The 72,089-nt window shown below is 40.1% G+C and overlaps 2 protein-coding genes across 4 annotated transcripts in view; both read right to left on the bottom strand.

The window, feature by feature from the left end:
* Positions 1 to 1,892: 1,892 nt before the first annotated feature.
* Positions 1,893 to 59,913, bottom strand: FHL2 (four and a half LIM domains 2). 3 transcript variants are annotated; one of them, XM_072135896.1, is made up of 6 exons: positions 59,889 to 59,913; positions 22,211 to 22,389; positions 8,599 to 8,773; positions 7,339 to 7,508; positions 5,771 to 5,957; positions 1,893 to 4,052 (listed from the first exon to the last, which is right to left on the bottom strand). In XM_072135896.1, the coding sequence occupies exons 2-6, from the start codon at positions 22,364 to 22,366 to the stop codon at positions 3,901 to 3,903; spliced, it is 840 nt and encodes a 279-aa protein (XP_071991997.1). In that variant the 5' UTR covers positions 22,367 to 22,389; positions 59,889 to 59,913; the 3' UTR covers positions 1,893 to 3,900. The 3 variants fall into 3 exon arrangements, with proteins under 3 accessions (XP_071991997.1, XP_071991995.1, XP_071991996.1); XM_072135894.1 differs by lacking the exon at positions 59,889 to 59,913 and adding an exon at positions 48,539 to 48,693; XM_072135895.1 differs by lacking the exon at positions 59,889 to 59,913 and adding an exon at positions 43,407 to 43,554.
* An 11,606-nt stretch (positions 59,914 to 71,519) lies between these two features.
* The window catches only part of DPH3 (diphthamide biosynthesis 3), a 4,147-nt gene continuing 3,577 nt past the window's right edge, over positions 71,520 to 72,089 (bottom strand). Inside the window, exon 3 of the mRNA XM_072135897.1 lies at positions 71,520 to 71,935. Within this exon, the coding sequence (XP_071991998.1) occupies positions 71,867 to 71,935 (69 nt within the window). The 3' untranslated portion in view covers positions 71,520 to 71,866. The remainder of the gene's footprint in view (positions 71,936 to 72,089) is intronic.

Below are 72,089 nucleotides of genomic sequence, written 5' to 3' on the forward strand. Positions count from 1 at the left end.
TTCATGCCCAGGCTACTGCGCAATTCTACACAGGCCAGACCTGCGCTGCTCTGCCAGAACCTCCTGGTAAATTTACAAAATGTTATCATATGATCATACGCCCCTGTTTTTGCCAAGCCCCTGTGTCATGCAGCACCTCCTTAGGCAGAAATGCTGAAAATAAACATAATGGCAATGTTTTTATTTTTAGTATGTTTTTATTTTTTTACAGAAATATATAGTATAGTGCAATTTTATTCCAACAGATATAATACTGACAGTGTCGTTATTTTTCATTGTTGCAATTCACGCATCTAGCAAAACAAGCAACAAAACATCTTTATTGTGAAATGCAGCACAGCGTATCATCATTCTAGTTTAACCAACTTCTGTTTAAAATATATCTAAATAGACTCTTTCTGCTTCTACTTCATTATTTAGCTTTATCTGAATCTATGTTTCACTAGCACTTTTCCTGTTAAGAAATTTTCCCTTATACGTAGATGGTAAGCATTAAACTATTTTATTTTAATATTGCCTCTTAATTTTAAAATGTCTAAAGCGCTTATACACGTTAGGGGGTTTTGTTTAACAATCCTTTTAAATGAGGACCTGCTGGGTGTGGGAGCTAAACTGATGGCCTAACAGCTTCGGTTACACATTTATTCTGCAAATTGCACTTTGGATTTGCTCACTTTCAGTAAATAATTGATATGGCATGTGTAGTGAAAAGTTATACAATTCTAGAAAATACTTTCTGTATCAATTCCTCATGGTTTTCTAGATCTCTGCTTGCTGTCATTTTATAGGAAGCTTCATTGTTTACTTCCTGGGGATATAAACCTATCCTTGGTGATGTCACACAGGTGCACAGCTCGTTATAACACACAGCTCTTATTTCACTATCTGAATAACAAGTTGTGCACCTATGTGACATCACATGACCAGGGACCAGGGATTGTTTACTTCCTGTGGATATGAACCGGTCCTTGGTGATGTCACACAGGTGCACAGTTCATTATAATATGCAGCTCTGATTACTGGTCCCTTGGGATGTCACACAGGTGCACAGCTCCAATTTCTCTATCTGATATAACGAGTCGTGCACCTATGTAACATCACATGACCAGGGACCGATTTTATCAACATGAAGTAAACAAGGAAACTTCCTATAGAATGACAGCAAGCAGCAACTTAGAAGACCATGAGGAATTGATAGAGAAAGTATTTTGTAAAATTGTATAACTTTTCATTACACAAACAATATCACTTATTTGCTTAAAGCGAGCAACCCCTTTAAATGACACGTAAAATATGACTCTGCTAAGTCCTACAAAAAGAGAATTGCAGTGGCATGGACCAGTGGAACTAACCATATGACATACTAATGCCCTTATAAAATCCAAATTAGAAAACTTATAGAAACATTGATTATACGTTGACTGCAAAAGCAATGGTGGCGCTATTGGGAGATCCTTCTCTACCTTTCTACGTTTACTGCCTTTTGTGATATGCTGCTTATGTTATTGAAACTAAGCTTTTAAACATAACATAATACATACATAACATAAAACATAATACAGGATAGTAGCTGTTTAATTGTATGAAGCCCCTCAATATATTGGGAATGATATCATTGCACCATTAGACAGAGATTTGCTTGGATTTTTTGGATGCACCTTAAAGATGGCCACATCTCTGTTTATTTCCTCTGCTTCACAAGAGCAATGTAGATATCCTGTTTAAAGAAAATTTGTGGTGGGTGGAAAAACAGTGCTATAGGAATGCTGCTTGTGTTGTTGGCACAAGTCAGATACATCTGTGAGGGGAAAGCATCTTTAAAATTAGTACTGGTGTCCATTAGAGGTCATATTATTGTGAGTTCATGTCATTGTGAGCACCAATCGATTCCACTTTCCAGGCAGTTAAATAGTGTAGTTAAATTTTGTTAGGGCTGTCGTTGTGCAATATATTTTACTAATTATGGTATATTATACTTTTTTTTTTTACTCCAAATTTCCTAGAGGTTATTGTTCTTTCTGGATCCGACCTCCTTCACCTGGTTGGGTTGGATGAGAGTTAGGGAGGGGGATGACCGACAGTTACTTGCCTTTTTTGATGCTTCTGATTGTATTATTTAATTTTGACTAAAAACAGCAAGAGCAGAATAAAGGTGCTCAAACACTTTTAGTGTCCTGCTCAATAAATATTGCTCCCTACCTGCCCATACACATGAACATTCAGTTTAGTCAAGCTTTTGTGTGTCATTTCTAACATTTACTGTATTTCATGGCAGATCTGTTTAAAAAAGGATCCTGTAAATGCTGATAGACCCCTTTGCTCTGTTTTTGGGATTTGCATGGTTTTGACAAGTATTTAACAGGTGTCTGCAACTGTCTGTAAATAATTAAGTAATTAGACACTTTATTGGTTCCTTTTATCTATCAGCTGTCCCTGGTGTACTGGGAGAGAACACTGATTTACACAAATTGCTTACATAAAGAAGAAAGGCAGGGGGGAAATTGATTATTATTATTTACGATTATCATCTGTTAAAAGTCTAGTACTGCTTTAATGGGGCTCAGAGTGTGGCCACACATGATAGTTTCTTGCAGTATCTGTATGGAAACTGCAAGCAAGGGTAAATATTTCCAGATCCTGTATGGATATGCGGTTAAAGTCAGTACAGCAGCATGCTGGAAAAATCTAACTACAAGAAAAAGTATACTTCTGTATGTATCTCAAGATTTAGAGGATAGCATTAGAGCTTTCTTATCACATACAATTCACCATTCCAGCTAAGCATTATAAACATAAATGAAATGAAAGATAAATTGTGTATGTGGCTAACTAAAAGTAGCTTGTACATTAGTTTAGTACCATTTGACATAATGTATTAAATACTTATAAAATATAATGCTATGAAACATTCAGTTTATAACGTTTTTAAGTTCTAACATTTGTCTGTAGCATCTGCTATCTACAGATGCTATATAATTAATCTAGTGTATCTTAGACAGTTCAGTCTAAGCTAATACAACCTATTAGACGGCCTAACTGGTGCCAGAATGTTGTGCAAGAATTTTGGTCAAATCTGGGAAATTATTCAAAAGGTAAATTAACTTTATCATATAAAAATTGTAGTGCACAAGGTGTAGGACAGTTTGTTGGTGCACATAAAGTTAGCATTTAACATACTTTGCTTAGTTGAAGAATATTTACCCCCCAAACTAATAATGCCTGCTGGTAAAGGATTACAAGTCCTCCCCATATCATGTAAAATTAGCTGCCCGTGAGACACTGTACCTTAATTACAGCTGTTTTTCTGTTATACAAAGTATTATGCAAAGTAGCATGCTTAGGGACCATCTACCATCCTTTACATTTGCAAAATGTACCCCATGTATGTATCTGATAACATGAAATCACAGCATGCCTCCATTGAGAATAGGGGGGAGTAGAAGTCCATGGAGGCATGCTGTGATTTCATGTGCTAAGATACATACATGGGGTACATTTTGCAAATGTAAAGGGTATACAACGTTATATGACATCACCCTGGTCACATGATATGAAGTGCTGAATAGTAAGGAGGCATAAAGACATGCCCCCTCTGATGCCAGGTAAAATAACATAAATTTGATTTTATGGGGATGTAAGGAAAACAATTTTTAGCAAAAAGAAGGGTGTCAGTCAGTTAATAGGGCTATATGGGAACCTGTCATTTGTCAGCTGTGAATATGTGGTAACAACTTCCCTTTAATCTCAAGCCGGATATTCAAAGATATTAATGAACAGGAGCATTGTATTTGTTTAACAGAGAACTGCTCACAATTTATATATATATATATTCGATTAAACACACATATATTGTTGATTTGTTAGTTTTATTCTTTTGTTCTATAATTTTTTAAATTTTCTTTATATATCTTTTCCACATTCAGGACAGAGGATGTCATCTCTTTCAGTCAGAAAGCCACGACCCACCAAGGATATAGCACATTTCTTACAATTGAAGCAATCGCTGTGCCACTGGCGTTCCTCAAAAGATATGTATTTTGTTCCACCAAGCCCTGGTAAAGTGAAAGAAATAAAAATAATAAAACATTATTACAGAAATGTATACAAAATGGGGCAGATCTGCCAATATGAGATTTATCAATTGGTCGCAACAATCTGCCACTGCTTGTGCTATTGGTTTAATTTTGGAAATGTTACATAAGCCTTTTCCCCAGTTGTAAAAGTGCCTGAGAAATGTGGCCCAAGGTATTGCAGATAACCTTTTGGTGCAGTTTAAAAGATTTATTTCATAAACATATGGATCAATATGCCCAAATATTTGTAACTATAGGAACATATTATAGGTCATACAGTGGACCTGAATAACGCTAAATCAATGACATTTTAAGAACACAAATTCACAAGTGGCAGGTTTTTATGCATTTTGAATATTACATATTACATATAACACTTAATGTTTCCATTTATTATTGCTTTTACTGATGTAGAAGCCATGAAAAAGCCCCCCCTTATCGGTCAGAGCCAGCGCATTATCTATAGGCATTGCCAGATACTTTAAAGTGTAATTCTATGCCTCTTGATGTGCATGATGTGCAGGGAAGGGAGAAGATGAATCATTATGCACTAGCTCTTGATAAATTCCCCCCTATTTGTTTACATCCCCTTCAGTGGCGTAACTAGGAGAGACAGGGCCCCCTAGCAGGCTACAGCATGGGGCTCCTTTTCCCACTTAAAAAATATACATATTAGTATACTCACACATATAAATACACTCATGAGCATATACATATACATATAGTGCCATATGAAACATACTCACATACAGTGTATACAGACACCATATACACATCACAGATACTGCATATATACATCACAGTATATTTGATATACATATTATGCTGGACCATGTGCAGTACAATATAGATATAATGGGGCACATCCTTCATTCTTTATTGTGCCAGGTCAGATGACGGGCCCCCTGACACTGCGGGCCCCATAGCAGCTGCTATGACTGCTACTGCTGTAGTTATGCCCCTGATCCCCTTATATAAAACTCCAGCTTTATCATACAATACACAAACCTCATATGTATTACAACTATGTATAGATTGCCTTCGCCCTGTGGTAGTGCTACATAGTTGCTTTCAACTGCATCCCTAGATTACAATTGGTGATCAGAGTGGCAGACATCCCATAATCATTGTATTGTTAAGTGACATTTCAGCCAAAAAGGAATTTTCCATGGCAGAAAATATTTTTGTCCTAGAAGGATGAAAAAATGTAAATTCCTCAAGTTTGTTGCAATCATGTGAGTAGGGGGTGGGGGAACAAGGAAACATTCTTTAAAATGTTTCATTTGGAAGCACATGTCGAGTACAGCTGTAATAGCACAGAATACCTCTGTAGATCCCATTAGAGGTGCAAGTTTAGATTTCTTCTATAGTGTGTCAGCAATGTAATACATTTCAGCTGCCCAACTACATTGGGTTTTAGAATGCAGACATCTTTTGATATTTTATACAGGTGAAAACAGCTGATCTGGAGGGGGCTGAGTGTTGGGCCATCACCAATCTGATATGAGGCTGGAAAACCTTTAATGGCATATATTTTACAGCAAAGGGCTTTTATCATTTCACTTCCCTTTGACAATATTTCATTCTGAAACTTTAAATTTGTGAATAAATTGACTATATTGCACCTATTTCATTGCTACCATCATATCAAATTTGCATATACTAACAAAAAATTCAAAATCAACGTATATATGTACCACTTATGGGACTTGTGCATCCGGCACATTTCTTGGCATACAAGTTGCAGAAACAGTTCAGGCAGTAGGCAAACTCATCCCGGGATGTAAATCTTTGCCCAGACAAGGGTTTCTTGCAGCCAGTACATATAAAGCACTCCTTATGCCAGGGCTGATCCCGATAGGTGACACCTCCTGTAGTGATGGCCTTGCAAAGAACAAAATACAGTGTTAACTTTGTAATTTCTGCAACTTTTGTAATTCATGATCAAATGTTTCATCTTTCTTGAAGGTATTGTCTACTTTAAGTACCAGAAACAACTATTTTTACGTGTACCTGTCAATTCTCCTTACATAGCTGCTTTGTCATAAAAAACAAAACCCCTGGAGCTACTTTTCTGGCTAAACACAGCTTTTAATTGCAGTTGATAATCCTCTTACAACTATTAGATTTTTATTTTAAAATTCACAAGATGCCTAGTTCTGCGGTCACCTATTCCCTGCTTTGCCCTGCTATGGGAAATATCCCAAGGACACCTCCAATTCAATATTCATAAAAATAATTATAGAGGATAAAGTTCTGCATAGACACATGGTTAACTTTAGAAGGCTGACACATCATGCCCTAGTCTTAATATTTCCCCTTCCGACATATGACACATCAGATATTCTATAAGACTATGGGGGACATGTATCTTTACTTTACTTTTGCCGTTTATGCGACTTTTCACTGCAACTTTTGCAGTCGTAGTGGGCTGCAGGCTGTATACTGGGAGCAGGGGCTGCAGGCTGTATACTGGGAGCAGGAGCTGCAGGCTGTATACTGGGGGGTAGGGCTGTATACTGGGGGGCAGGGGCTGTATACTGGGGGGCAGGGGCTGCAGGCTGTATACTGGAGGTCAGGGGCTGTAGACTGGGGGCAGGGGCTGTATACTGTGGACAGGGGGCTGCAGGCTGTATACTGTGGATAGGGGCTGCAGGCTGTATACTGTGGACAGGGGATTGCGGGCTGTATACTAGGGGCAGGGGCTTCAGGTTATATACTGGGGGGCAGGGGCTGCAGATTATATATTCGGGGGGAAGGGGCTGCAGGCTGTATACCGGGGGGCATGCACTGGCTGGCTGTATACTGGGGGCAGGCTGGGACCAATGCATTTCATACCCTCGACTTATATTGAAGTCAATGTTTTTTTCCAGTTTTTTGTGTAAGGTACCTTGGCTTATACTCAGGTCGGCTTATACTATGGTATATATGGTCTGCTACTGAAAAATGGTAGTTCCTTTAAAACCTTATCATTGCCTACTCTCCCCTAGTTTTGCTTTCCCCTTCCATAAGTGCTTAACCCCTTACCGACATGACAAAAATATATATGTATTTTTATCTAAATCCATGAAAATGTTTCCAAAAGCATTTCAGGAGGTTTATAAAATCAGGATCACATGCGTGAACATGTTAACATTTTCTAACCATAAGAATACCAACACTAAAAGGTCATGAAACTAAATATAAAAATATTTAAATACAATTTACATAACCCCATTTTTACATTAGTGAATAGTCTTATTGTTCTGTTACAATGATCACCTACTTTTTTACACTGGATGCAGTGCATTGCAAACTGCTTTTCGTAGCATGGCACACAAAAGTTCTGGTTCTCTTTGGGGATGAAGCTCTTTGTTCCAATTGGCTGTTGGCAACGGGCACAGATAAAGCAAGTCTCATGCCAGCTATTTCCTTTATATTCCATCTTACGTGTTCCTGCATGGTGACAAAAAAGTTAGATGCTTACTGTAAGTAAAGTTATTGGATGAATATATTAGATAATATTACAGAAAGTGCATGGATTGATTCCTCTAACTGTGATCATGGGGTGGAGGAGAAGTCCATAAAAATAATCAGACATTTTTCATTTCCAAAAATAGTGAAATAGTATATGAACTTATGGTTAAGGGTTGCTCTGCCAAATTTCCAATTACTTTTAAAACTGATATCATTAGTTCTAGTTACTATCACTGTAGCCCTCCACCAGTCAAGGCTTTATGGCAGAGTGTGCTGATGGAAGCTTCTCCTCAGTGCAAGACATATGAAAGCCACATTCAGTGTTCAAAAAAACAGATGAAGGACTCCCAGACTATGAGAAATAAGATTGTCTGAATTGAATTTGAATGAATGAATTGAATTTTTTGGTGTTAATTCTAAGCAGTACTATAAGTGTGGAGAAAATGAAAAATACAATCCCAGCCCTGAAACATGGTGGCAGGAAATATATATGCGGCCAAATACAGAGATATCCTGAAGGGAAACCTCTTCCAGAGTGCTCTGGACCTCAGACTGGGCTGAAGGTTCACCTTCCTACAAGACAATGACTCTAAGAACACAGCTAAAATAACAAAGTAAAGAAGTGGCTCCAGAACAATTATGTGGTCATTGTTGACTGGCCCAGCCAGAGCCCTGACCTAAACCCAATTGAGCATCTCTGAAAAGACTTGAAAATGGATTCCACCAATGTTCACCATCCAACCTGAGGGAACTGGAATCTCCAAATCTGGGTGTGAAATACTCCATCATTCCCAAGAAGACTCATGGCTGTACTAGCCCAAAAGCTGCTTCTACTCAATACTGAGCAAAGGGTCGGAATACTTATGGCCATATGATATTTCAGGTTTTCTGGTTTAATAAATGAGCAAATATATCTACATTTCTGTTCTTTTCTGTCAAGATGGAGTGCAGAGTGTACATTCATGAGCGAAAAAAAATAACTTTTTTAATCTTACAAATTGGCTGCAATGAAACAGTGAGTGAAAAGGGGTCTATATACTTTCTGTACCCACTGTACATATGCACAAACCTGGCATGATTGTTTTCTTGCATTCATGGCACTTAGAAGAATATTCATTAGAGTAGCATTCGGTACAGATAAGATGTTCATCCTTTGCAGCAAATGGCTTGTCCACCAGTGAGCGCTTGCATTGAAAGCAGTGAAAGCAGGCCTCATGCCAGTGGCGATCCTTGTAGGATAGATCCTGAAAGAGCAATAACCACCATTAGCAGGTCCTTAAAATTTACATAAAAAAACAATGGGGCAATTTCTGATGCCAACATTTAGCAATACAGATTGTACAACATTACACTCTTATACCATAAAGCAATCTTACTTTATATTAGTAGAGTATAAATGTTCTTTGGTCTTTGCCACTATATTCTAGGAATATGTTTATTCCTGCAGCCCGGTCAGGAGGGCTATATTCTGGAGGTGTGATGCAGATCTCTTTTATCTTCTTATTCGCCCCTCAGAGCATCATTGATGTGTCTGCTCTTAGTGCATCTCACACCCATTGTATTAAAACAAGAACAATATAACCAACAAACTAGACAGGACTGCTTGATCTATTTTTACATTCTCTTAAATGTTTACTACTATTTTACTGCATCACTAACAACAGATGGAAAACTAAATGTGCACAGGGAAGGGAATGGGGGCCACAAAATCTGCCCCCAGCAGTACATCATCCTCTTCAACAAAGGAGGTATGCTGCTGAGAAATGCAAATTGCCTACAGTAGCCATGATCTACATTTAACTGCAGCACATGAGTAGTCATTACTAAGGAATAACACCCATTGCAGATTACTGCTTGCCACTTCATTCTGTGTAAAAGTACCTTTACTAACTGTAGTCTGTTGCAAAATTATGAAACCATCTATCTGATACCTTAAACAAATCTTTATTGTAAAACGCATTGCCTCTTAATTTCTGAAATGTAGAAGTTTAAGTGAATCTATTGGTTTAATATGCCACCCTGTATAAGATTAGCATATTATAACTAATGCTAGTCGCCAAAACACCACAAAATATGTTGTGCTTCTAGAAGTGTTTAATAAATTCACTGGTCTCATAGATGGAGTCCAGCTATATCAATGAACAGAGTACTAACCAGGGGTATAAAGGTTTAGGTCAATTGTCTCATCTCGGTCTTTTGCACCAAAACACAGTAAATATGGCAGCATTCATTTTTTTGTGTTCAAACTTCCTCTTGTGTTCAAACATTTTCCCTCAAGTAATATAGCTTGAAAACTGATATTTTCACCTGTGTTTACTTGATTCTTTAAAATTTTTATGCAGTTAAAATACTTTATTTTGTATTACATAATTAGATCTTACGTAATCAGGTCCTCAGATGTTTCTGGTTTATATTTTACGAGGAATGACTAGATCACATGATCAAAATAAATCTGTCAAATTACACAGTACAGATTCTGCAGATGACCTGGCAACCCCCTCCATAAATAATTCTGTGATTTAAGGATATTTCTAGTAATCTCTAACAGCCCAGTGAAAATTCCAAAAGACATTTTACATTAATAATATGCAATATGTAAAAACTTACATACCGTATTTAGACACATTAAAACAATAGACAATTTTTTTCTGGAGTTAAAATGATAAAATATACCTGTTCTGACTTACATACAAATTCAACTTAAGAGCAAACCTAAAGAACCTATCTTCTACATAACTATGAGACTGCTTGCATACCAAAGGCCATGAATTATAATATGGGATATTATAATATAGATATGCAATATTGAATTGTTGACCAACTATATGACAACAACTGGATTGGCTAAGGTCAAGGAGAAGGTTTTCTTTCCATAAAACTTGAACTTTGCTGTTAGCTTTAATGTACTCAGATTCTTACATTTAATTCTTATTTAATATATATGAATTTCTTAACGACTGAAAATGAATTAAAAGTTGTGGGGTCTCACAGCTGTGTAATGTAGAAACTTTTTATGTAGCATGGAATAGTTTTTTAGCATGTTTACAATCTGCTTATTCCTTTTAATTCCACACAAAGGAATCATATTTCTGTTGTTTCCATACTGTATTAATGGCTTTTTTGTATCAAATTTGTATGGCATCTATATTGCATAAAAAATCCAAACCACCATTGTAGAAGGCCCCGGTGCCAAACTTCTTCTATAAGAGGCAAACACAAATGCAGTTAAGAATGTTAGTTATAGTTGATTTTACTACTACTTAGCCTGCCTTATTCTGTGCTATCTTGGGCTGCAAACAATGGACCTGTGGTTCATTGTTTGCTCCCTTTTGTCATTTTGTGTGAGGTCTGTTCATGTGCTGATGATGTCAGTAGAAATGATACACAAATCATACTTGGGCCGTAGACACAATGACTGTTAAGGGGCACAATGAAATCCATTTCTCTGTGTGCCATCAGTTAAATTAACGGGTAAAACACAAAAACTAGCTTTGCATGCAGGGGGACATTTTTTTAAAGACATTTTTAAAGAAACAAGCACACATTTAAATGGTACAGGTCATGACACACAATTATTAGAAGATTTTCAAGCTATGATCTCATCTACCATCTACCAAAAATATGTCTGTATGGACTTTGACAACTCCATCTTCCATAACTCCCCGCCTATTTGTTTTGACAATGCTCACAGCATAGGGCCACAAAAAAACTCTACCATGCCTGCAACCCTATTGGGAAGGAAGGTCAATGGAAGAACTTCCATCCATCTTCAGTATTTAATATAGATGTGAACTGGCTCATAGATAACAAGGTAGCTACTTTGGAAGATTGCAAGTGAATGATTGTTTCCAGATGTTATGTATGGTCATGTATACATCACTGTACATACTGTAACATATTCTCCTTTACTAACATGTCTCTAGTATATACTGGCTCTGTACAGTATGACCGGCAGCTTTGCAGTCTTGCTTAAGATATTCATTTATTTAAGCTGAAAAAATATTGTCCTGACTAATCCATTAAATTCTGAGAACAAATATGCCCAGCCAAGAACATTTCAAGTACAATCTGCACATACACATACTATTCAGCTACAGTTTTTATTAAAACCGCTGTCCATAATAATATTTATCCTCCAACTCAAATAAATCAAGTGGAATTTAAGACGACTTGTGCTGAAAGTTGTTTTGTCCTGAACTTTCTACAACTACTTTTACTGCTCCTAATCTAATCCCAGTCATAGTTTATATGGCTACCATCTGCAAATATGAACAAACAACTAATAGGATTAGGCTCATAGTATCCTGCTGCCAAAAAATGTCAAAACAGTAAAAAATATGGTGTTTTTATGAAGTGATCATCCCCACTTGTATGTATACAGCTGTAAAATGTACGGTGGACCTCACACATTACATTCCATAATAACCACTCTGGCTGAGCCATTCATTGTAGGTTTTGTGTTAGTAGCTGAAAAGTCTCAGCAAGGAATGTGTTAAAGATCCTATACAACTGGAACTGACAGTCTCATTTTGGGCTTAGCTGAACCAAACAAGTACAGGATCTCTAATGTAGGAGATAGATGGTAGAAAGCAGTGAGGCACTGGAGAATACCAGTGCCCAACCATTTCCAGCTTAATTCCAACAGTGGTTATGTTGTTGACTATTTTAAAGTGACCATTTCCGATTACAGGATTAGAGAATTCTTCAGGATTAGAGAAGTCTTGAAGAGGTTATATAATGAAAACAAATGTGTTCCCTGAGTCTAATCAGGAAACATGAACATTACAGATTGAAATCTGATGCTACTGTAGGACTCTTTCTTTGAATCTTTTGCTTGTGAGGCGCCCATTATGGTGGACTGGGGTCAGAAGGTAAGAGTTCTCTCTATGGAGAGGCTGCCAATTAAGACCGCCTTATAGGCGTGTGTAGACTTAAAGCTATAGATGCTCCACTAGGGAATTCTGGGAAGGTGTTAGCCTCTCATACAGCCAAACAAGTTCCCTACGCTGTACTTAGGAGACCCAACCAGGTCAAAACAGTACTGTCTATAGTTGGGAGTCTGTTCCTTCTGGAATAGATATAATGGTTTGGCTTAATCCCACATCATGTTTTTGGACATCTTGTAAGTCATACTTGGTGTCAAGGGGGGCTGCGTTTCATGGTAGCAAAAAGAGGCATTGTTTTCCATTTAACACCATGGAAAATATATTTGCATACCTCCCAGAATTCTGGTGGACTTGCACCTCCCATAGTGCGGAATTTCCCTCTGAAAGCTGTGAGTAAAACTGAAGATCCTGGTCTCTAGCAACTCTATGAAAGTACACAATAAACATATTCAGGGGTGTGACTAGGAGATATTGGGCCATATAGTAGCCGCTATGGCTGTTAAGGTGGTAGTTACGCCACTGCACATATTACAATAAAGCTTCATTCATTCAGGAGAACCCTGCCATCCACACGATTGTGGTGGGGCCCAGCAGATGGGCCCACAGTGATGTGACACTTATCCCCTATCCCCATATTGATATGAAGGATCATCAGTGAAACATTTAAGCAATTTTCTATTATGTTATTAGGGCGATTCCATTCTTATTCAACTTAAGAATAAACCTTCAGAACCTATCCTGTATGTATGTACTGTATGTAACTTGGAGACAGCCTATATTTAAATTTTAAACAATTATGATTTGTGCTTTTGAGAATCTCCAGTACATATAATTTGAAATACAGAATAAGTAGGTTTTATAGGCCATAGTTTATAAAAAGGAAATATTCCTTTTGTATTTTCCTTCAGAATGTGCAGCTCTTTGTATAAATCTTTAATTCGTGCATCGTATACACATTCCAAAGCTAACTAAATTTTTCACTAATTTTTGCCAGATCATTTTACCACAAAATATGCAAGAGTTTGTAGTCTACTCACTGGTTTTACAAACAATAACTTGGAATGATTACATGTAATGTGATGGCTCTATTCCAACTATGTTATTAGTACCACATGCAGCTGTTAGTCTCTAGACAGTTAGATAATAGAAATAGCTTGACTAAATGCCATTAGTAAGATAACATATTCAGTTAGTACAATATATCATTTTAAAATTAGGGATTTCTATAGGGGAGCAGAGACAGCAGCCATGCATAAGCACGGGTGCCTTGGAAAAAGTCCATTTAGCACCCCTTAAGAAATAATTAATATAATAGGTATATGGTAATTTGGATGCCCAGAAGCTGCCGAAACCAGTACATTTTTTTTTGTTTTCTTTTTAATATGCTAAAATAAAAAGAAGAATTTTCCAACATCTTGGAGAGTTCTGGATTTATATGTTTTTGTTTGTATCCACGTAAGATTGATGTTGGGACACTGGCGTGAGCAGGCCTACACAAACAGTCTGGATGCTCTAACAACAAGCAAGAAAAAAAGTTTGTTGTCCAGCTTCCAATGAAAGGCACAAGGAATAAAGTTAAAAGTCCACTTTTATTAGTCACACTTTTAAAAACCAGCCCTTTTTTTTACAAAAACATTAGGGCATACCAATGGACCATCAAATAGGTAATAAGTAAAAACAAACAAACAAAAAAAGGCAGATAATTCAAACAGAAATGGTAAAGCATCCATAGCATGGAATACAGCAATAGTAACAGGAAGAGGCGAAGGGAAGAAAGGGGAAAGGAAAAAGAAAAAAATAAACCAAAATTCCATCCCTGACTTCAGAAATTAGATGTAGTCAGATCTTCCATTTTATGGACTTCCCCCTTTCTTTTTTTAAACTGTTTATTGAAAAATATGTACAGCTGTACATATTATTACAATAAGACCAATAGAACATCATCATATTGTGTACATATATGTAGTCAAACATATTATGCAATTTACAGAGAAGTAATATATACAACCACACTCTTGCGCTGGTCTACAGTGTCTAAAAGACATGAAGACATGAAACTGTACAGAGCATTAGTTCTCAATAATCACAGAAAAACATAACCAATAAATTAACCAAATTAACCTAACATGCCTTTGTGATTGTTTTCTTTTGTGTGTATTGGTCTGGTGGGTGCTAGTTTATTTAGCCCAGTTTGCATTTAGTATATCCCTCCAGGTTTCATCAATATTCACACTTGGACCATCCATTCTATCTCAGGTTTTGTCGCATTTCAGATACAGAATAGGCTGTCATAGAGGAGTCACACCAAGCACCCCAAACTTTATTAAATTTCTCCGGGCGTTCCCTGTTTTTGTATACTATTTTATTGTAGGGAATAACTTGATTGACCAGTTTCTTCCATTGTGAGCAAGAGGGAGGTATATCCCCCATCCAGCGTAGCGCAATAGCTTTTCTAGCCATGAAACAGGTTTCCCTGATTACAATTTGCTCGTAGTGAGTCCATATTTCCTCATCCAGAATGCCGAATAGGCATATTAATGGGGTGACAGACAGCGGTTTACATAGCACTTTGGAAAGAGTTTCGACAACATCTGTCCAAAATGAGGAAATATAACTACATGTCCAGATCATATGCCAAAAATTTGCTGGAGAAGTAGAGCATGGACTTCCCCCTTTCTGACCCAGTGGACCAAGAAGGGATGGTGATGGGGCCTCCAGAGAGCTGGAGTATCCAGGATCGTGCAGCATTAACCAAATGCCTCACCTCCCCCTTCTCCCTCAGCACTTCCCCCCTTCTTATGCCTGCTGTAATTTCTAGGCAGCAGAGGAAGTTTCAGGACACAGTGGGAGGGTGGAAATGTTCCTGCACAGTTCCTCAAGCATGGAGAGGCTGTGTAACTTCTTTATATCACTTCTGTCTCAAAGCATAATTTTAAACATTGATTTTTGAAGGAAGGAACCCATGGATAACAATATAAGAAGATTACTATAGTCACGATACCTGGCTCAATGAGTAAGTGCCACTGGCTTATCATGTTTGGTTTTAATGGTAGATTTCCTTTACATAGAAGAAACTGTTGGTTTCACAAAACCTTTGTGAAAATTGCTTGGAAAATATGCCTATAATAGAATCAATTATACAATACATAAATAAAGCATGTCACTACTAGGAGGACCCGAAAGCACATCTGTGAACAAATCAAGAAAAAAGACTTTAATACTTTACAATTGATAAATGGTATATAAACCATTTGGATCAACAAGATAAAAAAGGAATTCACAGATTGCTTTCCAGCAGGAATTTTCTTTTTTTGTACAGCTAGATCATCATGAAGACTCATTAGACTTTTTGTCTGCCAACAATAATTGTTTATTTCCCCTTAAACAGTTTTTATAAAGATATATTTTAATATTTTAAACAACAATTCATAAAAATAAGTTTAAAAGTTCAGGCTGATGAATTCCTAAATATTTTCTGACAAATGTTCTTTCATCCAACTTTAGAATTTCCTAATGTCCCGTAACCCATCACCGTAACCATGAGAAACAGAAAATAGAAATAGAAAATAGTGTTGAATATTCTTGAAGATAGGTTTTCACTTAGAATGAGTTAAAGTAAATTAAGTTATAAGTAAAGGATGAAATATTATTCTAACTGTATCAGTGAATCTGGGGAAGAAAATCAGATGCAATGGTGTCAGGCAGTCTCTTCTGGCTGCCTGACACTGTACTGGCTGGGTCATGTCAAAGAGAAGAGAGCACAATGTTCTTTCTTTTTAAGCATTTACTGCTTAAAAGCTAAGGGGGTCACTTATCATGTGTTCACAGGCAGGAGAAAAATGATCTTAAAGTAAAAGCATATCAATTTTTATATATAAAAGACTATAGAGCATGATATGTATTAATGTATCAGATGTGTGTGGAGTCGAGCTAGAACAGTCTTCACTATCACCACTATCACTGTGTCTAGTTGGTCACTGCACGAAATTCTGCTTCACTGACCTTTTTTTAATGGTGTACTTGCTTTGTGCTGAAAGGCCAAGCCCCCTTTTTAGAGGACACACCCCTAAAAGCTTTGATAAATGTGGTGCAAGGCATTTTATTTTCGTGGATGACACCAGACTTTTGGTGCAAGAAGATTGATAAATCTCATGCAATATTTGATGCAGAAATGTGTTTCACAAACATTTGCCATGTTATATTGCCCACACTCTTTTTGACTTTGATTAGACATTAGTAAAGCTTATAAAGTGCCCTATACTACGCAGTTTTTATTTGTGGGGTGACTTTGGAACTAATAGACTTTAAAGTAAACTTTAAATATGCAAATATAATGCACATTGTGCAGATGATGATGTTAATACCCCAGTGACCACGGATTTGCGGCCGAGGCAGCGATGCCGGTGCCATCTTGGAGTTGGCCACGCTCTATCAGCCTTTCCCGTGCCACAAAAGCCATGTGAGAGCGCGCGGCGACACGAGCCCAAACTTTGGTAAGTGCATGGCAGAAGTTTTATCTTCATAATTTATGCAAAAGTAAGCACCGAATATGAGTGTTTCAGTGGTAAGGGGTACTAATTTGGAAAGCACCAAAAGAAACCTGAGGTTGAGAAAGGGGTGTGTCTTCGCAGGTTTAAATGGCCACAGTTTTTCATGTGTATGAACAGGCAAGCCAGTTGAAGCGCTCCACGCGTGAAACAGCTGTCCTCTTTGTGAGTCCTCCCCTCCCCATGAAATGTTACTTGCACACCATGTTTTTGTAAGTATGCACAAATAAACTGGATTGGAAGGAGACACTGTGGTGAGTGCCATTCTATTACTTTTTCTGAATACCTAGATCCCTCCCTTCTGCAGTGGGCAGGTCAACAGCCTATCAAACGTGTTATGCACAGACCCCTTTGGTACGTCCTTCAGGTTGTCTATGTATTCATGTTTAATCTGCGCAAATTGAAAAAATTGCTCCCTTCGTAGGCTGTACTTCTCCACCAGTTCCTCCCTGGTGGAGGATCCATCCCACTATTTATCGCAGAAGTTATACTAAATTGTAATGGTGAACATTTGGTAAGTTCAGGCCTCCCTCTATTTTGGGCATTATCACCTTTTTTAGACCTATCCTGGGTCAACAATACCAATGGGAGTAAATAGGATGCCTCAGTAAATGGGGTGCTGTGGCGGTGGTCAGGACTACTACCTTTACAATTGTTGGCTGCTCATTACACCCTGGTGGGTAATACTATTGGTTATAGCCTGATTGTGTATATACTGGTGTTTGTGACTTTGGATGTATTTAACGTGTACCGCATTACTTATGACCACCGCCACATCTTTTGTGGCTTTTATGTGTATGTTTTTTAACCGTATGTTTTTTTGATGGCCGATTATATAAAGTTATGTTGGAATTTTGAATTTTGAATTGAGTAAGTAATTATGTGATTTATCATTTACTGAGGCATCCTATTTACTCCCATTGGTATTGATGGTTTATTTGTTAGTAGTAGGATGAGTACATAAGGGACTGGGATATCTTTTGTTGGTATTCACTATCCTGGGTCAATTCCCCCTCAGTTTGGGGGGGATATTCATCGTTTTAACTAATTGTACCTATCCCATCAATGATAGAGGGATTGTCTACCAATTCCGAAGTTCCTGTGCAATCTTACTCGTCAAAGAAGGGTAATTTAGCCTATATAATGATTCTTTGGTTCTTCTTACCTCGATTTCCAAATAGAGTACCATATGGAATGCCACTGAGATCTCACACAAAGTACTGCCCAACTGCCAGATTTAACTTGAAACCTGAGAAGGATCCAAATTCTGTAAAAGGCAATGTTATGTATTGCTCATAAAGAGCACATTATCATCTTCAAACAAAACTAGATGTAGGGCCTTGTTACCTATAGTGATGTATTGCCATACAATGCTGCCAGTTATGTTCTAAACAAGCCATGAAAACCCATTCAATTGAGAACCTACCCTAGCCACCTCCCGTTATATTATTATTCTCTGGGTCGATGATAAGGGTAGGAGTCTGAAAGCATCTAACACCATTAGCAACCTACTGCCAAACGCCAATCAGTTGGCATATATCATGGATAGGATCTTCACGTTCAGCTTGATCAAGGAGATGGGTCTGTAAGACCTTTTCTTTCTTTGGTAGGAGTTTAATATCGGTTTTATTCAAGTGTCTTGTTAGAGCCGTGCCCGAGGTCACTTTAGAATACCAGCTAGAAACTATCAGGGCAACCTGGGCGCGAAGAGCCTTGAAAGAGCCTTTCCGTTCTCCAAATTCTCAATGACTCCCTTCTGTGACCGGGTTATTCAAGAGTAACAGCTGATCCTCACTGAGTGCCAGTAGTTGCACCTTGTCCAAAAATGTCCTGCCAGGTGAGTCATCACCCGGGATGTTGACGCCGTGCAGTAACTCCCCAGTTTTAAATTTATTTCCAGAGTGGCAGCTGCAAACTCAACACCGTGTTTTGTCAAGAGCTTTTATATTCAGTTGGGCACATGGTTGAGTTAAGGTCCCCCCCCCCAACTTTCCAAGGTTCTCTGACAGTCAGTATTCGCATGCACAGCGAATCGAAAAAAGTTTTCTGGTCAGAGTTAGAGGCATAGACACAATGGACACCCATTTTGGTAGCATTATCTTCACAATGACCCACCTTCCCTTTGAGTCACACTCCACCCCCTGCACCTGGTGCTCCAGAGACTTATTAATCAGCACAAGGACTCCCGCTTTTCTCTCCACCACTGGAGAACCGTATACTGCCCCCACCCAAATCTTTTGCATTCTACAAAAATCACCAACTGCTAGAGGGGTCTCCTGCAGCAATGCCACCTGAAGCCGCCGTAGATGTCTCAACACCATCATACATTTGTGCTTGGATCGCTACCCCTTCACATTCCATGAAGTCAGTTTCATTCCTCAATGCCATGTACAAACCTTCAGAAAACAGTTACACAATGGATCCTGTGCTACTCTGCTATACCGAACTTGCCTGACGGCTACAAATTCCCCCACCTGATCTGCAATGAGCCTGAAGAGCCCCACTAAACTGGGGCCCTCTGTAGTTTAATGTTGATACTCGAAGACCCAATCCCCCCTCTTAACCCTATACCCTATCCCAAATAGAAATCTCCCTCCCTGCAGCCCCATGAGGTTTTGGAACACAGTGATTACCTCTTTCGTTTGAAACTCTAAATGTAATGACTCCCTTTCTCTTAACAGCTTCTCTCAACAACTTTACCCAATTTCTGATCCCCCCACTAACAGAGGAAACTTTACAGAGGTTTAACCCCAACAATCGTTCAAAGTCCCCGTAACCTTCTAATGGCTGCTTCACTAGCCTTGGAAGCCTCCTCTGCTTTATGGAAGTTCTTCTTCTCTCACGCCCCCTGCGAGACAAACTTGCTGTTTATGTCAAACTGTCCTTCTCTTGCTGTGAAGTGCAGAGGTCATGATCACCCTCTCTGTGAGGAGAGGAAGGGTTAAATAGTAGTCCTCCTTTTCTCAATTGCAAAGTCTTTCATTGCGATGAAAGATGCTGCCTTGTGGGGATCTTGAAACGCATGCTGGACAACATTCACTGTGCATATTTGGAGAATGGCTGGGTAGCAGGAAGCTTGCTCGCAATTTCACTAGGGAACAACAAACTTACAGTAAAGAGTTTTTACTTTAGAAGTCAGCAAATACCATAACTATGTGTGTCCGTATCAATACGGGTGATCTTGGGTTTCGGTACGCCCTCAATATTTCCTCCTTATCGGAGTAGTTCAAATACTTGGTTATAACCTGCCTGGGTCTCACAGGATGTTCTCCCCCATTAGTCTCCATTTGTCTAATGGGGCCCACTCGATGAGCATGTTCCACAAGGCCCCCTAATGCCCTCGGCAGATCCTCCTCATAGATATCTTATACCATGACACCCAGTATATCCTCCAGTAGTCCTACCATTCTCAAGTTACTGTGGTGCAACATATTTTTAAGGTCTTCTATACAGTCTTATAGGCCCGCAGTAAACTGCTCCAGTTGGCGGTGTTTAGCAGATATGACTTTTGCCGAGGTCTGCAGAGCAGTGACTTGTTGTTCAGTATTGGTTATATGGCTTTCATGTGCTTGTACTTTCTCCTACAGGTCAGTGAGTGTCGACAGCGACACTGCTGCGAATCAGGAGTCAAATGCTGAGCAGTATGCACAGTCAGGAGAGTATAATTGCCGGGAACATGGAAGAGCTCCACGCCAGAACTATCCACTACCCCTCTTCTTAAACACTGCTTGTTCAATAACATGTTCACTTTTTCAAGGAATTACAACTACAGTGACACGGTTTGGATCCAGCAACCCGCAATCGTCTTGCTACCAACAGTAAGCATCCAGCAGCTAGCTTCCCACCGGTATTCAGTTGTAGATCCTCCACACATTTCAGCATGTTTTCAGGCAAATGGTTAATAACCCTGGACCAGAAATTAGTCAAGTGTGAGCACAACCAGAGCATATAAGCCATATCTGCAGGTGAAAGCCCAAATTTCAGGCAGGTATTGTCTGGTTGAGCCGCAATATCAGTATGGAATTTAGGTGTACAAAGTGACATCACCTCTAATGATTCCACTGCTTGACAGTAATGGGATCTATATCACGTTTCCACCTTTGTTGGTTTTAAATAGGGAACCCCTCCAGGAATTTGTTTAACAAAAGACGATACAAGAAAGATATCAGTATGGTTATGTAGTTGGAGGTAGCCATTGATCGAAAAACATTTTTGCCTCAAATGCAAATACCTGTAGGAACATCTATGTGGTAGCAGGAAAATCTCCTGCAGATTCTTGAATGGTTTTATATTCCACTAATCACTCAGATGTGTAAGTTTGTATAGGCCAACAGAGCTCCAATACAAGTTTCCTTCAAATTGCAAGAATTCAAGTAAAGCTGTATTAGATACTGTATTTGATACCTCTAAGCTGCTGAACTTTGATCAATAGGGTGTGAATAAGTTTTTTTTAGTTGTAAGCCAACCAATATTCTGGTGGAAGCCTCCACCATCCAAGGCAGATAGCAGGCAAACAAAATAACCAAGAGTTGGGAAGGGATAATTCCTCTAATTCCCCGTCCATCTTGAAATGTTGTAAGGTCTCTAGTCTAATCCGTGGGTGTAACCTGTGCCAAATCGAATCTCTAAGAAAAGCATTCATCCCGCGGAATCTGTTGTGACAACACCGGTGCATTGTACAGAGAATAGAGTAACTGGTTGCAACGGTCCCGATCCACAATTATCAGGGCTGATTCTATATGTACATCACAGCCTCTAATTTGGGACCAGTATCACCTAAAAATAGTAGGGTGTCATCTGCATACAGTACTATAGTATTGTGAACTTGGCCATTTTGAAAGCCCTCAATATCATGGGATCTTCTGACTGCAGCAGCAAGAGGCTAAATGCTAAAGGAAAACATCTGGGGTCAGAGTGGGCATCCCTGCTGTCTACCCCAGGAAAAAGGAACCTCCCTGACAGTTCCCTATTCGCCCAGATCCACGCACAGTAGTGTGGAGCATAGAACTGTGACCCAGGATATAAATTCTGGGCTGAAGCACATAATATACATGACCCTCCAGAGACAAGACCATTCAATACTATGGAAACGCCAAGTATGCTCATAATTACTTGCTGGAATTTTCAAACTAAGAAATAGTCGGCTGATATTGATAGACATCGATTTCTGGAGCATGATATGAACTTTTCTTCTGTACACTGCAGGACGCAGGGCTCAGTAGAGTTTACATATGACATTTCTGCTTACCTTGCCATCACATCCAATGGGTTTCTTGCATTCCTCGCAGCTGTTAGAGTACAGGTTCTCATAACATTTCACACAATATGGGTTTTCTTCTCTCAGAAGGTACTTTTTCCCAAACAGAGATTCCTTGCAGTAATGGCAATCAAATCGCTCGGTCATTTTAGATAACGTCCACGTCTAACCTGAAAAATATGAAATCGTCAGCACTTGTCATAATTAAAACTGGACTATACAATTCACTTAATTTCATAACAGGTTGATTCTCAACCCTGATTCACAGTGCAATACCTTTTACCTACTATCTTCTATGGAGTTTTTGATTAATCGAATGTCTTCATATACTTCTATATACATATACTGCATATATAAATATGACGTCACTTGTGGTTCATAGTAAGTCTGAATCTGTGTTGCATCCCTGTGTGTTGAATCCTGGTGCTATTTGCATGAAAAAGTAGACTATGTTATTTGATTTAACCCCTTAGTGACATGGCCTGAAAAGGCTCTAATGATTTTTTGCTGTGTTTTTTTGGGACACATAGAGATAATTAAAAAGGTAATAAACGTTTAAACATTTCTTTTCATTTTTAGTTTTATTTATTTATTTGGGGATTTTTTGTCATTGTATTTTAATGAATATTTATGAATATTTTTTGTAACAGGGGAAGCCTCAGTAACAGGGGAAATGACCACCTGTTCTCTGGGTATTCTGAAACGAGCTAATTAGACCCAGCAGCTCTGCTTAACCCCTTTAGACCAGGCAGTCATGTGACCGACACTCTGACACCCAGAGACCGGGTCCTGCTCCCACGGCTAGTCTAAAGTCAGCGGGTGGTCCCAGAGGAGGTAATAGAGACCATAAAAGCCTATGGCCGATGTATCCCAATTTATACCTATACTGTATTCCTTTACATTGGGATACTTTGCAGTCTTCCATTGTAAAGCGTGAGTTGCACAGTTTATCTTTTAGACAGTTTCAGGTATATGTTTCCTATTATGTTATGAAAATACTCTACTATTCATTGTATAAATAAGTGCTTAAGTTTAATATGCATGATGGAGGTAGAGAAGAGGAGACACTGAAACCCTGAAAGAAAGAGGCATGATAAACACCCACTGAGCTCAGAGCTTGTTGATTCTTGTTCATACCATAGTCATCAAATAAATTAAAAAAACTCAGAAAGTCAACATAAACATAGTGCTACTTGATCCTCTCCAGGTATACACACACATACCTAAGAATAATTTTTTCTGTGACAACAGATCAGATCTCCTGTATCTCTATGTATGACTTTAGTCCCTTGTGTGAAGTCACGCTATTCTTTGCTTTCACTCAGTTCCTGCATCTGGAATTTCCAAACAAGACCTACTTGTCACTAGTACTGGATTCCTGAATCACACAATTAATCTTCCACCTTTTTTTCCATTTCAGTATTTTCACAACTATGTCCACATGATGCCATGTCGTCTTTCGTCTGAACTGACCTCCTGTGAAAATAAATAGCTTCCATCTTGAGGTTGTATATTTTTTGTGTGTATGCATGTATATTTAATCAAACTAAATCTCTTACATGTAACACTGAGCCAATTGTTCCACATGATTACACTGCACCTTATCTTTTTTTTTTTGTTAAAATCAACGATTTTAAATATTTAACATTTTTCCCAGAGAGGAGATGAAAGTGTAATCCAAAAGGAAAATATCTCAGACATGCTGTTACAGGAGGAAGATATCCAATTCCTTAGTTCATGAAATTACAAAGTGAATTTGCCACATTTTGTTCAATAATTTGGGGGATATGCGGAAATCATAAACTCCTCTCCTAATACTTTTTATTTTACCATTAAATATATAAGGAACTTGTTATGTTTATTATGTTAGCATTTAAAATCTACTTATTATCAAAATGTCCTGGATTCTGTCATTTTACACACGTACTAATGGAATCCGTATGTGAGGTAAAGCCATAGACTTCTCATAAATATTTAGAACAGACAAATACAGATGGAGACTAGTGCTGTCAGTTCTGTATAAGTGAGGCTCGGTGTTTCTAATCCACTTAACCACTATTTATTTTAACACTTGAGCATTAACACTTGAGCATTAATGACCAAACATATTTGATTATATATTAAATGCTAAAAAGAGGTCAGTTGTACCAGTAATGGTGTGTAAAGTGAGGACGTCCCTTAGAGCCACATCAAACTGTATATGTGCAATTTATTCCTTGATCTACTAGCAATTTGGGTATAGTCATAATGTAATTACAGTATATAAATATATCATGGTTAAAAAATCGGATGGTCATCTTTGTTCCCCCTGTTCATCCAAAGGCTGAAAATAAACCCCTTAAGGCCTCATGCACACAAGCGGCTGAAAATTTGGGGACGTCCCCGTAGACAGCTATGGTGACCCGGCGGCGGTGTACGCATGTGGCTTTGTACAGCACTATACAAGTGTCAAAAGATAGAGCATGCTCTATCTTTCTCAGTGTGTACGGCCATGCGTCACTTTTTCATATGAAGAGGGGAACAGGGGAGTACCGACGTTCCAGCATCCCAGGCCACATCTGAATAAGTCAAGGTGAACTTGGAGAGCGGATTCATCAGGTGCTGAGTTTTTCTCCAAAAGAAGGCTGAATCTCTATGTCCATGCATCGATTATCAAGGAACTTTTTAAACAAATTCTTGGGATGAAGACTGAGAGGAGAAAAGACTTTATGATGAACTTGAAAAGCAACAATTTAAGAAATCTTCCCTGCCATTCCTTGTTTATATCATCTATCACTGCACAATATCATGGCTCTATATATACACTCACCGGCCACTTTATTAGGTACACCTGTCCAACTGCTCGTTAACACTTAATTTCTAATCAGCCAATCACATGGCGGCAACTCAGTGCATTTAGGCATGTAGACATGGTCAAGACAATCTCCTGCAGTTCAAACCGAGCATCAGTATGGGGAAGAAAGGTGATTTGAGTGCCTTTGAACGTGGCGTGGTTGTTGGTGCCAGAAGGGCTGGTCTGAGTATTTCCGAAACTGCTGATCTACTGGGATTTTCACGCACAACCATCTCTAGGGTTTACAGAGAATGGTCCGAAAAAGAAAAAACATCCAGTGAGCGGCAGTTCTGTGGGCGGAAATGCCTTGTTGATGCCAGAGGTCAGAGGAGAATGGGCAGACTGGTTTGAGCTGATAGAAAGGCAACAGTGACTCAAATCGCCACCCGTTACAACCAAGGTAGGCAGAAGAGCATCTCTGAACGCACAGTACGTCGAACTTTGAGGCAGATGGGCTACAGCAGCAGAAGACCACACCGGGTGCCACTCCTTTCAGCTAAGAACAGGAAACTGAGGCTACAATTTGCACAAGCTCATCGAAATTGGACAGTAGAAGATTGGAAAAACGTTGCCTGGTCTGATGAGTCTCGATTTCTGCTGCGACATTTGGATGGTAGGGTCAGAATTTGGCGTCAACAACATGAAAGCATGGATCCATCCTGCCTTGTATCAACGGTTCAGGCTGGTGGTGGTGGTGTCATGGTGTGGGGAATATTTTCTTGGCACTCTTTGGGCCCCTTGGTACTAATTGAGCATCGTTGCAATGCCACAGCCTACCTGAGTATTGTTGCTGACCATGTCCATCCCTTTATGACCACAATGTACCCAACTTCTGATGGCTACTTTCAGTAGGATAATGAGCCATGTCATAAAGCTGGAATCATCTCAGACTGGTTTCTTGAACATGACAATGAGTTCACTGTACTCAAATGGCCTCCACAGTCACCAGATCTCAATCCAATAGAGCATCTTTGGGATGTGGTGGAACGGGAGATTAGCATCATGGATGTGCAGCCGACAAATCTGCGGCAACTGTGTGATGCCATCATGTCAATATGGACCAAAATCTCTGTGGAATGCTTCCAGCACCTTGTTGAATCTATGCCACGAAGAATTGAGGCAGTTCTGAAGGCAAAAGGGGGTCCAACCCGTTACTAGCATGGTGTACCTAATAAAGTGGTCGGTGAGTGTATATCAAGGTTTAAAAAAAATTGCTTTTTGGATATTTTTATTATCATGAATTGCTTACAAGGTTGACATGAAAAGGTCTTTCCCTATACTGTAAAACTGCATCATTCAGATTTTGTCAGTTTTCTCTTGAGTTTCGTGAATCTGCAGGAGTTCTATTTCAGATATGTCCTAAGGGAAGAATCTGGCAGATGCTCTCAATCATTCGATTCAACCAATTTATGCAATGAACCACAGCAGATGATAAACCTGACTCTTATTAATCTCTTATTATCTCTTATTTAAGACCTTATTGTCTCTTATTTAAGACCTGATTTCCGCTCCTGCTTTTTAAAGGTCAGCCCATATTCAGAGAATTTATTTCTCATCTTTATTCCCCTGATTGCTCCTTAAATTTAAGTGGGGACTGAGAGCAACAGGGAATGGTAGTTAAAAATTGTTGTGCCAAAAGATACTACATAAAATATTTAATCTATATATATATATATGCCACACATGCCTGGTTCTCAATAATAGTCTCTCTAATTGAGTGTTGAGTCAATTTACTAATTGGAATCTTAAAAAATGGCTGTGATTATCTGTCCCCATCTGGAACTCTCAAATCTGACCCCTAAGAATTAATCTGTAAAAATGATGCCGCAATGTATTATCTCCCAGCTGTACTCCACCTTTAACCAATCACCTAAAGATACCAAACTCCCGTTTGTACAGTGGGAACTAAATCTTGGCATACAAATGACCCTTGAGAGGTGTAGAAACTGCTATGAGATGGTGGCGAGGAGCAGTCATCAGGTGACCCTGTCTGAGACACCTATTAAAGTCATGTATAGGATGCATTTGGTGCCTACTAAAATACCCCTCTGTTTTAGAGTCTGTGACGAAGTGGGATGGACATTACATATTTGGCGGACATGCCCTAGAATCCAGACTTTTTGGAAAAATATTGCTTTTCTGTTATTTACAGTGCTTCACACCACTATAGGGCTGAGCCCCACAGCTTTACTACTAGCAAACTTCCGGGGCTTAAAGGTATTTCGGGAATATGAACGTCTGACACAAAAATCCATGATGATATAAATAAATGAATATAAAAAAAACTCAATGTCATTAGTCAAAAATGGAGCATAGTTTGATTTTATGATTTACAAAATGTATGGCCTCTCTAAAGTAGGCAGAGTTTTCACCAAGATGGCCACAACTGGAAACTACAGGTCCCATGATTCTTTAGCTCACAGTAACTCCTCCTCCTCCTTATGCTCTGCTCCCTGTGATGATCTAACAGACTTTTTTGCTCTGTTACCATAGTAATAGTTACCATAGTTACCATGTGTAACTGCCCTCACTGCACATTACCTCACTGAGATGGGTCTCACCATAACACCGTCCATACTAGATGCACTGCAACCAACCGACTACAGCCAAACATAGTGGTGATCAAATGACCTGCCCAGGCAGGTGCAGGACATGTGATGTGGACATGTGACCAGTGGCCTGTGTCTGTGCCGCATGGAGGAAATCAACGGACTGATTAAAGGGCCAGTAGCATGTCTACAGCATTTTCTGCTAGTGGGAGCACAATTTTAAATAACAACTAATTACATGTTAGCTTAAATTTTGAGGACCCATTTGTATATGAATTATGCTGATTCCTGGAATACCCCTTTATGAGAATCAGGCACATAAACTGGCACAATTCATTTGCATGGCTGCTAGAATCCATGTTATGGCTAGTTAGAAATCGTCGCTCTTCTCTGTAGCCCAAGTCAAGGCCAGTGTCACTGAGATGACGACCTTTGAAAAGATCTCAGCGATAACAGATGACAAAATGGAGGCCTTTCTTAAAAAATAGCAACAATGGTTTGATTATGTCAACCTAACTAATCCCGCTGCTATCTTGGCTCCCTAGTCTCTTAATTGTTACTGAATATCCATTGTGGGCTGGAATAGGATGAATGTGCTTGCAAATCTCAGCTGGACACTACAATAACATTGATATTTTAGGACCCCCCTCCTTCCTTATCCTTCTACCCCTTGTTACCCCTATTATGTTGTGGGTGTTCCCAGATCCCATAGACAGAGCCCTCACCTCCACTCTTTATGATCATAAACCTGTTTTACATTTTTGTGTAGTAAAGTTCCTTTATATTGTAATATTACAACTGTGCATGGGGATTTATGGCCTATTGTGCCCCCTGCAATTTCCTTTATCTGCCTGCTTCTTTCATTAAAACTGCTAAAACTAAAAAAAGGCTGTGGACATTTATCAGAAGTGTCTGAGAGCAAAACTGTTCTAGTTGCTCATGGCAACCAATCAGAGCTCAGCTTTCATTTTTCCACAGCATTTTATAAAATGAAAGCTGAGCTCTCATTGGTTTCCATGAGCAACTAGAACAGTTCTGATACATTTTGATAAATCTCCATATTTAAATATCCTATGGGATAAATTATATATAATAGCCACCCCTCTTCTTAGTATCAGACGATTATCTTGTATCTTTCTAGTCTAGGGATATAATGCCGCAACAAAAATAGGAAGCCAAAAATGGAAAGAACAGCATTTGTTAAGCTGTGAGAAAGATGAATTCCATTGAATACAGTGAACTAGTGATTATCACTGCCTTGATTCTATATCTTGGGCTTGTATCAAGTTTTCTAAGTCAATTCAACCACCTGGTGCACACATAGCTGAGTCTAATGTTTCATTAAATATTTCATAATCTTTCCGCACACTGTGATGGTACAGTATCAATACAGTGGGGCATATTTTTAACATTGATTTATTTATTTAAACTAACATTATAATATGTTACTGAAAATATATGTGTGAATCAGCCCTGTGAATATAATGAGGAGAGGGATCTGCAGCCCTCTACTCCTCATACATGTGTGCTGGCAGCCAACTCACATGTTTAAAGTAGCCCTTCCAAAACCTTAAACACTTCTCTAGAGGTCCTGAAGTTTAAACACTGATCCAGAAAATGTGTTATGTGGGCCCCGATGCCTGCTGATGCCAGTGGGTCCTGATGCCTGCTGACTCTGCCGCTACCACCTGCTGGCTCCATCCTCCATCCACAACGCGACTCCTGGGACTTCAACTCTATCAACACAGATAGAGTTGAATAAGATGATGGTGCAGAGAGCCATCAGCTACTCATCATCATCTCTGTTCCCCTCTTGCAATATAAGTGGCCACAATATAAGAGGTAGATGAGATGTTCTTAGGGGAGATGTTCCTGTGAACATAGGCTTGGGCTGCTTCCACACTATGCGCTACATCTATAAATACTAATGGAAACTGTATTGTGTGCAGTTTGCCTGTGAAGTGGGCAGAGTGCGACAGATTGATGAATTATGCTCCGACATACTGCAAGATAAATGTGGCGCATGGCCCGACTGTGCACTGAAAAGAAGGTGCAAAGACAGACATAAAACTGGTGCAGGGGCTTTAATAAATGAGGGCCTATGTGTTTTTCATTACATTTTAAAACTCATTGCAAACACAATGTGGAAAATGCAACTCAAAATACATCATTATTAAGTGTTTCCGGATGTGTTTTGCCTAATGCATTTACAACACATTTCAAAATGCAATGAGATCGCATCTTGTTAACATGGCCTAAAAATGTACATTCCCATGTAGCACAAGTTGGTCTCCCAGAATCTATTTCACAGGTGGGCCTTAGGTCCCCCTAGTCCGACACTGAAGTATTTTATTTTAAGCTTGTCTTTATGTGTATGTTTGTCTCTGTTAGTGTCAGCATTACTAACTTTTAGTTTACATATTGGCATTGCACAGTACTACTCTTATACAGAATTGCCATGGACAGTACTACTGTCATATCCTGCATATATTTATATATAAATATATATATATATATATATATATATATATTGGTACAGCACAATACTACCACTCTTTCCCTGTGGCTCTAATCAGTGGAGTGACATTTTTTTTTCGAGGTCATCAATTAGGCCAATGATTGGCTGAAGTGGTGTTGTGTGTTTGAATGGCACATTAGAAGCAAACCATATAGGAGCTTCAGTAGCTTCATAGTATGGAAAGGCATTTTACATCTATATGTTTTCTTCAGTTTAAAAGCAGCTTTTATTTTTTAGTTGAAACCCCCCATTAAAACAGTTATGGCTCCTTTACACACACCAAATCGTGTGATTTCACTGAATTCTATAACCACAGACACATAAAAATAACTCACAATTATTATTCTAAATACAGCCTTTATTTGAAATACACGCAAAAAAATAAATTTTCATAGAACCAGCAAATCCAGGACACCCTTAAATCCCCTTGGTATTACATCATTGCATACATTTGTAATGTTTCACAAATATCCACAAGCTGCATGTAAAATAAATATAGGATTACAGAATCACTGCTCCACCAAGATAACATAACAACGCTTGGTGATACATAGGCTTACACTGCAACAATCTGCCATATTTCATGTACTGTGATGTATTCCTGGTTTTAATTTTCAAGGTTTGTGTGATACTTGTGCAAAATTATAAATGTATTCAATGATGTAATAATGTGTAATACATTAGGATGTGGCTGTGGTTATAGATTTTGGTGGCTGCTTTTTTGTAAAGTGAAGTAATTGCAGCAATGACATTCTGTATACTATATGTATTGGTGTCCTGGCCAGTAGTAGATTATAATGTTGATGGTTTGGGTGGTATACCGGGGCCCAAGTCTTCTAAGCAATCTATGGCCACCTTGACCACCCACCTTATGTTATACTAAGAAGGAACTTCACCCATGAAATCCTTATACATATGTGCATGCTCATAATACACATATACACAAGAGCCATTTGAAGACCTTGGAAGGTCCTCCAAAGGCCCTGAAACCACATATTAAAAGTAGGTGGAAGGGATGTATCCTCCATTCCCCAAGAAACTTGATTATAGTACCATATGTAAGAAGTGAATTCTGGACTTGTAGGGGCTATAATATTCATACAGCCCAGGGCCCATGGCAGTCTTAATCTGCCCCTGGTCCTGGACATAGTGTTGTTCATGCTTCCCACCTACATGCAAAGGCTGGAATTACAGCTGGTGCTGGAAGTCAGCGTAAAAGATAGATGAATAGTGATTTGTTTTTGGTTGTCATTTCTATCCATTTTTTAATACCTGGACCACCCCCTAAAGGGACACAAATTCATAGACATTCAAAACTGACTCATTTATCTCTTTCTTTTGTTACCCTTATATGTCTATATGTTCAGTCTGCATCAAACATCCCTTAGTAGTTCGGTACAGAATAATACTTTAGGAAGGACATCGGGTTAATAAATTCTACAATAATTGTTGTATTCCTGCCACAAACTCTCATTGATTTTGGATGAAACCTGAAATCCCTTACAGTAAGCACCAAAGGATTTGTAAGTCATCCAAGAATTCCATCTCCATATAAAGGTATGGGCCATGTTATGTGGATTATGTGTGGGTTATGTGTGATAAAGGTCAGAGAGATTCAGCTTTAGCATCGGAACCATGAACTGATAACATGATCACTTATTAGTTATGAGCAATAATATTACATAAGTGCCTTATAAGCTATTTTGGACCAAATGGCACAATTATAGGTGGGTTCCATTTTATATAAATAAATCTATGGAAAAATATCACTGTAGAGCTAAATAAATTATGTGTGAATGTATACAGTAAATGTTAATATAAACCTTACAACAGGATGTCGTGACAGGTTTATAATGTTTAATGTATTAGCAGGGGTGTTTGCCATTACTCAAAAACTTTTTTAAATTATCTTCATGTTTAAAGGGGTATTCCGGGAATATGATCGTCTGATACAAAAACCCATAATGCTATAAATAAATGAATGTAACAAAACTTAATGTCTTTCGTCACAAAATGGAGCTTGACCCCTTAACGCTCTGCGCCGTAGATCTACGGCGCAAAGGTACAGGGATTGTATGAAGCAGGGCGCCGCCATCTTTATTCCGATCACCGCGCCCCCGAACTTCATCGGGGGGGGGGGCGGCGATCGCTTGCCATGGTAGCCTCGGGTCTTCGTTTGACCCGAGGCTATCTGGCATCTGCAGATTCGTTACAATGAGCCAGTTGTTACAATACAGTTGTATTGCAGTATATGGTAGGAGTGATCTGACCATCTAGGGTTAATGTACCCTAGATGGTCTAAAAAATAGTAACAAAAAAAGAAAAAAAAAGTTTAAAAAATAAGAAAAATTTATAAAATATTAAAAATTCTAATCACCCCCCTTTCGCTAGAACTGATATAAAACATAATAAACAGTAAAAATCACAGACACATTAGGTATCGCCGCGTCCCAAAATGCCCGATCTAACAAAATATAAAAACGGTTACGGCTGGCGGTGACCTCCGAGACAGGAAATGGCGTCTAAATGTCCGAAATGCGACTTTTACACCTTTTTACATCACATAAAAAATGGAATAAAAATTATCAAAATGTCGCACAGACCTCAAAAGGATAGCAATGCAAACGTCGGCTCATTTTGCAAAAAATTACACCTCACACAGCTCCGTGCGCCAAAGTATAAAAAAGTTATTAGCTTCAGAAGATGGCAAAATTTTTTTTTTCTTTTTTGTTCACATTCGTTTAATTTTTGAAAATGTATTAAAACACAATAAAACCTATATAAATTTGGTATCACCGCGATCGCACCGAACCAAAGAATAAAGCTGATGTGTTATTTTGAGTGCACAGTCAAAGTCGTAAAAACTGAGCCCACAAGAACGTGACGCACGTGCAGGTTTTTTAAAAAATTTTTCACATTTGGAATTTTTTTTCAGCTTCGCAGTACATGGCATGTTAAAATAAATAACATTACGGGAAAGTAAAATTTGTTATGCACAAAATAAGCCCTCACACAGCTCTGTACATGTAAAAATGAAAAAGTTATGGATTTTTGAAGGTGGAGAGCGAGAAATGAGCGAAAAAACCCTGCGTCCTTAAGGGGTTAAATAGTTTGATTTTACGATTCACTAAATTTCTCTAAAGTTATCACTAAGATGGCTGCCACTGGAAACTACAAGTCCCAAGATCCTTTAGTTCTCAGTAACTCCTCCTCCCTCTTATGCTCTGCTCCCAGTGATGATCTAACAAGTTTTCTTGCTCTGTTACCATAGTAATGATGTGTAACTGCCATCACCAAAACACTGGCCATACTGGATACACTGCAACCAACCGACAACAGCCAAACGTAGTGGTGATGACATGACCTGCCCAGGCAGGTGCAGGACATGTGATGTGGACATGTGACCAGCGGCCATCTTCTGTCCTGTGTATGCTCTGCAACGGACCGCGCGGAGGAAATTAACGGACTGATTAAAGGGCCAGTAGTATTTTAATTCTTCATTACAGTCTATATCAGCAGCATTTTTCTGCTAAAGGGAGCAAAATTTTAAATAACAACCAATTACATATAAGCTTATATTTTAATGACCCCGTTGTATATGAATTATGCTGATTCTTGGAATACCCCTTTAATTTTCTCTTTTGTGTCCATGAGAAATATATTTTGTTGTTCACAAGGGCAGATTTAAGTTAATATAATCTGCTACATTAACCAGTGAACTCTTTTAACCCCTTAACGCTGAGGCCCTTTTTAATTTTTGCATTTCCATTTTTTTACTCCCCAACTTCAAGCTTTTTATTTTTTCATGTAAAGAGCTGGATGAAGGCTTGTTTTCTGCGTAACAAAAACACTTCATAGTGATGGTATTTAATATTCCATGCCGTGTACTGGGAAGCGGGAAAAAAATTCCAAATGCAGTGAAAATAGTGAAAAAATGCATTTGCGCTATTTTCTTGTGGACTTGGATTTTTACAGCTTTCACTGTGCGCCCCAAATGAAATTTCTACCTCATTCTTTGGATCGGTGCAATCACGGGGATAACACATTTATGTAGGCTTTATAATGCTTTCATACATTTACAAAAATTAAAACCTAATAACTTTTTCATACTTTGGTGTACAGACCTGTGGGTGCTTTTTTTGTGACTTTTGATTAAGTTTTCAATGCTACCATTTTAGCACTGTACGGCCTTGTAATCACTTTTAATTGAATTTTTTTATATTTTTCAAAATGGCAAAAAAGTGGCATTCCCAACTTTGGGCACTATTTTCCATTACGGGGTTAAAAGCCAGGAATAATGGTTATCATATTTTGATAGACATTTTGGGACGCGGCGATACCTAATATATGTTTATGATTTTTTCTGTTTATTTATATGAGTTCTAGGGAAAGGAGGATGATTTGAATCTTCTGTTTTTTTGCTATAATTTTTAAAAAACTTTTATTTATTTATTTTTACTATTTTTCAGACCCCCTAGAGTACTTTAACCCTAGGTTGTCTGATTGATCCTGCCATAAACTGGCATACTACTGTATGTCAGTATATGGGGATTTTCCTAATCATTCATTGCAATGTGCAAATCGCACATTGTTTTGCATAGGTTTAAACCAGACATCTGACTTTGTGAGACCCGAGGCTGTCATGGCAACCGATCACCGCCCCAAATGACCTCACAGCGGGCAGTGATCAAATCCAAGCCCACTCACCACCAGGATTTAAGTGCCTCCGGCAGCTTTGCCTGCGGCATTTACAGGGTTAACACCTACGATCAGTACCAGCAGCGATCGCAGGTGTTACCAATGGGTGTTTGCTGAAATATGCTGCCCGTGAGCCCTCTCCACTTGTCACATGTCAGTAAATGGTTAAAGATAAATTTGTGAGGGCCCTACAGTAGCCGTGGCTATTTATCCCCTGTTTATGGATTATTGCAGTGTAATCATTTTGTGAATTAAACATTTGTAAGTGTAGTATCTGTGCTTGCGTCATCCTCTGTCTGTAAAGAATGGCTGAGGATGCGCTAGTCTTTTTGTTCTATTTTGTCTTTGCTAATCTGAACACTGAACTACTTTTTTCCTAGCAGCCTTAATTGATTTACACCAACTGAATTGATTTCGAATGCTCTGTGCTTTACTATCAGTTAATCTACTGTGGTGGACAGAATCTCTCCCAACTCTCATTGCTGTCTTCTCTGATGTCAGAGAACTATTCCAAACATCTTCTGGACCGGGGCTCTGGCATCTCCTAAAATGTTTTTATTGTGGACTTGCTATAGTTGTGTACTGAGGTAGCTAATGTTTATTCTGTCTTCTATATTCTGGTATATTTAAATCTTTGCCTGATTCTCTGACTACCTGTTTGCCTAGTGATTTTGTGCTGCATTGTCCTCTTGGTTTTGACCCGTATTTTGCTGACTATCCATCTCTGTTTGTATTGTCTTGTCGTTGTCTCCATGTCTAGAGAGCTAATTCCTCTTACCCATTACATGACTGGCCTTAGATGCGTTCTCTATAAAAATATAAGTTGTGCAAATAATTTAAGCTCTGAATTATTAACATTCTTCTAATTAAAAAATGTGGTTCTTTCTTTGATTTCTTAAAAGGAATTTGAAGATGCAAAACTTCAGAAAGTGCTAGTTAGCTACCCTGGAGTGTTGATATCTTTGTCTATGTTGTCAGTAGCTGAAAGATTGTAAAAAATTGGTTCATATTCCTTGTTTGAAACTTGGGGAGTGTCCTTACACTGCTCTGTTCTCATCTCCAAGCATGGAGTAGTTACAAGCAGAGAGCTAAGACCACAGCAGTGTGAGCATATGTCCCCAGTGCACTTGGATAGGCTGTTATCCTGAAAAATAAAAATTTTCCAGGCTAAAATCAGGGGTATCTGCAATGTCTAACTGCTCCACTTTCGACTACTTAGGTTATTGTACTTTGACCCTCAGGCGAAATGACTAGGAGATATCTGCAGGCAATGCCTCACACAGTGTGAGATTTACACTAAAGTCTCCAATTAAGAGAAAACATCTGGAACTTCTACAGAGTCCAACATAATAAAACAGGATATGCTGAATATATTGAATGAAATTCTCTCCCTTGCTATGCCTTTGAGTTCTATGTGTGTTTTTATCAGTGTTTGGAAGCCTTTCATGTATATGCATACACAATGAGATGGTTAACAATCACTGATAAGGACTACCATAATATATAGTAGTATTGAAGAGTAACTGCCATTTCAGATTATTTTTGATATTGTGTGAAGGGTAGTGTTGTGAACATTTTTCTAATAGTCTTCATTAGGAAATTCTGATTCCTTTGTAAAGAAGCTGGTTTCAATCTGCCGCTAACTTACAATGTTATTTCTAGTCCTATCTAGAGGACTGAAGTCAGGTCTCTATCCTTTCCTGTTTGTTACACAGCTATACGTGTTAACCCTTTCTGCTCTCTCTCTGGCTGCAGTATGCTATGAGCATTATTTTCAAAAAGCTCTTAGAGCTGTTTAACCAAACAGGGGGGTTAGATATAAGCTCATCCAGCCTCCATAGACACATGCTGTAGAGGCTGCAATGTGGATCACTATGGGAGGAAATAGCTTGATTCTTTTTTTTTTTTACAAACTAAGGCTGCTTTCACACGGTTGTGGGCACGTATATCTGGCCAGACATACGTCTCTATAGATGGCTATGCCCCCCCTGGCGGCGGTACGGTGCGCACCATACCGGGCGCAGGAAAAAATAGAGCATCCTCTATCTCTCCCTTTGTTTACGGCCAGGCTCTGTGATTCTCTATGGAGAGGGAAGGGGTATGGCCTGCTAGAATACCGCAGTGTGAAACTAGCCTAAGCAGAATTTGCTAATGAAGTACCGTATATGCCGGCGTATAAGACGACTGGGCGTATAAGACGACCCCCAACTTCTGCCCTAAAAATATAGAATTTGGTATATACTCACTGTATAAGACTACCCCTTTCCCAAATGAAAAAAAGTCTGCTTAAAACTTTGCAAAACAAACAAGAGAGCAAGTGCCTGGTGATCATAACTGTAAGCTGCGATATTAATGAAGATCCGACATGCTTCTGTAAGTGCCGCCTGTGACCCCCAGCTCTGTGACGCCGACCGCTGTGACAGGGCGGCTGCATTAGCATACAGCGCGCCGCCCTGTCAGCGCGTACTAAGCCTCTTCTAATGACTGTGAGAGGCGGACTGCCGCGCATGCGCGGCAGTCCCAGGAAGCGGCTCTCTGCGCGCTGACGGGGAAAAAAAACACCTCACACAGTGCGGCCCCCGTATATCCGGCGTATAAGACGACCCCCCACTGTAGCCATTATTTTAAGGGGTTAAAAAGTAGTCTTATACGCCAGTATATACAGTAAATTAGAAAAATGTTACCACATCTCCCCGCACACAATGTAAAAAACTATCTCAAATGACAGTTACGCTTAAAATCTTTTCCCACAAAACTATATATTAATCTGCATAGCCTGTCCTGCTCTGTATCATGATTTGTAAAGAGCTACGGAATTTGATGGCACTATATAAATAAAGATTATTATTATTATTACGCTGCATTTTCAATGTGACAGGAACCCTTTAAGTCCTTGAAAAATGTAGCCATAGGAAAATCGTGACTGTAAAGAAATGTGTAAACATTGCACACTGTGAAAGTGAAGCAATACATATGAAACTTTTAGTAAGGAGAAGTTTGAGTTGGAAACCAAAACAAGCCCCTTAACCACTTGAAGCACAAGAATGCGGAATTTGTTTCTAGAGGTAACAATAAATACAAATTCTGTGACATAACTGTGTGCTCTGTTTGCTTTGGATATAGTACACGGCAATGTAGGAAAAAGTGCTAAGCTTGCTAAAACTTGGATTTCTTTCAATTTAAATGTGGTCAATTAAAGAATATGGGAAAAGAAAGGAAGCTGGAAAGTTTCCGTCTATGATTTAAGTTCCTACACTGTGGAATGTACTAGGCAGAGGATACCATTTTATGGATTGTTACATGATTAGAATACATTCCGCAGCCTAAGGTATACAATGCAAGCTTTGTAGTCTGTCACACACAGGACATCAGTGCTTGCATCCTATTTACATAAGAAGTCTATAACCTAATCTTGCATTGAAAAAAATTGCAGACATTAGTAAACCAGGTAGTTGAGTTATTTATCACTTCAGTAAAATTTTAAGTAAAAAGTAAACTTTCCGTAAAATAAAGGTTATTAAAATTGTGTGTTTTTGTTGCCTGTTTCCAAAGTAAACTAAAGGTTTATTCTTATGGTGATATTTAAAACAGATTTGGTGTTGAATGCTGTGTCAGATTCCACTGTTGGAATACAAGCGGTTCCCGACTTCCAGACGACCCCTAGTTACAAACGGACCTCTGGATGTTGGTAAGTTACTGTACTTTAGCCCTAGGCTACAATAAACAGCTGTAACAGTTACTAGAAGCGTCTGCAATTAAGCTTTATGGTTAATTCTGGTTCTTATCACAAGCCAACATTTTTTAAATCCAATTGTCACAGAGGCCCAAAAATTTTTGGCTGGAGTTACAATTATAAAATATACAGTTCCGATTTACATATAAGTTCAACTTAAGAACAAACCTACAGAACCCATCTTGTATGTAGCCCAGGGACTGCCTGTACATGTTCAAACTGAACCATGGCACTTTATCAGCAACTAGCAAGATGGAAAGGAGTCAGATTAGGGGTCAGATTGGGGGTCAGATTAGAGGTCAGATTGCACCTAAACTCTATGGGGAAGGGAGCAGTGAGTCACATAATGTCATCATATATGTATCTCAGATGTCTCTTCTAAAAAGTTGAAAAGTATGACATTAACTGACTGTAAGCAGTGGTCTTGCTCATTATTATATTTATGCATTTATCAGTTGTGTGGACATTTCCTTGCAAAAGCCATTATTCATGACCTCTATACAAGACTTATGTGTATTTTTGAACAGGAAGATCTAATTAAATGAAGTAAGAAATATATGAATTGGTTAAAAACCTAATAATACATAAACATGTAAGGTTATTTTTGGATTGTATTATGAAATATTGTTGAGGTAATGTAATTATCTATTCATTGGTACTTATTTAGCTCTGACAGAGCTTACAATCTATGCTTTAAGTTTTACAACATTTTATAACATATACTTTCCAAACTGAATCCATATCCCTCACAAGAGGCAGCTATTATGTCTTCAGCACCATTGCTCCCTGTAGTCTTAGTATTAGTCTAGCTAATAAAAGTGTAATAAAAGTGTAATTTGTGCCATCAGTATATGAGATCACTCAGCTAAAGAAGTCAATTGTACAGTTTATAAACCCATTATCAGAGTGTGAGAAGATTTTTCTCATACATCCCTTTTTCCTAAAATCCTAGTAAGGGCCTGTACAAGAGTTGGTGTAAACAGCATAGAGAGTATGTGTTATTCATTGCAATTGTTCCATGTACTATATTATCTACCTATATACACGAGTATAAGCCGACCCAAGTATAAGCCGAGACCCCTAATTTTGACACAAAAAACTGGAAAAACCTATTGACTTGAGTATAAGCTGAGGGTGGGAAATGCATTGGTCACAGCCCCCCCCCCCAGTATATAGCCTGCCAGCCCCCTGGAGTATATAGCCTGCCAGTCCCCTGTAGTATATAGGTAGCCCCTGTAGTATATAGCCTGCCAGCCCCCTCAAGTATGTAGCCTTCCTGCCTGCCCCCTTGAGTATATAGCCTGTCTGTCTGCCCCTCCCGGTCCGTCGCAGGCACCATGACGTCAGCCGCAAGCGGACATTATAGTGTAAGCTGATGCGACTGACGTCACGAAGACTGTGACTGACAAGGACCCGATGTTGGAGCCGCGATGGATGCTGGGGAGCATCAGAAGGTGTGTTCACTTTTTTTTCCCCCTGACTCGAGTATAAGCCGAGTTAGGGTTTTTCAGCACATTTTTTGTACTTAAAAACTAGGCTTATACTCGATATATATGTATATATATCTAATAAAAGGAGGTGGTATTTAATAGTGGGGGACAGTATATAGCTTATACAGGGGACACAGTGGGGCAGATTTACTTACCCGGTCCATTCACGATCCAGCGGCGCGTTGTCTGCACTGGATTCGGGTCCGGCCGGGATTTAATAAGGTAGTTCCTCCGCCGTCCAGTAGGTGGCGCTGCTGCGCTGAAAAGCATTTTAATGCGCCGGAATTCACCGAGGCCGTCTGAGTGAAGGTAAGCGCGTCCCGAGCGACACATTTTCCGTTCTTAAATGCGGCGGTTTTTCCGAATACGTCGGGTTTTCGTTCGGCCACGCCCCCCGATTTCTGTTGCGCGCATGCCGGCGCCGATGCGCCACAATCCGATCGCGTGCGCCAAAATCCCGGGGCAATTCAGGTACAATCGGCGCAAATCGGAAATATTCGGGTAACACGTCGGGAAAACGCGAATCGGGCCCTTAGTAAATGACCCCCAGTATCTATCTACTTTTATTATATGGTGTACAGTATTAAATTAATTAAATTAAAAGAGGGGACTGCATGTATTAATTCATTATGGGGGTACTGTATGCATGTAAACTAGAGGGCTCTGTACATATGCAAAATCATTTTGTATGCTGTCAATATGTATATACGGACCAGGCATTGGTCCTGGTGCTGTGTTTCTGTATAAAGCTCAGTTTTAGTACTGTACTTATGTGTATAACTCCATACTGGTGCTGTATTTGCGTACTAATATCCCTATGATGACCTAACACATTGGGGGTCATTTACTAAGGGCCCGATTCGCGTTTTCCCGACGTGTTACCCGAATATTTCCGATTTGCGCCGATTGTACCTGAATTGCCCCGGGATTGTGGCGCACGCGATCGGATTGTGGCGCATCGGCGCCGGCATGCGCGCGACAGAAATCGGGGGGCGTGGCCGAACGAAAACCCGACGTATTCGGAAAACCCGCCGCATTTAAAAACCAAAAAAGTGTCGCTTGGGGAGCGCTTACCTTCACCTGGTCCGAGGTGGTGCATTCCGGCGCGATGAGATGACTTTCAGCGCAGCAGCGCCGCCTGGTGGACGGCGGAAGAACTACATTCATAAATCCCGGCCCGACCCGAATCCAGAGCAGAGAACGAGCCGCTGGATCGCGACTGGACCGGGTAAGTAAATGTGCCCCATTGTCTTACATTATTACATACATGCGCTTTATGTGCCCATCATGATCAAAGACCACAATGCCACCATATTTCCCCAAAAACTATCACCCCTCATGTCCACTAGGAATATCAGCCATGGTGTCCAAGCAAGTCATGTCACAGAGCCCAATTATTATTTGGCACCTTTGAGATGACAGTATACTGATCAGTATTTTCCTTCAGTTTTTTTTATGTCAAAACCAGTCGAAAAAATTTAAATCAATATGATAGCAAGATAAATAGTTTCCACTCACTTTCCACTTTTAGGTTTATGCTTGCATAACTAATTTGTCGTTACTTTTGACACATTTTAAGTATATTTTGAAATTTTCTATGCCACACCCCAATTGCAGCAATTTTGTGACTTTTTTAAAAATCAGAATTGATAAGTTTAGCTTTCACTATCCACTCCAATTTTGTAAAGCTGTGCTAATTGGCATACAGATACAAACTATTGCAGATTTTTGTGTAAGGCTCCATTCACGCGGCCATATGGGGGGCGTATATACGGCCGACGTATATATGCCATATATACATCCCCGTAGACGGCAATGGGTGCAGGGTGCCATACGGGAACGGTATGGTGCAGCACACGTGGGGCACTGTATCATTCCGAAGCCGGGAGAAAGATAGGACATTCCTACCCTGTAATACCTGCCATGCACCATATATGGCTATGGAGAGGGGCAGAGGTGAGCAGCGCTCACCCCCTTTTCCTCTCCAGGGCACCAACATGTTCCCGCTGTGCTACGGTACGGCGGGCACATCGTCACGTGAATGTAGCCTAAGTAACCCAATATCAAGCTGTTGTTGTACGGCTAGTTAATTCTATGGGGGATAGACATGGACTGTCTGTCATCAAGATGGGAAATGGAGGTGACATCATAAAAGAGGTGGCGAGGTTGGGAGAGAATGCATAATTTGCTGCTATTGTAAGTTTCTTTTATAGGTGATCTGGCATGTCAAGACTAGCGTACAGCGCCGGGATCAAGATGAAGAGTAGCGGAGGTGAGTATTTATAGGGTTTTCTAATTTTTTTAAGTGGTTGATTTCCTTTCAATAATTCAACATTATAGCCCCCCAAAATTAGGAATCACTGCTCTTTCTATTCTAGTGTACTTCCAATTTCTGGTCTACAGCCATTGCGAGGAGTGGTCTAGAATTTTAAGACACTACTTTTTAGCACTTTATTATTAAATACACACTAGCCTCTTTTATTATAAAAACAAATAAATGTCAAGTTTTAAAAGTCTGAAGAAGGGACCCTTTGTGGTTGACTAGTGGCAGCTTTGTGAAAATAGAAGGATACAGTATCCACAAATTTGTATTTCTCTATCATTAATAGTGTTCTGCACTTCTTTCTAGTTACATAGAATTCATAATAGGAAATAATCTTACATTTTGTTATAAAATTTGATTGCAGAGTTAATTAAAATGAAATATTTCAATGAACAGACCAAATGCTATTAGTGATAGCATGTGTTTATAGAACAACATGCAGCTTTAGGAAGTGCAGTTTGTCATTTTGTCCTTTTATTATTACTTAACATTATTGCTGTTAATATTATTTATTTTTAGAGCACCATTAATTCCATGGGGTATACATTTGAAAATGGGTTCACATACATTACATAAGAACAAGCACAAATAAGTACATAAGACACAATGTAGTAGGAGGACCTTGCTTCTGGAATATTGTAAAAATTGTACTAATTTTTACAATTTAGTTGTATGATACATCATATGCTACATTATTAAATTCTGCAAAATCTGTTAACACTGCTGTCTAGGAATAAAATCTATCAACTATTTTCAGATTTATATCTTCTCACTATGGTAAAACAAAATCAACACAATTTTCCAAGCACTGTGGCATTCAATAGTCAAAAATCAAGAAATATATCAAAGTTGGAAAAGCAGTGTAAATAATGGCAGCTAGATTTAGCTATTTTCATTCATAAGACTGAACAGAGCACACGTGACAGCATTACATGGATCTGTCTGCTTCTCTTCCTGCTCTCACCTTCTGGGTCCTAGCACATCATTTTCTCCATCAGCCAACAATGAGAGTAATTTCTAAAAAACAGAGAGCCTATACTTACAGAGCAGCGGCCAGAGAGTGCGCTCTCTTCCTCCCAGGGGTATAGGCGGAGAGGAAGTCACACATCCAGTGGCACAGAGCAGTGCTCCAGGCAGCTGCACAGCTGGAGAAGTGACACTGCAGAATCCCAGCACTACATCCAGAATGTGTGGAAGCAGGCTCCTTTCACAGCACAGTGAAACCCCTTCATATCATTTTACCATATAAGGAGACAAACGCATCCCACTCTCGCACTCTTTTACTCTGCAGCTGGCATCCAACACTTTCCCTTTTCCAAATGTTGTGGCTTTTTTCATTTTACAGATAAATGTCTTTGTTGGAATGTATCCTGCAATCAAACTGACTTATTTCCTTCTAACCTACTTCATCACATAATTCACAATGAAATACCCCATCAAAATCAGCACAGGTCGTTTATCCAGGATCCACATTAGCAGCCAAGTCAGCAGCCAGATCCACAAGTACCTGTCAGTCATATATGTCTGGAATAATAAAAGTGATGAATGAGTTCAAATATCTGTAGTCGGGATTAAAAGGTTGGCGATCTTTAGTTTAAAACTTCCAAATAACGGGCAATAGATTGCAAGATTGCTAATAATTAATTCTCCCTCCTAGTTCCAATAGTGGGTGCTAAACCCACTCACCCTTCACTTTCCACTGGTCCCTGGTAATTTACCCAGCTCTCCGCAGCGTCCCTGAGTGGGCAGGATCAACAGCTGCCATCTTCTTTGTACGTGGCTACGCACATCGTGGCTACTGTTGTAATTGTACGCATGCCCAACAGAGAAGATAGAGATGCACGCACAATGGACAGGAGGAGGATCATGTGTTTCTCCTGTGATTGAGGTGGCGCATATGGCCAGGAGAAAGAAGATAGACCACAGGACAGAAAGGGTGGTTTAGGACAACAATGGAGATTTTTAAGTGGGACAAATGACAATCAACTTGCTCCCAAGCCATAGCATTAAAGCCTTGGGTTCAAGTCCCAGGGTCAACATCTGCAAAGAGTTTGTATGTTCTCTTCGTGTTTGCGTGGGTTTCCTCCAGGTCCTCCCGTTTCCACCCACACTCCATAACATACTGCTAGGTTGATTAGATCGTAAGCCCCATTGGGGAAAGGGACCGATTTGGAAAGCTCTGTGCAGCGCTTCATAATCTGTGTGTGCTATATAAATAAAGGAATTATTATTATTATAAAATGTATATTAAAGCGGCCAACCCTTTTAACCCCTTCTTGTTCTATTTTTGTCTCCGCTCTTTTAACACCCCACACTGTCACTGAGCCTTGGGACTGCACCGTGAATTATAGAGCATGTCCTATTCCTGCCCAGATTTGCGGTGCTGCTGAGCTCCTATGGGGGTGGGGGGTTGAGGATCACTCACCCTTACCATCTTCATCAAACAGGAAACTTCCCCAGTATGCACCTGTTTTAAGCACGTTTAATGTTATATATACAAGCATGAAAAAAAGTGGTTCTCCAGCAAGATTTGTTTTGCTGTTGTCCAAAAGTAATAACCTACTAAATTACTTAAAGGACATCTACCACCAGGTTGAAGGACTGTATGTAGCCCCTCAGGCTCATTTGCATACAGTTTCATCATCAGCATTCACCTTCATCTTGGTGGTAGATGCCCTTTAAATGCACTGGAATAAAGCACTCTCATCTGACATCAGTTAAGTATGTCACAGACAGAAAAATCTATACCATTTCCATAGTGGTAAAGAATGTGTAGTACAAAGACACTATTGATTCCTGAGCCCCATTGCTGTTAGGCAGGATGAAGCCAGAGGTAATTTCCTTAACAGACATCTGGATAGCTTTCTCAGAAATACTCCCTACACTTATGTCGCTGTGACCCCACATTTTATCGTGGGCAGTAGGGAATATCTAAAATGTAACTAGTTGAAAAAAATTGCCACGAAAACCTGAAGAGTAGTTTATGTAATTTTAATCTTACAGAAAACATTTTCAAGGCTGATAGAAAGTAAGATGGTTTAAATGATCTTATGTTTTACATGATGCACCAGGTTTATCTCAGGAATACATTCAGTATTGGAAGTGACTTTCCAGCATTACAGAGCCCAGCCCTAATCTCAAATGTATTGAGTCTTTCTGGTATTACGTGAACATGCAGAAGGATTTCAGCAGTTAGTCCCGCAAAATTTTTTACACACCCTTCCAACAGAATTCCTTCAAAACCTGTGTGCAAGTATAACAAGAAACAGTGTTGCAATTTTGATGGCAGTTTTGTATTGACAGGTGGTTACACCAAATATTGATGTGATTTGTATTGAAAGATATTTCATTCAACAATTTTTTCTATTGTTAGGCATATATGACTGAAGATGCAAATCACATATACTAGATAGATGTCTATAAAGTCAAGTTTTACTCCTCACTGAATTTTTTTTTTTGCAAACCAAAACCCACATATTCATCACAATGTTCCTAGACAAGCATTTTAAGAAAGTTTAAGTTGTAGCTAACATATTGCTCTGCCAGTTTTCAACTATATTGACATCATGAGGACACCAATACCATTGAAAGAAGGAGGGGGAATTTAGATTATCGGTTTAGTTTCCTTGAAGGATTTCCTGAGGAAGAGTCTCGGGACCAGGAGCAGAAGTTCCAATAGCTCCAGTGATAATCTGATCCTGTCCACACTTTTTCACTTTTCCTGGATTAAGACTGCCATGGGCCCTGGGCTGTATGAATACTATAGCCCAGTGATGGCAAACCTTTTGGAGACAGAGTGCCCAAACTACAACCAAAATCCACTTATTTACCGTGAAGAGCCAACATGGCATTCTAAGCAGTAACTTATTGCTGCCTGTTCTTCCACATCTTTCAATCGTATCGGCTGCCTGAGACCACCAATACAGTTGAAAGAAGGAAGGAAAATTCAGTCTCTCGTTGTAGCTTCTCTCCAGGGTCTCTCTTTAGAGAAAGAATGGTGGGTCCAGCAGGATGAGTTTCAAAGATAATGCAGTTCTGTAAACACCTTCTCACTTTTCCCGCAGTTCCAAGTGTTGCTTAAGTTGCCTGGGAATGCAGGAAGATTTGGTCCTATTTAGTGAACTCTTTCCTAGGATGAGTGCCCACAGAAATGGCTCTGAGTGCCACCTCTGGCACCCATGCCATAGGTTTGCCACCACTGCTATAGCCCCTAAAAGTCTAGAATCACTTCCTACTTATAGCACTAAAATTGAGCTGCCTGCTGTCAATCTGCAGTTTCAGGACCTTTTATGGCTTTTGTGTACATGCAAGGATTTCACGGGTGTAGGTCCTTCTCAGTATAAAGTTTGGTGGTTGATGTGGGTGGCCATGTACCCTTAGAAGACTTGAATGAGCCTCGGGCTAACACCCAAACCACTTATTTTATAATTCACTACTGCACTCTCATGTGTTGCTTTAACATAGCGCTAAGCATGGTATATCCTGGGCTGCCTGGGACTTCAGGGGGATGCATTGAGTACTATCTGCCAAACTCTGTGCTGGGGCTACTGCTCTGAGGGCTCTGCGTGCCACTACAGTCGTGTTGCCTGTATGATAAAGGGCTATGTAACTATACAAATATATCTCAGCACCAAAATGCAGAAGAGCGAGTGTCAAAAGTTACAAACTAACAATAAACTAATACCTGCAGCAGGCAATGTACATAGTGTTTCCTAGTACAACATTCTTTGAAGTGTGGTTAAATATACAGCACCTTTTTATACACAGAGATGATTTACTACTACACAAAAATATGGAAACTATTCTACACATTGCATAGCTCATAGGGCAGAGCATACCAGGTGCACATATATAAACCTCTATACACTACCACAATAACATCTTCAATTACATTGTGGAAAATTATGACCCTTAATTGAAAGTGCAGTTTATAAAGAAATAAAACAACACCCCCTCTCCTTAGCCTTGATAGGAAACATAGAAAACATATTGGGGCACATTTACTAAGGGTCCGCAGCCGCGAATCCGTCAGGTTTTTCCCGAATATTTCCGTTTTGCGCTGTATTTCACGGGATTGTGGCGCAAGCGATCGATTTTTGGCGCAATCGCGCCGACTTTCGCGCGACAGAAATCGGGGGGCGTGGCCACCGGACAACCCGAAGGATTCGGAAAAACCGCGGAATTACAAAAGCCATTTGTGTCGCAAGATCAAGCACTCACATACACCAGAAAAAAGCAGGTGAACTTCGGCGGACCTCGGCGCAGCAGCGAAACATGGTGAATATCGGCGCACGGACCTTAGTGAATCCTGGCAGAACCCGAATCAGCGTCGGAGAACCGGCCGCTGGATCGCGACTGGACCGGGTAAGTAAATGTGCCCCATTGTGGGGAATTCAGACATCAAATGAATTTTATAAAGCTTATAAATGTTTTTGAACTGTCTGTATACTTAATCTTTCATAGGGTTCTGTTCAGAACACTAGAGAATTTACATGGATTTCACTGCATGTTTCATCAAAATTTAAAGAAATTCCAAGTCAGATTTGATGACAAGCTGATAACAACCCCATTCACATGTAAAGTAAACAAATCATTATATCAGTATGACAAAGAGCCACCTCTGGCTCGAAAAACGTTAGCAGGATGTATATTTAACCATCATGATGGATTTGTATTTTTAACAAATGATTTAAATAAAATACTTTTTTAGTGTTCACCATGGATTAAATCTATACTTGCTTGACAAGCCAGTGCTGGGATCACTACTTTCCCTTTGCCCAGTCCAACACAGCTGGAACCAGACCAGTTTATTACTCCACGTGTACGGCCAAACACACATTGGGGCAAATTTACTAAGAATGTATGAAACTGCACTAAAAGTGCTCTGCCTGTGTATAATGCTTGGTGCGACAGATTCATTAAGAATATGTGCCAGAAATCATGTATCTGTTGCTTCCCTCCAATGGCACATCAGAGTTTATCAACTTTTTTGTGGTTCACCTTTAACATAGGGCGTGCAAACAAATCATTATTGAGTTTAGCCCACTACGAGAAATAAGACCCTGAGAAAATAGTAGCATGCACGATAGGCACCATTGTCTGGATGTCATGTATTTTCTAAATATCTCTTACATATTAATGGGAAGATTCTACCAGGACATCCAGTGGCACTTACCTGTAATGTATTGGGTCGGGTTCCTGGAGAAAGAAAGGAGTGAAGATCAGTGGTGACTACCCAATAGCTCTGATTGCTTGGATTTGTAACTTAGTGGGATTGGTTACCAAGATAAAATGTTTCTGCCTGTTGAGCTATTAATACTGTATCTGCTGTCTAAAGATAAAACCACAACACCTCAGATGCACCATCCTTTTAAGGCATCAAAGTCAAACAATTGCAAGACTTCTGAAAGAATGCAACTCACAATTAAAGAAACCCCTATAGGCTGGAGGTAGCTTCAAACTTATACTAACTGTATAAATGTAATTTAACAAATTCATAAAGTCACAGTAAATGTTTATGGCCTTCCTTACAATACAGCAAGCACTACCCAGGACCCTTAGTTTTACTTTCTTCTGTACTTATGGACTGGTACTTGTGTCATTGCCTAGTGCCTGTCTGCTGATTTCCCGTTGTGACCCCGGTTCCGTTCCTGACCTTGACTCCGTACCGCCTGCTTTGTTCCTAACGTTCATCTTGTGGTGCCTGTCTCGACCTCCTGCCTGTCCCTGACTACAATTTTGCTTAACGTCTTTGTACCTTGCCTTGGCTGCCACCACTGACAAAGTTGCACCTGTGCAATGACCTGCTGGTTCCACTCCGCAGCAAATCCAACCCGCTTTGAGGTCGGCTCTGATGAAAACTGGGTGCCACTTAGATTCCGGTCCCAAGTGTCGGCTTACATCATCGTCCCCAGTGGTACAGTGGGTCCGCTGCCCCTGGACCCAGACACTTCCCTTAGTGTGCTAAATGACAATAAACATTTGTCACCTCAATTATGATTAGAATAATTAGGCTTATGTCTTCTTTCTAGATAAATAGAGAAAAACTTTAATAAACCCAAAAGGGAAATAGTTTTTTTTGCCACAGCAGTACATTTATTTTTTATTTTCCAAAAACAGTGTAAAAATGCAAACATCCACCTCCGGGAAGTACAAGGTACAGTCATATAAGATGAGCAATCAGCACAAAAATCTTAGCAAAGGATTATTACATCAGCCAGTGATGCAAAAACAGAGTGATAATTGCCCCCACAAGAGGCACTTGCAGTACATTTAACACAACAAAAGAAAACATATATACACAAACACACACACACATAGAAGATGACTACATAACAACAAGAGGTATCAGGCCATTATCATCTGGTGCCATGTTTATCATTAAACAATTAATAGCAGATGGCAGGAACCAACGCTTGAATCTTTCACTACTGATTCTCGGTAAGCAATTTTTATTAGGTTTTATTATATATTTTTTTTAAATATATATAACCTAAATAAAAAAATATAACCTTTTGCACAACATTTTTTGGGAGGGAGAGATACCTAAAATTGTTATGATTTTATTTGTTTATTTTTAACAAAAATAGTTTTAATTTTTTTAATTTACTTATTTATTTTCTACTACATTTAAGACCCTCCAAAGGTACTTGACCTTCATTTGCTATGAATTTGCTATGAAAATATAACACTGTGTCTCGGGCACAGTGTTATAGACCCTGCCCAATGACAGATCCTGGAGCCTCATACAGACTCCATATTGCCATGGGAACGGGTAGTCGCTTCCCAATTATGTCATGGGGAGCATTGACCTGATACAGGATGACAACGCCCATGCTTTGCCAGCATATGAATGGTAGACACCTACAAATGGTGCTTGGGTGTTCGTGGTGGGTGTTGGCTGCATTATGCAGCCAATACCCACCATGTATAAGAAGGGCTCAGTCCGTGAGCCCTCCTACTAAATCCTTAATGGCATTATGATGTACATGTATGTCATAATGCGTTAAGAGGTTGATGTAGGCATATTATACACACCAAACCACCAATCTTTTAGTTCCTTCTGGTGTTTTGGTTTGCCAGATTCATAATACAGGTTCCCTTTAAAACACGTTAAGAGACTTTCTAACTTCTAAGAGTGGTGCCTCTGCAAGCAAGCATCCTCTGTGAGAGGGTGAGAGATCTTAACCAACAAACCAGTTGCCTTTTTATATGATTGTAATAATCAAGTTTATTGTCTTGAGTACATTTATGTCCTGGGTAATATTCTATGCCTGACTAATTCACCATCCTCCATGGGGCCTTCAACCTCAACACAACACAGATTAAGGACCGATAAATCTGGTGCAGACTGATCACTCTTAAACACTGTACAGGAATTACAGTCCACTTTTGTGGGGTATCTCAACAGTTGGTCTTCATCAGCAATAAGTGATAATATGACTATATGTGCTATCCATATTGTTTCGTTGTAGAGAACCCCAAGGAATATAATTTGAAGACGCTGTTAAAATGTAATAACAAGGAACATTACTTCCAAACATCTGAGCCTGGTATTTGTGCATTAAGAAATAGTTTGAAGAGTTTCTTTCATGTCTTGCTGTAAGAATGATCTTGGAACTGGCCAGGGGCCTGGACTGTTAAGTAATGAGTCAATGTGTAAGTCATATGTGAAAAATACAGTATGCCTGCAAATAGAGCACATTTTTGGATGCGCAAAGATGCTGTAAAATGATTACTGGATATTTTATTGCAACATTGTATTGTTGTGTAATCCTATTTGACGTCAATGTGTTTATTTTGGGCTCTCTATAATCCAACTGACATACAGAGATCATTGTGTACCGTTTTTAAGTTATAAATCATTTGAACATAACAAAACACCACTTTATAATGTGATATGTAATAATTAAACATAAATATATTTAAAGACATAGGGGAAAATTTATCATAAGTGTCTGAGAGCAGAACTGTTCTTGTATCTCAACAATAGAATATCGTGTGCTGTTACTGATACAGAGGGACATATTTATCAATTTTCTAATATACAGGTAGTCCCCAGGTTACATACAAGATAGGTTCTGTAGGTTTGTACTTAAGTTGAGTTTGTATGTAAGTCGGAACTGTATACTTTATTATTGTAACCCCAGTCAAAATGTTTTTGGTCTTTGTGACAATTGGATTTTAAAAATGTTGGGTTAACAATAAATCTTAATTACAGACTCCTGTGACAACTGTTATAGTTGTTTATTGGAGCCTGGGGCTAAAGTACAGCAAATGACTAAAATCCAGAGGTCCGTTTGTACCTAGGGGTCATATGTAAGTCAGGTGTTCTTAAGTAGGGGACCGCCTGTATATATATATATATAGCAATATGCTGAAAAATATCTAAAATACCAAGCCGTTACTGATACAGAGGGACATATTTATCAATTATCTAATATATATATATATACCGCAATATGCTGAAAGATATATAAAATACCAAGCACTGTATTTATTCTGTAAGTGATCCCCTGGAAAAGAGTGGGCTTGGTGGTGAAGAGGACAAGGCCTAAGTTGAAGCTAAATATTTTGGTAGTGTGCCAACATATAGGCACGATTTTGTGAGGTTAAACACGCCAATTAATAGCAGGCGTGAAGTTAGAATAGACAGTCTTGAGGGGCGACAAATTTATCATTCAGCATTAGACACCAGCATTTGGAGATAAAAAGATCTGAACCACACATCCACACATTATACAATTTATATTAACAAAAGGAATTTAAGATTCTTAGTTACAATTTGAACAAAATACCTAAACCCATTAGCCACTTCAAAATGCAGCATTACATGACGTCCGCCCTCTCTGCAACACAGCGCCAGCAGGGACCAAGACCCAGCACTGATATTTAATATTTAATGATAAATTGGGTTGTAATTAGTAAACATGATCTAACTTACCTTACTTAGGGTCCATTAGCAACAAAGGGATTTGCCAAGATCTGGGGCATTGCAGATTAGCGAAGACATGGTGAAAGTCTGTGCAAAAAAGAGAACTTCTAATTTGATTATGGAACCATTGAGGTTCATGGTCAGATCTGGGGGCCCAACCGGAACTCCTGCTAATTAGCACCCACAATCTATGCTGGCACTGATCACAGGTGTTAGCTTTATATGCCGACAAAGCTGCCACCGCACCTCCATTTACGGAGGATCGTCGCTGTGAAGTCATCACAGCATTTAAGGAACTAACTCCCATGAATGTACCAGCACCAATCATGGGTGTTAAATGGCAGGGGTTGGAGGTGGAAGTGCATGTGGGAGTCCAAAGTACCTCTCTTTCTTCATATTCTCTTGTACAATTTAGCTATGTAAGGCTTCCTAGTGACCATTTATGCCAACATGGTATAGGCTAAATTGACATATTTCTTCAGTAATACGTGTGATTTCTAGGTCACAATTTCATTTGGCTTCAAGGAGAATTCTGGCACATACACTACACTCTGCAGTACATTACAGAAACAATCTTATTGTCATATATGGGGGATTTTTAATCCCAGAAATTTCTTTATCAAATCGAATGTGTTGAATATACATCTATATAGTGTTCCCACAGTAACACAAAGGGCAAGGATCTTGTCAGGCTAAATTGCCTTACCCAGAATTGTCACTTGTGATATGAGGCATCAGCCCACAAACACTTCAGTTACTCTAGTTTAGAAAGGTGTTACATGCAAGATCACTTCTTGTCATGTTGACGTCTGTGGTGAAATGCTGATAAATTCTACCCAGTGCAATCTATTTATAGGGCTGGAGTTTGCTTTTCAGGATGATCCCTTCATAGCACTACAAAGCGCACATTCATCATTCCTATTGTCCCTCGATGATTATGTGGAACCAAATTATACTTTGGCTTCTCATGTTTTTTTTTTCATCCATAACATCTGATGTCTAACCACAATTCTCCAAAACCAAATTCCTTTTCTTAGCTTAAGCAGACCACATACAAAAATACTTGTGTAAAGAACCGTAACTAGCAGAGCCTGGGCCAGCAGAAGATTTCTGCATGGGACCCCCTTCCCCTTAAAAAAAAATATATACATATTTGTAAAATCACACACATTTATACAGCTAAATATATACACACAAAGTTCTACATTCCTACACACATCAGTACAGCATTACACACATGTATAAACTCATATACATACACACACACACACATATATATATATATATATATATATATATATATATATATATATATATATGATAAATACCATCATAAAGCACACACACACACAGTATGTACAAGCTCATACATACATTATATATAAACTCATCGGAGCTTATTTATCAGGGCTTCTGCACCAGAACATTGGTGTAGAAGCCCTGAAATAATCACATATGGTAGTTTATCGCTAGCACTTGTGATTATTTTCCCCTTCCGTGGAGAAGCATGAAGGGGGGTGCAGCAAGCAGGGGGCTATCAGTTGCGTGGCGTTCCTGTCTCCGTGCTGGCATACTAGCTGCAGTCAGCCAGTTTTCTCACATGAAAAGCTACCTGAAAGGCCTAAGCCTCTTGATGTATGTGGCTGTGCCCATAGGGCGGCTGGGCTATCATGCGCTGGCGCATGAGTGCCGGCATATGATAAATACCTTCATATAGTATATACACACACAGTATGTACACATCCATACATTTATACGCACATACAGTATATACACATACATACAAACATTATACACATCATATACAAACATTGGGGGAGATTTATCACAGCTTGTGTGCCTGAAAACAATTTTTGTGGCATTCAATTTTTGAGGCCGCTAATTGTGACTTCTTCCCCCTCTACTCCAGCTAACTGCCTATAATATACTTAGACTAACAGTATAGCATACAACAATCCAGCACCATTTTCCATGGATCTTTTAAAACAATGTCATCTTTGATTCCATCTTCTTTTAAAAACATTTATTTTTACATATAAGCTTGCCTTCAGTACAACAAAAATAAGTCAAATAGATCTATTACAAATGATTTACTCTAGTACTCTTCTACACTGTACTCCTATGCTGGAATCAGATCAGCACAGTACCATGCACAGTCTACTATGAGTTCAATACTTGTTTGTCTGCTTTAGAGAGAATAATAGCATAAAGTCCCTTCCCAATTATGACCAGGGCCGGATTAATGGGAAGCCCCCCAGGGCCCCCACCTCTTTGGCCTTAAATGGGCCCCCACCAAGCCATGTGACCACCCGAATCACCCACTATGTACTCCGTCATACGTGCAGGTAGTGGTCGCCACCGGTATATCTGTGTCTATGGCAAAAAACATAGCGCTCAGAATATCAGCATGGTGGCGACGCTGGCGCCAGGATGCCGACATCCTGTGCACGGTGTTTTATGGCTCTGCCATAGCCACAATTGTGCAGCATGGAGGTAACGGGAGAAGTACAGATTTATTATTTAACTTGGAGCTTGTTAAACATTCCAGGGGCTGTATATTTCTGGGGGGGGGGCATATATTACTGGGGGACTCTATACATTATTACTGGGGACTGCATATTTTAATTACTGTGTCTGTATGTTTATGAATTACTGGGGGCTGTAGACATCTATGGGGACTGTGATCCGGCCACAAATTGTGTGGCAAGATCATGGTCCCCTTTATGTTTTTGTTTATGTGTTTCCTAAGGGGGAAACCTGTCTTAAATGGATTACTGACTAAGGGGGGACCCTACCTATTATATGGATGGGCCCACACCAATCTTAATCCAGCCCTGATTATGACATCATCAAATTTACCTTTTACCAAGTAGAAATCATCTGGGTTCTGTGCCTCCAGTGGTCTACAGTGGAGAAAGTTTGGGGCAGATGTAGTGTTCTCTATACATGGTTTTTCCTCTAATGGGTTTATAGTCAAACATCTTCAGCTGTATGCAGCACAATTTCACACTGCTCCCCCAAAATACCATAGTCACTTACAGTATAATGGAGCATGTTCCAAATATATATTATCCTCCCAACATGACTGAACACACTATTCCCCACATAAAACATCCTTTATATAGTCCCCTGAGTAAATTATAGTATATACAGCACCCACAATTTATGTTTATTATATCTTTGCCATAAGTTACAAAGGAAAAAAATTATATGGTACAGTGGAATAATTTTAAAGTGAACCTGTCCCCAGGGACCTCTTTTTCACTAAAGACAGGTTTCAGAATTACAGTATTATGACTGCATTGTGCCTTTTGCCTTCTCTAAGCATTTCTATTACAATATAATTGTGTGTTTCAACTTACCTTGCACCCTGACAAAATCCTCTGCTAAGTCCCAGGGGTTGGCTTTGGTTTGCATGCATTTAAAAAAAGTTGTCTGTGCACTCCTCAGCTCTCAGCCTCCACCTTTGTGCTTCTGTACAGCTCCTCCCTCCTGATTCTTCACTTACAAGAACACAGCTCAAAGCATGGTGAGATGACATCAATGAGGGAGTGAGGAGCTGTACGGGAGCACAAAGGTGGGGACTAAAAGCTGAGGAGTGAGCAGCACAGACATGACACGTGGTTTTTTGAAAAGCAGCCAAACCAAAGCCAGACTTAGAAGAGGATTTTGTCAGGGTGCAAGGTAAGTTAAAACACACAATTATATAGTAATGCAAATGCTTAGAGTAGGCATGGGGGCATATTTGCAATGCAGCTGTAATAGGCTTCTGAAACCTGTCTTAAGTGAAAATGAGATCCCTAGTGACAGTACCCTATAAATTTGAGAAATTGTTATGTTGGGAACTGCAAGGCTAATCCACCTACACATTTCTGGTGCCCCTTCTGGTATGCAATAGCTTTGACCTTTTCCCATTGGGTGTTTTAGGGATAAGGTGGTAGCACATAAGGACGGCTAGATAAATTTGATAAGTGCCACTAAATCTCTCATTTTAAGGTTTTAGATATGCTGGAACTGAAAATCTGGCCTGGATAAGGAAGTGGTCTTCACAAAGCGGTGGTCCTAAGCAATGTAAATATAGCATAAAATGCAATTATGTCAATCTGAATGTCACGTAACATTAAAAACTGCAGTGTGTTGCTGATGTTATACATGTCCCATTCTCTGCACTTAGTCACCAGACACTTCAAAAGACATCAGACCGGTGTTGAAGTGATGCTGAAGAATTCTCTGAACTGTTGCACCAATCTCATTGTACTCTCGAAATAATGTTGTCTTCACAGTTGATACCATGCAAAAATAACTTTTAAAGCTACAGATTGAAAGGAAGATGCCAAGTAGTGATGTACCGCTCAAGAACTGTCAACAATTACCTTTTTATCCTCTTTAATGGTGAGTGGCTGATGGGATTTACATCACATATTGAATAACCTTCCCCACAAGGACAGACAGCTGCAAGGATACATTATAATCCTCAATAACAAAAAAGTATTACTTATTAAGAACATCAACTATTTTGGGGTTATACAGCTGCTTATCACTATGAAAACACATTATTAACTTAAATATTAACAATGCAATGCTATACAAAAGATTAGTGTACATGCAACATGGAAGCGCAAATCCTGTAACAACTGTACAAACAATCTACATAGCATTTCCATATAACAAATATCTGACAAAATGACCTGTTCTTGAAGGACATTGGCATTACAAGTACTTGTCAAAAACATAATTCCTAATGGCAATAGCTTATCATTAGAAGGACCTGTAGAAACATCTGCACACAAATGTATGTCATGATACTTTCAGAGCACTGAACAGTGGACAGTAGCAGCAGATTTTCATGCCCTAAGCCAGTGGTGGCAAAGCTATGGCATGGGTGCCAGAGGGAGCCATCACCCCAGCACAGAGTTTGCCAGACAGGTTGAGTGACTCAAGGCATCTGCAACACCCCTGCCAATGTGCAGGTAGAGGAGTGTTGTGAATAAGTCCCTCAGTCGATGTCTTTCCCAGCAGGTGAGCCTGCACAACTCATCTTAGGGATTATACAGTCCTATAGAGGTAATTAGCAGTGGTAGACCCTGCCTGTACAGCAAGGGTTAAGATATGTAATGATAGTTATCCAATGATATTCTTCCATGTGAACTGGAGTGTGATTGGAGAGTGAGCCACCACCTGACCAGGGTCTAACAAAACCCCTGGACAGGAAGGGGCAAGTCTCTTAGGCCCCAGCTCCTGATAGAGGAGCAGCTCTTGGAATCCAGCTCCTGACAGAGGAGTACATCTTGGAATCCAGCTCTCCTACAGAGCACACCTTGCAGATTGTCAGTGACCAGAGAGATAGTGTGATGCACACCTTAAGTGCTACACACAGAACACCCAGGACAAAGCTGCAGCTTCTATATCTGGACACAGCTACATCCCAGCCTGCACCTTCTACCAGGCTGGTGAATCTATTCCTGAGGATAATCCGGAATCTCCAACAATCCGGCATCTGTAACAAGATCGTTTGGCCCGTTGCCTGCAGTTGTTGTAATAAAGAACCTATGCCAGACTATAGGACAGCCCTCCGGTCCCCATACCAAGCACCTTGACACCAGCGTGCCCTAGGCCGCAATCGCCAGTCTCTCTGCTATTCTGGGCCCCTGCTGCCTTTAAGCCCCAAGAAAAGGCTAGGCCCTGGTGGGGGATGTTGCACATCCTCCTGCAGTCCGGGGTAGCCCAGGATGTGCTGTCTTACAGTGTTTTTCTTAAAGCAACACTTCTTGGGCTTCCTGGGACTGCAGGAGAAGCAAGGTGGTGTGGACAGGGCTGGATTATCATTGGAGCTCCTGCCCCATGATTCTTCCTGTTCAAGGGGACCCTGGAGGGAAAAAACAATGATAATCCAAATTTCCCCTCAAAAAACACCAGTAAGACTGAAAGCTGTTGCAGAGCAGGAGACAATAACTGTCTGCTTAATGTGCCATTTCAGAATTCTGTGATAAATAAGTGGATGTTTGGCTATAGTTTGGGCATTCGGTCTCTAACACTGACACTGATTCCACTCCCCTTGTTCCCACACATTAGCCCCCCAAACCCCCAAATATTTTTCCAATTCAATGGCCCCACATAATATAATGCCTCCTTCCTCTGGCCAATACTCAATGTATAATGCTGCCCCATACTGTACCCCCCACTGTACCATTCCCACCAATGAGACAAAATAACTAATACTACCCCTTCCTGAAGCTCCTTACATATAATGACCCACTCTCTGTTACCCCCTACCGTTGATCCTTTGTATTGTAATTTTTAATTTCTTCATGTCTGTATTCCATGGCCCCTGCCACCTTGCCCATATGTTCAGCATGTCTTTACTCGCTTTAATATATATATATATATATATATATATATATATATATATATATATATATATACATATATACAGTATATACTCAAGTATAAGTCAAGTTATACTCAAGTCAAACAAAAAATAAGTTGAATACTTACCTTTCCGAGACCCCCCACAGGTCATCTTCTTACTTACTTCTCTTCTTACTTCCGGGAGTGGCTGGTCCATGCACGCTTGTCACTCGCAACCATGACTGTGGTCATACTATAAATCAGAGTAATCACTCCCTTATTCCTTTGATCTATAGCAGAGAAGCATTACTCCTGAGCATGTACACAAAGTGCAACACACATTCATCTCAACTTAACGGGGGATCAAGGGAGCAAAGGTATACTGACAGGCCACATACAGCCTGTCAAAAAAGTGACCAGGAAAACAGGCCTCTGGAGTCGGAGTCGATGACCATTTTGGTGGAGCTGGAGTTGAAGTTTGGGAAAGTGATGATTCAGAGTAGAGGGTTAGACTTACTGACTCTACATCCCTGTTACGGTGACAAAATCCAATTGTCATAGGGACTTAAAGGAAACCTACCATTTAGAATGGCAGGGGTAAGCTGTAAGTACCGAGCACCAGCTCAGGGTGAGCTGGTGCCGGTACTTACTTTCGTTAGTGTTATAAACCACGGTATCACGGTTTTAACACTTTTTAAACTCTAGACCAGAACAGGCTTTAAAAAGTGTTAAAACCGCGATACCATAACACTAACGAAAGTAAGTACCGGCACCAGCTCACCCTGAGCTGGTGCTCGGTACTTACAGCTTACCCCTGCCATTCTAAATGGTAGGTTTCCTTTAAAAAAATATCTGTCTGGAGATACACCTACAAAATAAACCTGTTCCAAATGACATGCAAATTCAACTTAAAAACAAACACACAGAAGTTATCTTGTATGTAACCTGGGGACTGCCTGTACTAGTAAATCTGTACTGCAGTTTTATGCATAGTGCATACAGAGTTCATTTAATGACTGTAACATATATCATCGCTATAAAGGTTTAAAAATATAACTTCTAAATATTACAGTGTAGAAAAGAAATGCAAGGTTTTTTAACTAAACAAATAGAGAGAAAATATATTACCGCAGGTGATTAATTTCCATCAAGTCTACTCAGCTATAAATGTAATAACACAAGAACACAAATAGCATCCGAGAGAGTGCATAGGTAGCTCTATATCATATCAGCAATAAATAACCTGAGGAATCTGGCTTTCTGCCAGCACGCGCTTCTGTTTGTTGATTCCCTCCAGGAGGCTTTTCCACAGAAGATATTTATGGGCTGTTCAGAAACAAGAAGCTTCTTCAATATACAAATAAATGTCATGGCATAAGGATTTCACAAAAAATCTGGATCTAGTCAGGGATCAGTGAAACAGCTAAGCAATTGCGAAACTGAGATGTTTTCAAATGTATTTCATTTACAAAGGCTTGTCCAGTCCTACCTACATGAACTGTTACCACTTTCTTATACATTGTTACAAAAGAAGACTAGGATTAGAGTTTATAGCAACCAACCAGTGCCAAACTCTTATGATTCATTTTAGATATCAAGCTGCGCATTCAAGAGTAAGAATGGGCTTAGTTGCCCATGGCAACCAATTACAGCTCCCCTTCAAAATATTCATCAGCACTGGTAAAATTAAAGCTGAGCTGTTATTGGTTGCCATGGGCAACTAAGCACATTCTTAATCTTAGTCAGCTTGATAAATCTCCCCCATTATGATACCATTATCCCACATACAGAAATTATCCTTAGAGCCCTTCTGTCTGTCTGTCCCTTTACACTGCCTGCAGATTTACTGTATTTTATGTAACATTGATTATCAGTAATAAAGTTTACCATGTTTTATTGTATATTTTTATTCTGATTTATTGGCTTTGCATATGAAGTCATTAGGTGTTTAGTCTCCTTGGTGGTGACTGGTTATGGCCCCTTTCTGACCAGTTTCACCCCGTGAACTTTTTTGTGGTTTAAATGTTACAGGGAGTGGACTGCTGAGGACTGGGGTAAACTCATTTTCTCTGATGAATCCCCTTTCCGATTGTTTGGAATATCTAGAAAACCGCTTGTTCGGAGAAGACAAGGTGAGTTATACCACCAGTCTTGTCTCATGCCAACTGTAAAGCATCCTGCAACCATTAATGTGTGGGGTTGCTTCTCAGCCAAGGGAATCGTCTCTCTCACAGTCTTGCCTAAAAACACATCCATGAATAAAGAATGGTACCAGAATGTCCTCCAAGAGCAACTTCTCCCAACCGTCCAAGAGCAGTTTGGTGATCAACAATGCCTTTTCCAGCATGATGGAGCACCTTGCCATAAAGCAAAGGTGATAACTAAATGGCTCAGGGAACAAAACATAGAGATTTTGGGTCCATGGCCTGGAAACTCCCCAGATCTTAATCCCATTGAGAACTTGTGGTCAATTATCAATAGACAGGTGGACAAACAAAAACCAACAAATTGTGACAAAATGCAAGCATTGATTGTGCAGGAATGGACGGCTATCAGTCAGGATTTGGTCCAGAAGTTGATTGAGAGCTGCCAGGGAGAATTGTAGAGGTCCTGAAGAAGAAGGGTCAACACTGCAAATATTGACTTGCTGCTCATTCTGTCAATAAAAGCTTGTGTTACTCATAATATGATTGCACTTGTATTTTGTGTCATTCTCAAAACTTATGGCCATGACTGTATGTTCTCTCTGTGTTTGCGTGGGTTTCCTCCCACACTTCAAAAAACATACTTTATAAATATATAATATATACAGAATTATTATTATTATTCTTTTCAGTGCAAACTGCTTGCTCACGTATTTATAAAGTGTCCGCAACACATCTTTGTCATAGCTGCACTATACCCGACACTAAATTATTGTGCGCCACATTTATCATGCAGTGTCCAGAAATAAATCACACACATTGAGGCTCATTTACTAAGGGTCCGCGGACCGCACTATTGTCGGAATATCCAACGATTTCAAATATGCGCCGCATTTAGAAGGGTTTTTTGTCGCACGCGGTCAGATTTTGGCGCCACACAAACGGATCCGGACAACGTGCGGGATTTAACATCTAAAATTGTGTCGCAAGATATGCACTCACATACACCAGGAAGGTGAAGGTGAGGTGAACTCCGGCGGACCTCAGCGGGGAAGCGACATATGCATGATCTGGGGCGCACAATCTTGGTGAATCGCGCCGGACTTCATCCTCATCGGACATTCCGGATTGGGGATCGCGACGGGATGGGTAAGTAAATGTGCCCCAGTGTCTTAGAGGTACACCGAAAAAAGTTGGTGCACTCTGTCGTGGCCACTTGGCCTCCTATGGAGAGGGGAGGGTGAGGAGCACTCATTCTCCCTCCTTTTTCCACCCACACAGGTAAAGCACGCGGGAGTTCAAGGGGCCTAAGTTTAATATCTGCATGGTGATCTCTCACTCATGAATCCCGTCAGGGTTCTGGATAATAATGGCCATGTGAATGATGTTTCTACTTTTGGGAAAGATGAAAATTACTCTTACCTATAATCAACCTAACTTATTGCTCCCTGCGAAAAAAAATATACTACTTTCGGCAGGGGTGTCGCTAGGTCAAAATATTTGGGGCACATGCCCTGGATCTTTTGACCAGTGCGCCAAAAGTCCCCGTCAGCAGTCTAGTTTTTCCGCTGCTCAGATGACATCTCCTGAACTCAAGCCTAACTGCATCCTCTGAATGCAGATTGTGTTGAGTGCAATGGTGGTACAGTCAGGGGCGCACCTGCCATGAGGCGAGTTGAGCATCTCGCCTCAGGCGGCAAACCTCCTGCGCGACGAGGGGGCGGCACCGTGCCCCCACTCCCTGCCGGCTGGCATCGAGTTCCCCGCCGGCGCAGGCACCGTGTATCCAACCCCCGCCTGCATCGAACTCCCACCCGCCGAACGGGACTGTTACAGCCCTCCGTGTGGCACCATGCTCCCCGCCGGCACCGTGCTTCCGGTCCACCAGCACTCCAGAGCTCCGTCCAGCACCTGGTTCCGGCCACCGGCCGACACTCCCGCCCTCCGCATGCCTCAGCTCACTTCCGCTCCCCCCACCCCGCCGCTCTCCGCTCCGAAAGTTGTCGGCGCCTCCCCCTCCTGCCCCCGCGGTCCCAGCTCTCCCCCCTCAACCCTCGCTCCCAACTCCGAACACTGAAATGCCGACATCCCCCCCCCCCCCGACTCCGACCCCGGCGCTCGGCTCCCGGCTCCGACCCCCCCCCCCTTCCTCCAGCCCGCCCGACAAACCCGTCCGCGGCCTGCCTCAACGATTATGGTAAGTGTGAAGCTACTATATATTTAGATGCATCTATGTATTTATGTATATTCTGTACAGTGAATGTGTGTGTATGTATACTGTATGACTGTATATAAGTGTGTGTACACTGTGTGAGTGTGGGTATATGCATGCTATATGAGTGTATATGCTGTATATATGTGTATCTGCTGTATGAGTGTGTATACTGTATATATATATATATATATTTAATATACAATACACACAGCGTGTCGCCATATACCATATTATACATACAGCATGCCTCCATTTAGTATATAATACACACGGCTTGCCTCCATATAGTATATTTTACATGGCGGGACACTGTATGTATTATATGGTATATGGCGGCACGCTGTATGTAATATATGGTATATGGCGGCACGCTGTATGTATTATATGGTATATGGCGGCACGCTGTATGTATTATATGGTATATGGGGGCACGCTGTATGTATTATATGGTATATGGCGGCACGCTGTATGTATTATATGGTATATGGCTGCACGCTGTATGTATTATATGGTATATGGCGGCACGCTGTATGTATTATATGGTATATGGGGGCACGCTGTATGTATTATATGGTATATGGCGGCACGCTGTATGTATTATATGGTATATGGCTGCACGCTGTATGTATTATATGGTATATGGCGGCACGCTGTATGTATTATATGGTATATGGCGGCACGCTGTATGTATTATATGGTATGTGGCGGCACGCTGTATGTATTATATGGTATATGGCGGCACGCTGTATGTATTATATGGTATATGGCGGCACGCTGTATGTATTATATGGTATTTGGCGGCACGCTGTATGTAATATATGGTATATGGCGGCACACTGTATGTAATATATGGTATATGGCGGCACACTGTATGTATTATATGGTGGCACGCTGTATGTATTATATGGTATATGGCGGCACGCTGTATGTATTATATGGTATATGGCGGCACGCTGTATGTATTATATGGTATATGGCGGCACGCTGTATGTATTATATGATATATGGCATATAGCGTCAGGCTGTATGTATTATATGGTATATGGCGGCACGCTGTATGTATTATATGGTATATGGCTGCACGCTGTATGTATTATATGGTATATGGCGGCACGCTGTATGTATTATATGGTATATGGGGGCACGCTGTATGTATTATATGGTATATGGCGGCACGCTGTATGTATTATATGGTATATGGCTGCACGCTGTATGTATTATATGGTATATGGCGGCACGCTGTATGTATTATATGGTATATGGCGGCACGCTGTATGTATTATATGGTATGTGGCGGCACGCTGTATGTATTATATGGTATATGGCGGCACGCTGTATGTATTATATGGTATATGGCGGCACGCTGTATGTATTATATGGTATTTGGCGGCACGCTGTATGTAATATATGGTATATGGCGGCACACTGTATGTAATATATGGTATATGGCGGCACACTGTATGTATTATATGGTGGCACGCTGTATGTATTATATGGTATATGGCGGCACGCTGTATGTATTATATGGTATATGGCGGCACGCTGTATGTATTATATGGTATATGGCGGCACGCTGTATGTATTATATGATATATGGCATATAGCGTCAGGCTGTATGTATTATATGGTATATGGCGGCACGCTGTATGTATTATATGGTATTTGGCGGCACGCTGTATGTAATATATGGTATATGGCGGCACACTGTATGTAATATATGGTATATGGCGGCACACTGTATGTATTATATGGTATATGGCGGCACGCTGTATGTATTATATGGTATATGGCGGCACGCTGTATGTATTATATGGTATATGGCGGCACGCTGTATGTATTATATGGTATATGGCGGCACGCTGTATGTATTATATGATATATGGCATATAGCGTCAGGCTGTATGTATTATATGGTATATGGCGGCACACTGGACCTATTATATATTACATGGGGAGCGCCGGATGTATTTTATAATATATGGTGGCATGATGGATTGAGTTTATATTATATGGCGGATTGTTGTATGTATTTTGTTCTTTGTGGTAGCTTGCTTTGTTTATTATATAGTACATGGAGGGATGCTCTTATGTATTTTGCATTGCTTTATTTTCAAATTAAACCAATGTGATTGTGTCTGGTCTTGAAACTCCTTGATATATTACATATATGGGGGGGGGGGCGTCTTTTTATAGCTCGCCTCAGGCAGCAGAAAGGCTAGGTTCACCCCTGGGTACAGTGAGCTGTCAGCTCTCTGTTTCACAATGCAGCCTCCACTGATCTATTAAGCTGTTTAAGATGGAGGGCAGGAAGAAACCTGCTCAGAGGAAGGAGAGGTGAGTGTTTTGTTTATTTTTTTATTATAAGGACTGGGGGCATTAATTTTATGACTGGGGTAGGCTGGGCACATTATTATTCAAGACTGGGGCAGAGGGGTGGTATTCATTTTATGACTGGGGTAGGCTGGGAGCATTAATTCTATGACTGGGGCAGGCAGAGGGCATTATTATCAAGACTGGGGCAGGGTGGGGGAATTATTATTAAGACTGGGGTAGAGTAGGGTCATTATTATCAAGACTGGGAAAGGCTGGGGGGCATTATTATCAAGACTTAGTAGGTTATCTTTCAACTTTACAATGTCTTATTTATATTTAGAATGTGATATTCCTTTACAACAGTGCAGAGATTGTGTAATGTAATATAGAGTGCACCGGTCCAGCTTCTTCCTGGAGCAGTGATTCCAGTATTTGATCCCAAGCTTTTATGTGATATGTGATGATATTTATATATTGGTGTTATGGTTAGAAGACAGTACTTTCAGACATAAACGACATTTACCCTAATAAATAAATATGTCAGCATGGTACTACTTTCTAAAATGAAATGTTGTTATCGTATCAGAATTTGTACGCATTTTGTACATAGTTAATGTATTTTGTACATTTGCATTATACAAACCTCACTTTTGATCACTTTTTGTTAGACATTGATAAAGGCTTATGTTTGATGCCAAAACTTCACATTTTGTTTGTATACTGCCGTAGTAAAAAAAAACTAACTTGACACTTGAGTGCCTGGATCCACTTTGAGAAAGAAATAAGCAGGAAGTGTGAAAATCCTGTACCATTGGTGAGGTTAAGGAAAATCCAATTACCTGTAAGAGTAATTTTCATCTTTTCCCTTCACCTCCACAGTGGCACTGACAGGAGGAATAACAGGGTAGTAAAAATTATAGGGTGGCACAGCAGAAGACAATACATTTCTTCCAAAAGAGAGATCAAAGTTTTCACCTACATCCAGCTTGTAATGTCTGAAAAAAGTGGAAGATATCTTCCACGGAGCTGCCCTGCAAATCTGCTCAATTGAAGCAACCAATGAGGCAGAGTGAGATTTTATTTGACTTGGTGGATCCAGATGAGAAAGATGACATGTTTCGATCAATCTAATCTACCTTGCAATAGATTCCTTTCCTGCAGAGCTGCCACTGTTTTGTCTGGGAACTATACATAGATGATCCGAGTTCCTAAATTCTTCAGTATTCTGAAGATATCTGATGAGACATCTCCTAACATCGAGACAGTGGAATTCTTCTTCCTTCGAATTTGACGGTTGGGTCACAGAAGGAAGGAAGAGTCACAGATTGTTCTCTGTAAAACTTTGAGGCAACTTTAGGGAAAAAACAAGGATGCATATTTAAAGATAATAAGTCCTCTTTAATTTCCAAATATGGAGGTCAGCAAGAGAATACTTGTATCTTAATCTACTGGCTGTGGTCATTATGAACAGAAGTATCTTTAATAGGCTCGAACTGAGGCTTGGAAAAAGCTAGTAACACCAAAGTTAAGGAGGAATTTTAGAGTGCACAAATGGTCTTAGTCTGTTGGAGGCTTTCAAGAAACATTTAAAGGGGTATTTTCGTCTGGGCATGAACATTCAGTTTCATTAATCTGTCATATATGAACATTTCTTCAATTAGATGTTAATAAAAAAAATTTAGGCATGTGAAGATAATTTCCTATAAATGTAATAATATGGTCCCTTAGAAACGAGATAGCTTCCTCGGATATGGCCACCTCTGCTGGAGGGATTGCATAAAGAAACAAAAGGTGTTCGTATATGAAATGTCTGGGAGTTACTGCATGTCTCACAGCCGTCCTGTGGTAATGAACGCTGAATCCAGGTGGTCAGGCAGGGCTCTATAGCACAAGTCTGGCCACTGCTGCCAAAATGTGAGGTGGTCGTATCCGAGGAAGCCATCTCGTTTCCAAGGTACAACATGACTACATTTATGAGAAATTATCTTCACACAGGAACATTTTTTTAATAACACCCAATTGAAGAAATGTTTACATGTGGCAAATTAATTAAATTAAATGTAAATGCCGAGATGGGAATACCCCTTTAATATAAGAATTCTCTGAAAGTCTTGTATCCAAAAAGGCACTAAGTGCAGCTACTTGCATTCTTCAACCATTTACCCATACCCTTCTGAAGCAAATCCTGGATAATGGAGATATTGAGATCAATTGACAAACAGTTTCTCTCACTCAAGAACATCAATAAAAGCCTTCCAAACCCTGGTACATATTTTGAGGTTACCTTCTTCCTGCTTGACAAATATAGGTAGAAATTACAGGATCCGATGGTCCCTTGAATAATTTACTCTCAATCTCCAAACCGTCAACTGAAGCTGCAGAAGAGAAGGGTGAAGAATCGACCCCTGTGATACAAAAAGATCCTGGAATTCCAGGAGATTCAAGCATTCTCCTTTTGACATGCTGTGTAGAAGAGGAAACCAAGATCTTCTGGTCCAGAAGGCCGCTATGATAAACACTGACACTGAGGTATTTGTCTGACAAATTTTCTGGAGGGAACTGCTTGGTTGTATAAAGAAGATCTGAGGAGAGAGTCTCCATTTGCCTATATTCAGGGATCCCTTCAGGTGAATAGCTGAAATTGAAAGTACATTTAGTTCTGCACACAGAAAAATTAACTGGGAAACCTTGTATAATTTGGGACTCATACTACCTCCTTGCAAATTCAGGTAGGCAACGATTGTAGCGCTGTCTGTTAGAATTTGACCATGTTTGCCCCCAACTGAGGAGCGATCCATTGTAAATTCCAACACTGCTGACAGTTCTCTTGAGGACAGTTTTGTCATAACTGGATCCTAAAGACCCTATAAAAAGGAGAAAAAAATGAGCGCCCCATCCCAATGAACTGGCATAAGTTGAATTATTCTCACAGTTAATTCCTTTTCCATTAGTCCCCCATGACGGCCCCTCTCGGAGGATGACCCTTGACCCTGCAGGGACAGGAAGCGGAGAGATTAAATGCCCCCCCTCCTGCACCCACATACCAGTGGCTTCCAATAACAACACCTGGCAGTGGCTACAACCCATGTATTGTATGTTAAGTTCACATACAGGTAATAATACATGAATTTGAATATCGGTACAAAATCAAACAACATAGGGTGGGAATATACATGGGCCGTCATGGTGGACTAATGGAAAAGGAATTAACTGTGAGAATAATTCAACTTTTCTCCTAGCGTCCCCCATGAAGGCCCCATTTGGAGACATAACAACTAAATCATTTGGGGGGGGGCAACAACCTGTAAGACCTTCCTACCATGGCCAGGGCGCCAGGCCGCTCGCTCCTACCGCTGCCCACGTAGTAGTGGCCGACATCCATGATGCCCCCTCGGCCTTCGTGGGTGAAGAACGGGTACTTCCCCATAACTGCGGCCCAGCAGCTCTTGCTGGTGATCCCTACGTGTGTCGCTCGTCAGCCGGAATCCAAGATGGCCACTGGCCGCACACCCTGGAAAAAGGGAGGACAGAACCAGGTTGTGCAGGCCCATCCAGGCAAAGGACCACCAGAAACAGGCTCCCAGGTCGTCACGCCTGCGCATAGCACCAGAGACCACTGCGGGCCTACAAGCCACCACAGGGAGGCAGGCCCACAGCGTCCAGACTTCTTGGGCCTCCGATCCCCAAGCAGACGAGCCAAATACAGGTGGGGCCTCGGAAAACAGCAGGTGGCTCACAGGATCCCCAGCGTGCAAGCCATTAAGGCCAACAAGCCCAGGAGGGCAAGGAGCTTGGTTCACTCAAGAGGTCAGTGTGCATCGGGGAGGGGTGGCGGGAACCCGGCAGAGTTCAGGTCACCATTGGGAGCCTGCCCAGGCCAGTTGGGTAAGTTTTTCAGACAAAGTGACAGAGGAGAGATTTGAAAAATATGGAGCGGAAGCTTAAGGGCCAACTGGCTGCATCAATAAAGAATTTTTGCAACCACACTATCCAAAATTTTAAAACACTAATAAAATTGATAAATCTCCTTTATAAAGTTTAAAACGAAGAAGGGAATTGCAGAAATATCCCTTTACTGCCACCTAGTGTTCAATTAGCCTTCTACAAGCTTTAGATCTTCATTCCAATCATTCTAAAACAGAAAGCAGCAAAAGCAAAGAATTTTATTATAATGTATTTGAAACAGAATATAAATTCAGCAAGAACAGAGCAGAGTGTATAGTAGATACTGCCAATACACAAGGTATCGCTACAACTCCCTGTGTATAATAAATTCCTCTCCTTGGTGGCCACATGTTTATATATACGATGACGGTATGCTGGCAATTCCATAACATACTGTACTTCATGTACAGCACACCATGTTCTTTGTATACAGAAGAGAAGATCTAGCAACGTCTAACTGCAAATAATATATAAAATGTATTAATTTACCAAAGTATTACTGATTGATAACCTCTCTAACCTTTTTAGCTGATACAGTAATTTACCAGCATAAATCATACATTATGAACAAATATTAAAGTTAAACAGCTAAATATAAGACACACAATGGACTATGTAAAGTGCTAAACAAAGATAGTAACAAAAGCTACCCCAAAAAGTAAAAGATACTGATGCTTCCTCCTAAGACATGCACCACGGTCAGAACAAGATATTGTGCAGGGACAATATTTATTGATTGTATTTTTTAACGCAAAGATGATATGCAGGGATGAAATTCTGATGTGAAAATAACTGTACTCCAGCACTAACCAAAATACTTTGGTACTAAAACCCTTGTTACATGGACACATCATCCATATCAAGGGAAAGCAGCTTCCCAGATGAGAAAACACAAAAAGCAGCCAATAAGGTGTAATAAAAAAAAGAAGTCAAAGCATGCCACATACCACATCTTAGGGAATGGGGGAGGGGAAAAACAAACAAAAAAAAACAAAAAACAAAAAACATGTATCACTTCCAGTTAAAAGTAAAGATCATTTTAAATCCAACATCCATGTATGTATAGGCGGTCCCCGACATCCAACCCTCAGTTACAGACGGACCCCTCTGCCAACTGTGACCTCTAGAGAAGTTTTCTGGATTATTTCCTGAACTTCCAGGCTGCAATTATCAACTATAAGGCGTCTGTAATGAAGCTTTGACAATCCTTGTTCCCATGACGGCGCAAAATCCAATTGTCACTGAGGTTTTTTTTTTTTTTACCAAAGTTACAATTACTAACTATAACAGTTCCAACTTACATACAAATTCAACTTAAAAACAATATCTTGTACAGAACCCCGTGGACTGAATATTTTGAATTCTACAAATTTGTCAGCAGCAAAATGTAAAAATCTAGTAAGAGTATACGTGGCACATCCCATAAAACTTTAAAAATTTATTCAGGACCGGTTTCTTTAAACCCGATATGACAGTTAATTACCGTATTTTCCGGACTATAAGGCGCACTTAAAAGCCTTGGATTTCCTTGGAAATCCAAAGTGCGCCTTATAGTCCGGTGCGCCCTATATGAGGGCAGCGGACCCTACTTACATAGGTCCCCGCTACCGGAGACAGCAGATCTCCAGCGGGAACTGCAGACCACGCGGCACGAACAACTTCTGCCGCGTGGTCTGCAGTTCCCGCTGGAGATCTGCTGTCTCCGGTAGCGGGGACCTATGTAAGTATTCCATTCTCCACCTCCCCCTCACCTTCCCAGCGTTCCGCGTCTCTTCGGGTCTCCGCTCCGCCCCCGGACCTCCGCCACGCCCCCGACCCTGCGCCTTATATATCGAATTATTACATATATAAGGCGCATCGGACTGTTGCGCCTTATATTCCGGTGCGCCTAATGGCCCGGAAAATACGGTAATCAGGGGCATGTAGGTATTTAACTGCATACTATTGTTGTTTTTATGCACACCATGACTAAGGCTTGAGAGCAAGCTGAAACGCGTAGGTGGATTACCTACCTTTTCTGCACCTTTTGATGTAAGAAGAATAAAGTTTTATGGGATGTGCCACGTATACTCTTTCTTACTTGGACTATTTTTGGACAAACGAGCCAGCAACACGTGGGCACTCCAAACAAGCCTCCACTGTCCTCAAAGCAAGTTTCTGGATATAAGGGTACTTGAGATATTTTTTCCTAATTTTCTCAAAGTCTAAAAATCTAGTATTTGTGCTTTGTGATGAACAAAAAAATTCAGGCACTCCATTTCCTTAAAAATATATTTTTATTAAAATAAATATAAAATATAACCTGTCTATATCAGCAGGTTTGTAACGCAGTATATAAATGTAAACCCTAACCAAGCATAGGAAGCCTCAGATACCGTCCTCTTATAGTGTAGCAGTCCTCTAAGTCATAACCAGCCTTATACCATGTTCAGGCATCAGAGCATTACAAGATGCTGGGAAATTCCCATTGGGAAATGCAACCATTAACGTAAAAGCCTTTAAAACAAAAAATATGTTTTTAAATAAAAATCCCTCTTCTGACGTCCAGCAGCTTATGGTGTCACTTAGGCGGGAATGACTTGGTTTCTGATTTGATGCGGGAGGTCAGGACTTCAAGAGCTCCTTTGTGCTGGATGTAGGTTCAGGGACAACCTCTCCTTTCATAAATTCATCCTGTAATAGATGATAGCATTACATTCAAAAAACAGATTATCCTACAATTTTCAGTAAAAAAGATGGCTTCTTGTCAAGACAAGTTGTTTTACAAAATATTTCTTTCTATCACCATGCACTTTTACAACAGTCTCCCTTCTGAGCCCCATTATTA

This window comes from Engystomops pustulosus, chromosome 2 (assembly GCF_040894005.1).
Source record: "Engystomops pustulosus chromosome 2, aEngPut4.maternal, whole genome shotgun sequence".
NCBI classification, from domain to species: domain Eukaryota; kingdom Metazoa; phylum Chordata; class Amphibia; order Anura; family Leptodactylidae; genus Engystomops; species Engystomops pustulosus.

Excerpts from the sequence above, each read along its gene's own strand:
- FHL2 (XM_072135896.1), bottom strand. The coding sequence starts at position 22,366 with ATGACCGAGCGATTTGATTGCCATTACTGCAAGGAATCTCTGTTTGGG. Across the intron at positions 7,509-8,598 it reads CAAGAAAACAATCATGCCAG|GAACACGTAAGATGGAATAT; the intron begins GTTTGTGCATAT and ends GTCACCATGCAG. Across the intron at positions 5,958-7,338 it reads ACTGCATCCAGTGTAAAAAA|GCCATCACTACAGGAGGTGT; the intron begins GTAGGTGATCAT and ends GTTCTTTGCAAG.